The following is a 72,089-nucleotide window of genomic DNA, read 5'->3' on the forward strand; positions in this document are numbered from 1 at the left end:
AAAAACAATGAGATGTCCATAAGAGGGCGAGCTGTCCCTTTGTTTCTGGCACTGATTTGGCCACCTCTGATTCCAGGGGTGGTAAATGCAATGCCAGGGGTGGCAAGGGGCAAGCCAGGGATCCTACCTGTGACCCCTGGCAACCACTAAATGATGTCCATGGTGCAACAGGAGCTCGACATCTAAGATGGCCCACTCAAAGGAGACCCCCTCGTTTCCCAGACTTTTTCTATTTTTTTGCACTGCGAAATGGCTGCTTGCCACAAGCTAGCGCCTTGCCAGCCAGTGGAATGAATAAATATTCAGTAAATGTAAATGTGTGTGTCTTGTAAAGCGCACTGCTACCCGGAGGCGTCCTGGCGCTATAGACCGCTGGGGAACCCGTCCTGGCTTTCCCTGTGAATTGTTCCCTCCTTGGTATCTCCAAGGTGAAACCAGGCATCCCCGGTGTTTGTGGGGGGCCGTTGTGGAGATGAGGCAAGCTAATGCCCAGAGTTGCCGAGTGTGATCCCTGGTTAGAGTAGGCACCGAGGCGAGATTTATCGAGTCCGCTGACCCTGGTTCACGACCCTGCCGCGTCGGGGATTGAACCCTGGTCCCGGGCCGTCCTCTGTTTCCGGGTCTGCCGCCTCTAACCAGTGAGCCACACAACATCCAACTTGTAACCCTTCTTTGCAAAAGTCCTAGTTTTAAAGTTATTGGGCTCGTTACATTCGTAAACAACTAGCAGTCTTTAAATTGTAATAGCAATACTTTCCAACCATGGTCGAATTTGCCTACAGGGCAAACAGGCAGTGCCCAGAAGGACTGCTCTCACAGGACTGTGCATGAGCAATTTTTTTGGGCTGTTTGTGGGCCTGTATTATGGACTGCTGGGGCAGCTTTTACTATACTGATTTCCCTGCTACTAATATAAACAAACCCTGAAGCAAGCTCAAATCTCCAGTCTCCCATACCTTATACAGCATGTCGTTATAAGGCGAAAACTGCTCCAATTTCCAAACATGGGATGCTTTTTTAGCTTTCTAATTCACTAATTAGGCCACCTATGCTGTCCAAGGCGTAGACTTTAATTCACATTAAGCATATAAATTTACACAACCACTACAGGATTAAGTATTATTTGGATTTATATATATATTCATAGCAACAGACTTTTGCGACATCCACTTGTAAATAAGGCGGTAATAAAATTAGGCATAACATTATAATGGATTTTAACTTTGCCATACACATGTACTTACATTTATTGGCTGGCTCGGCCGACTCACTCAGCTGCGCACATTGTGCTGGCAGGCCCCAACGCGCTACAGCAAAACATTGCATTACTTGAAATACAGGGCACTGCCTAGTGCACCGACCCACAGAGGTACCTGAACACAGGCATCCTCCCAAATAGTCCATACAGTCCATATGTTGCGGGATAGGGCAGTAGAGACAGGACCACTGGCAGGTCTGTCCCCTCCCTGCGCCTATCCTCGGCAGTAGAGTCCAAGACCACCTGCAGGTCAGTCCCCTCAACACCTATCCAATGCACAGTTCCATCGTACCCCTTTTTAGGGTCCATCCTATTGCTGAACCACCATTGCTGCACATGCCCCCTTTGGTGTTAACTGTCAGCGTTCCGCCGCGCTCTACCTTGCTTTTTTGCTGGGTGGGAGGGTGGTTCCTGACGTTCTTATGGCTTCCCTGGGACCAAGGAGACAAAGAGGAGGAGACCCCAGGGACGCCGCCTTATATACAATTCACTAACTAAGTTTCGGTTTCCAAACGTCACTGGGAAACTAACCATCCAAAAATGAGCCCCTCCAACTAAAGGCTCGGTTTCATGGCGCAACTAAGAGGCACTCCTCCTCTAGGTGAGGGGGTGCCTAGTCATTGTCTGCCCAAGTCCAACATTGTTTCTTTATTTGCTTCTTCCTGCTCAAGCCATTATAGAGCCATGGCATCAGCTCATTCGATTCCAAAAACAATAATTACAAATACATTTTAATGCGTCAGGCAAATATATTACTCAGATTGGTTGCGTAAAATCGAAGACATGTTGAAGGTTCATTTGAGTCACAACCCAACAAGCTAAAAACAGCCATTCCTAACCTGTCTATAAGCGTTCACTTGATTATTGGAAGGGAAATGTAACCAACGCAATTGCTCCGTGGGGCATTTCTTTTCTTTCCTTTCAGAGTTAAATCGGAGTGAAATTATAGGAATTTATCAATTATATTGTCACATTTTTATTGTAAAGGTTATCTTTGCCAAGTATAATGGATATGGATGGTAATTTGCAATTATCATATATAGTTTCTGAACGTTATTAAGAACAGGCTGTAAAATTCACGTTCACACAAAGTGGTCATTTTGCTAATATTAAGCAGCCTGTACCTTTTGAGCCATTTTAAAAGTGAAATTTCATTTGGCATATTATAAACTGTATTACATGGCATTGTTCTTGGAGACAAGATAACCGTCTATAACAGTAAATGGCTTTCTTGTTCCAAGGACCAAATCATGGTGAAACAATGTATTTGAGAACGAGAGTTTCAAATAAGGGCTCCCATTCCTGACAAAGTAACCACAGGCTTCACTTCATGTCGAAATAATTGTAATTGTAGTGTCAAAGTAAAGGTCAGGACTGCAGTGCGTGGGCAGGTAGCCCATGACAAATGATACAAAAGTGTTATCTGTTCATCCACTACTTGAGGCATATCAGTGTTCCCCCAAGGCAGTTTTACTGTTCCATTTTGCCACCTTGCTTGTAATGAGGTCACTCTCAGATGCTATAAAGCATGTAAGACCACCATTAAATGATGTAGAGATGGTTATCAGTGTATTGTGTTGAGATATGTTGATGTAATGTTAGGGTCATATGTACTAATATATGGTTGCAAAATACTGGTCACATATGATAATATGCTAAGCAAATGTAATCGCCAGGGGATGTATTATCCAATGCAACCTGGGGCACAATGGGCATATATGCCTTCTTTTTTGCACCACTGGTGCACTTTGTTATGCAGATGGCGGGTGGTATTACGGAGCACCGCAATCATTTGCCCCGCACATCATGGCCATGCAGTCTGTACCGCATGTGTGACATTACCATGTACTTTAGCCCACAAGTGGTTACAATTACTTGTTTCAGAGGGCGCTTGACTTTGGAATAGTATAAAACACTAGTCCAACTCCAGTTTATGATACAGTAGGGACGGTGTTGCACTTAAAAATCCAACAAGAGTCCAACAACGCGCACCCTACAGCAAGTCATTGTAACAACTTCTGTGCTAAAGTAACATGCAGTAATGTCACATGTGGGGTATTGATATCATTGTAAAGGCTGGTCATTGTAGAGACTGAGGGGTAAATGATGTTTCCCAAATAGGGCCATAGGCGCTTACAATTCCCGATGGCGCACAATCAGACTGGAGCAATCTCAAAGTGGATTTCCAACCAAATGAGGAAACATTTTGCCTCTGTGCAGTATAGACACAGGCACAAGGCAAAGGGGCTGTGCACACAGTCTGTGTGCCCCTCTCAAGTGTGGTCCTTAGAAGAGGGAAAAGAGGACCATTTGGACCCCAAGTCATAACCTTACAGGCAGGTGAAGTAAGTCAGGGCACCAGCCTTCAGGGGAATCTTTGCCCAACTTTTCCAAGGAAGGCCACATTGCGTCCAACACATTGAAAGGTTTTTCAGTGGCTTTAAACAGCCAATCTGCCTGTCACTAATGCACTTCCCTCATGCTAGGTATGAGTTGGGAGCTGTGCATTTGTGGTAGTGCATACTGAGTCACTCGACGCCCGAATCACCTAGTTAAATGAGCACAATGGCAAATACGAGGGCAGTGTAACTATCTAGAATATGGGCCAAGAAGGCAGTTTTAATTTATTAATTATTTAACGTTTTTGAAAATGTGTTATTTTTTTATTTCAATTGGATATAATTTTTTTATAATTAGACATAATTTAATTGAATAGAATAATTGATTTTCTTTCTTTTAATTTGTCATGTTCTTGATTTTAAAACATTTACTATTAGGGGGCGTGGCCAAGATGGCGGCGGAGTGAGACGTCTTTCTCGGTCCCTCCGCCGCCGTTTCCCGAATCGCTTTGTTTTTGCCTTGCAGGGGGTCCTGCTGACGCCCGGAGGCGGACACGGGCCATCGAGACACCGCCCGGCAGGTCCCCGTGAAGTTTCCAGCCCCTGGCCCTGCGGAGACGAGCGCGGCATTTGCAGCGGAGAGACCGGGAGTTGAGACCGGAGTGAGCGGTCTGCATCGCCGGCAGGCAACCACTGTGGGTCCCGGCGCGGCGGCCTACATCGGCAGTGTTTTGCGCCCAGCCAAATTTCTGACGAGCCCCTACGCGGCGGAGGGCTGCACATCGCCGGACTTCGGGGGGTGCGACCTCAGCGCACAGCGGAGGGGGCCCAGCGGCGAGCGGACGACAGAGGCGGAATCGGCCCCCGAGCTGCTCCTGGTGCCGCCAGCATCCACCTGCACCGGAACCGGACCTGGTGGGCCTGCCGCTTGCCGAGGGGACCTGCTCGCATCCAGGGGCGGTGAGGCTGTGGATCAGCTGGGGGTGCTCTGGGGCGCTCTCGGCCTGGCCTGTACTGCGCTGGGCGGCCTGCCACGCGGCGACATTGTGCTCCCCTCCCCCCTTGCCCGGGCCTGTGGCGGTGAGAGCTTGGAGGCGGCGTGCAGGGGTAAGAGAACTGAGGCGACAGCGCCGCCCCCCCTGAGCCTGTGTCCGGGTCTGGACCTTGCTGACCGGCCCCCAAGACTACTGAAGGACCCATCCGGAGGTGCCTGGCCAGGGGTCTGCGGCGGTGAGCCCGTGCCTTGGTGGGGACGGAGCGGCCGTGCAATGCGTACCTGGAGGACGCCCTGTGGTGCGTGGGTGGCAGGAGTACCCGCCGTCTGTGTCCAGTGAACGCAGCTCTCTTAGCCCCGGAGTCGGAAAGGGGGGCTCCACCCTGGTGTGCGGGGGAACTGCGGTATCATGGCAGCCAACAGGACAAAGAAGGACAAGGAGAAGGAGAAGGCCTTGAAGGAGGGCACACAGAAAGGCTCGCCGCTGAGGGCTCCGGCGGTCGTGGACAAGGCCCCGGCGCCGGATGAGAGCGAGGCGCCGGCCACCAAAGTGTTCATGCGGGAACTTTTCACGGCCATAAAAGAGGACATGCAGGAGCTGCGGTCACAACTGGCCTCGGACCTCAAGGAGGTGAGGAGAGACGTCGACGCCATTGGTGATAGAGTGGCGACCCTTGAGGACCACGACTTAGAGACGGCCGGGGACATACACCGGCTCCAACAGGACATCCTCCGCCTTACTGAGCAGAATCTCGACCTGCAGACCCACGCAGAGGATTTAGAGAACAGGTACCGGCGCAATAACATTCGTATCCGCGCGGTCCCATGGAAGGGCGAGGGATCGGACTTGCGGGACTACGTTGAGGGCTTCTTCCGCCACGTCTTGCAGGACGAAGATCTCCGCGAGATTCAGCTGGATAGAGTCCACTGGGTCGGCCTGCCGCGTGGAGCCAACGCACCCCCTCCGGATATCCTGGTGTGTGTCCACGATTTTCAGCTCAAAGAAAGGATCCTGAAAAAAGCCCGTGAGCACAACCCACTCATGTTCCGTGATCATCGCCCGATCCTCTACCAGGACTTGGCAGCCTTCACCTTGGCCAAACGGAGAGGCTTTCGCCCAGTCACTGCCTTCCTGAGAGAACAGGGCGTCCCCTACTCCTGGGGGCACCCTTTTCGGCTGGTCTTTCGTTGGAAGGGGAAGCTGGTCCAGGTGCGTTCTGTGGAGGTAGCTCACGAGCTGCTAGGCATGGAGAGCACTGACCCTACTGCTGAGTCCTCATCCCCCCCTCCGAGAACTCGCTGACGCTCCACGGAATGGCATACCGTGGGCAAGCCATCGAAGCCTGCGGGTCCAGATTTATCCGTCAGTCTCCAGGAAAGAGATGCAGCGGTAGCGTCAGCGGTCAAGGTGACGGAGGCGCCTGAAGGGACATGAGCGATATGACCGGACACTTCCCCTCTGCAAGTTGACAGCTGGCGGCGGAGGGACCCGTACATAGGACTCCGATGGGTAATGTACTGTCACGTTCCCCGTGTATATTGTCCTGTATCAGGATCTGGGTGGGCGGTGGGGTTAAGTCCATGCCCCCAGCCCTTGGGACTTTACTGACGAACTCTTCTTTCCCCCCGATGTCCTTTTCATGGGGGGGCCTTGTCAGACTGTTGTTGTTGTGGGGTTTGTTTGAGGGGGGTTCTGGGTGTGGTGGGGTTCGGGGGAAGGGGGGGTTCTCTGCATCAGTCGCTGGTCCCTGCTAGCGAGATTCCTGTTCTGCCCTCTTGATGGGGAAGGATCTGAAAATTGTTAGTTTGAATGTCCGAGGCCTCAACAGCCCTGTCAAACGCGCAGCGATCTTTTCACTCCTGGAGGGAGCAGAAGGGGACATTTGTCTCCTGCAGGAGACACATCTCCTTGCCAAGGACACTAAAAGAATGAAGGACAGGCGCTTTCCCACCCAGTTATGGTCTTCCTGTGGCACAAAGAAGCAGGGGGTGGCGATATTGATCAGCGCGAAGGCGCATTGCAAAGTGTTGTCTCAGGTGGTAGATATCAAAGGTAGATTTCTGGCGGTCAGGATTCAATGGGGCGACTCCCACTTCACTGTAGGCTCCCTCTACGCCCTAAATGTGCAGCAAGAACCCTTTTTAACTTTGGCGCTTGCGGATGTGCTGGCCTCCCCTGATCCCTGGGTTCTGGTGGGAGGTGATCTAAACATGGTGATGGACCCGGCTCTTGACAGGTCTGAAGCGCGCTCCCACGCGACCCGCGCCGTCTCCAAAGGGGGCCTACTCTGGCTACAGGAGGGGGGACTTCATGATGTGTGGCGCTCCCTGCACCCCTTAGAGCTGCGATTACACCTACTACTCTGCAGCGCATAAGACCTACGCGCGCTTAGACCACTTTCTTGCCTCCACCTCCCTGCTTCCCCAGCTTTCCTCTGCGGAGATTGTGCCGCGCTCCCTATCGGATCATGCGCTTATTTCAGTGATAATGTCTGGGGGGTCCAGAGGGCTGGCCCGCGGGGGTTGGCGCCTGCGCGATTCTCTTCTCAACTCCGCCTCTGTGGTGTGCCGCTTACAAGACACAATCAAGCAATACCTTGGCACCAACGATGTCGACGACATGCCCCTTAGCTCGGTCTGGGAAGAGCTTAAGCTGGTCGTTCGGGGCGACTGTATCGCGATCTCGGCCTCCCTGGCGAGGCTGCGCAGGGAAAAGCGCGAGGAGCTAGAGCACGACGTGCGCGGGCTAGAGGCAATACACAAGCGGACCGGGGCGCAGCGGGTCTGGCGAGAACTGGAGACAAAGAGACGCATGCTGAAGCACTTGGACCTGGATAGGGATGAGTACGCGCTCTTACGCTTACGCCACAAATTTTACCTTAGCGGCGATAAAGGGGGCAAGATGCGAGCGCATCGTTTGAGGGCCCGGACACAGCAGGCGATGGTCTCGGTCATCAGGGACGAACATGCGGTAGAACAGGCGGCCGGCGCGCGCATTGCAGATAGCTTTCAACACTTCTATAGTGCGCTCTATACGTGCGACCCCCCTGACCCCGATAGGGTCCAGACCTACCTGGTGACTTGCAGCGTCTCTCGACGTGGAGATCCGCGTCGAAGAGGTTATCTCGGCAATAGCGCGCCTGAAAGTTGCTAAGTCACCGGGTCCAGATGGCTTTACAGCCTCCTTTTATAAGAAGTTCTGTGGCGCCCTGGCCCCCTTTCTGACACATCTCTTTAACTCGTTCAGGGACTCGGGGAACGTGACTCCGTCCATGGCCGAGGCGGTGGTCACTGTCATCCACAAACCGGGCAAGGATGCCAAGGAGTGCCACTCATACCGCCCCATTTCACTTCTAAACATCGACATGAAATTGTTCTCTGGCATCCTAGCAGCCCGCCTTAGCCCGTTTATGGACGGCATCATTGAACCTGACCAGGTGGGCTTCGTACCGACGCGACAGGGTGGCGAGAACACCAAGAGGCTTCTTCACCTGATGGACTCAGTGCATCGGTCGCATACGCAGGCGTGCTTCCTTTCCATAGATGCCGAGAAGGCATTTCGACCGGGTCGATTGGTCGTATATGTTTGCGGTCCTTCAGAAGTTCGGACTGGGAGACACTTTCGTCAACTGGGTCCGCTGCCTCTATGCTTCCCCCGGGCCACTGACCGAGTGAATGGGTGTAGGTCTGCATACTTTCCGATCACACGCGGGACACGGCAGGGTTGCCCTCTCTCGCCCCTGTTATTTGCGCTCTACATGGAGCCGTTCGCGCAACGTCTTTGGGACAATGCGGCGGTGCAGGGGATCCGCTTCGGGGCGGAGGAGCACAAGGTGAGCCTCTACGCTGACGACGTCATTCTGTCCATCACTCACCCGCGCTCCTCTCTGAGACACCTCTCCCGGCACGGTGGCTGGCTTCAAAGTCAACTATTCGAAGTCCCAAATCCTGAATCTTTCGGTGCCGGAGGAGGAGGTCCGGGATCTCCGGAAGGACTTCGCAATTCAGTGGGTCCAGACAGACATCCCATACCTGGGGATCCATTTGGCGGCCACGATTGACCAAACTGTTGCCCTCAATTACAGGCTCCTCCTGGACCAAACAGCGAAGTCTGTCTCGGACTGGTCCCGGCTGCAGCTGGCCTGGTTCGGCCGCCTGGCTGCTATAAAGATGACGATCCTCCCTCGTATCCTCTATCTCTTCCAGATGCTGCCCCTGCGTCCCCCCCAGGGGCCTTGAGGAAACTATAGCGACTGCTGACCACGTTTCTGTGGAACCATAAGCGCCCCCGCATTGCGTTCGCCCGAATAACGGCGCCTCGAGATGAGGGTGGCCTGAATTTCCCGTGCGTAGAGGCGTATTACCAGGCATCGCTTCATCCTGGAATGGAATAGGCCCCTGTCCAGCAAGCACTGGCTCTTTATGGACCAGACAGTGGCGGGACGTAACATCTGGCGTGAACTCTGGCTCCTGCGTAAACATCGGGCCTGGGGCCTTTACTCGTCGCCGGTGACCTCACCGACGCTGGCAGTGTGGGACCGACAGGCGTACAAATGTGGCTGGACGACCTTCCCGTCACCACTGACGCCTATAGTTGACAACCCGGAGTTCCCCCCGGGATGCGCTTCACCGGTCTTCCAGCGATGGAGGGAGCTGGGCTGTAAGAGGGTGGGGCACCTCTTTCAACCAGAGGGGCTGATTCCATTTTCCACTCTTCGCCGGGAATACTTCGAGATGAACGACGCGGATGCCTTCCATTATTCGCAGGTCACGCATTGGGTGACACTCCCTACTAACATAGCAGACATGTCCCGTCCTATGACGCCCTTGGAACGCTGGGTAGCCTTTAAGAAGGATGATCGCAGACTCATCTCTGAACTCTATGCTTTCATTGTGAAGCGCCAACACGCGCAGCGCTCCAAAGCGCAGGTTAGGTGGGAGACGGAGCTGGGCCGCCCGTTGACGCGTAAGGAATGGGACAAGATACACTATCGCGCACACCACACCGCAGCCAACGTTGCCGGAGCTGAGGCGGCCTTTAAAATAGTCACATACTGGTACCACACGCCAGTGAGGATCCACGGGTGGGACCCTAAGTGCTCGAGTCTCTGTTGGAGGGGTTGTGGCGTGACAGGCACTTTGACACATCTGCTTTGGCACTGTCCCAAGTTAGTGCGTTACTGGAAGGTGGTTCTAGATGACATAGACAATGCTTTTGGCGTCACCTTTACCAGATCTCCTGAGCATGTCCTGTTGGGCCTACCTCATCCTAAGGCGTTTCCCCTGCGCTCCCCGTAGGGTAGGCAGATAGCGCTGGCGCTCCTGGCGGCACGCCTGGTAATCCTTGCACGGTGGCGCTCACCAGACGCCCCTTACCCCAGGGACTGGATCAGGCGACTTTGGCTGCTGCTGGGCATGGAGTGACTCTCCCTGTGTGTGGATGGTAAAGGGGACACGTATGCGAAGCTCTGGGCACCCTTTATACACTTGCTATCCCGGGACTTACGAGAAGTCACCTGCCCCAAATTCCTACAGATATTGCAACTCATCCCGTTAGAACCGCCAGGGGCGAACGCCTGAGGGTCCACGACCCGCCCTTGGAATGTGTCGGGGTCCCCGGGAGTGTGGGCTTAGTTGGATGTTTGAGCCATGCTGATGCGGAGAGGGTGGGCGGGAGGGAGGGAGGGGGGTACTGGGCGGATGGATGGTGGGGGGGTGGGTGGGCTTTTGTTTCTGTTGTGATGTTTCTTTCTTCTCTGGTTCTATAAAAGGCAGCATCGACGTCCTACTTGGTTGCACCACTTGGCTGACAGCCCACCATCGCTGGGTCGCCCTCTGGGTTGTAGACCTCATGGCTGTGTTTCTGTGCTTTTCTTTTACGCTCTGCCAGCCGGTGGATGTAGGCAGCCTAGCTGTGTTCACTGCTACATGTCTGCTGAATAAAAATTGTTTGATTCTAAAACATTTACTATTACTCTGAAAAAAAAATGTATGTGATTTTATTTAGTATCCTTTCAAGCTTTTTTGTGGGTTTTTATTTTAGTGGGATACCTTTACCTACATTTCTAGTTTTTTAAATGGTAAATAATGTTTAAATTGGTAGTTTATTTTACATTATATTTGTTTAAGAATATTTTTTGTTTTTTGCTTATTTAAAGAATTAGTTTAAAAAATAACTTTTTATTTATATTTTATTTGAACTGCTTCTAGTATGTTTAAAAAAATATATTTTGGAATAAATATTATATATATTTTCCCAAAATTTTCAATTGGAGTGAGAACAGTAAATCTGACCCATCGAAGTCCAGCACTTTCCCTACTGTCACTTAGTTGTAGTTGGAAATGTAAATCTGAGCGTTTCAAATCAAATACAATTACTAATGTTGCTCAATTTGGAGTGGCAATTGTAAGTCTAACCTTTAACCCTTTGCATGCTGATGACGGAACTGCTCCGTCATCAGCTGCGGGTGCGCTGTGCTGATGACGGAGCGGTTCTGTCATGGCCCAGCCGCCGCGCCTGCGCGGCGCTGATTTCGCGCCTGCGCGGGCGTTCTAAAGAGCGGGGCGGGTCATGACGGAACCGCCCCATCACCAGCATAGCTCAACCGCGGCTGGTGATGAAGCGGTTCTGTCACCAGCATGCGGCTGCCCCACGGCCGCCCCGCCCCTTTAGCACTGCGGCGGAATAGCCGCCGCAGCGAAGGGGTTAAAAAGTACAGCCCTTTCCCTGCTGTTGTTTAGGCTGCAGTGTGTATAGTAAATCGAACCCTTAACTCTTTTAGTGCATTTGTCGACCAATTGAAGAAGACAATATTACCTCCTCAGTGTGTCCATCAGCCATTGGCTGACACTGGGGAGGCTTTAAAAGGAACCTTGCACCAGAAGATTCTATTTTTTATAAGGGTGGGATGGAGCAGAATCGCTTCTGCTTCAGCCCCCTGCTCCCCCTTCCACCCATCTGTGACTAAGCGTTCCCACCAGAATCCCAGATGATGAAGCATGACACCTTTGATGGGTGAGGGATTTCATCCTGAAAAGGATTCCCCCACAAGCTCCTCGAGATAATCTTTAGTGCCTCTTCCCACATTGTACCATACAAACTGAACTATTTGGAAAAGAGGCACGTTGGTAGCCACATGAACGGCTGTGTACACGCTCATCTTCCTCTCAGTGCAGTTCGGGAACTAAAGGAGAGAATGGTCAGTTAACAGCAGTGATGGTAGGGAAAGCCATGCCAAGCTTCTAACGGACCTACACAAATGCCTGGCATCCCGCAAAGTACTGGGCAGTTTCTGAGCACTGCTCCGCATACTTACCACTGCTTGTCTTGGAGGCAGTCTCCGAGGTATGCTACACAAATTGTGGATTTGTTCAGAGCAGACACCTTGCACGCTAAGAAAAACAGTGATGGTAATGGCTCTGAAGGGCCCCCAAAATCCTTGAATCTGTAATGAAACAAACCCAGCAAGACCCCTCATCTGTAATGGCGACCCAGCTGTGAAACAAACCCAGCAAGACCTCTCATTGGGGAGCCAGGTGACCCAAGTACTGTGATCAGAGAAAGGCACACTCAATAGGATGGCGGAGAGTGACAGTCTGGCCATCTTACTAGGCAATCCCAATCATTTACTGGAGCACAGGGATTTAACTTGGTGATTAGGGAGAGCAATAGCACAGAGTCTTGACCCAAAAAGATGCCTGACAGTGAAGCTGAGTTACATGGTGGGCTGGCTCTCAGCTTGGTGGTGGCACATGATGGCGAGCCATTTGAACACAGGTCAGTGTCAACATTGGAGGGTCCCTGGCATAAATTTGCAGAATGCAGGCACTGCTGCACCTCAGTTACTGGACTCTAGTCTAGGTTCTAGAGCTATAACCGGGTCAAGTGATATCATAGCGGGTTGTAACAATTTCTCCCTCATAGGTTATGTATGCCAGAAATGCAGGTATTTTGCCAGAAGGAGTGATGAATGGGTCTGATTTAGAGACATTGACATTCCAACTTGGTAAAACCCCTTTTGTGACCATAAGTGTAAGCCAGCGCATTTCAGATGGCACTTTTACATGTTCCTGCCAGGCAGGAGCCTCAGATAACAATGAGTTACTGCTTCTTAGTTTTCCGGAGTCTGGTCAGTTAAACCTTGGTGCTAATAAAGGACATAGGCATCCTTGCACCACTGTTATGAAAATACCAGACCAGGGGCTGGTAGAATCTAAAGATAATGTTTTTCCTTGTCAGAGTGCTCCAGTCATACTAGTGATTACAGTCTTTCAATGGATGGAGACTCAGATTCAGTTTAACTGCCTCACCTGGGAGCTCAAATGACAAAGCCAAGGCTGTTGCAGCTAGCTAAGAGAGGTCCGGGATGACCATGAAAAAGAGGACTAATAAAACTGTAAAAGAGAGCATTCACGGACTGCAGTGGGATTATTCCTCAACACACAAGCGTGTGACAACTCCAGAGATCCACCACAGAATCCTGCAGCTCATCTGGAAAGAGCATCTGACCCACAATCTTTGGATCTCTTTACTGCACTATGATCCAGCATCACAAGGGGACCCAGCAGGGGAGCAGGAAAGCTAGAGTGGCTAACAGGAAATTGCAAGGAGCTGAGAATTTCAGAAGCCTGTACCAAAATTGGTAAATGTATTGCAGCAATCGAAAGCCGGCTACATCACTGGAAGTGGATATAGGTAGTCTGATAGAAAAAAGAGTCCCAGAACACTGATATTCAGTTAAAACTGGAAGATATAGAAAACCACCAATGGAGGAGTAATTCAAGGATATTGGGTCTGGACGAAGGAGTTGAGGGCAACAATGTAAGATCTTTCATTGTTACATTGTTTAAGGGTACCTTTCCTGAGATAGAGAGCTGGACCTAGGGGGCAGAGATTCAAAATGGACATAGGTTTCTACTTTGTGTAAAGTAGTCAATATAGGCCACCAGTGCTGGCTCACAAAAGCTAAGAGCAATTATTGATTATTTAGGCAATTTTTTTATTAAGACAAGCCATATTTGAGAAGGCTCACCCTAAATCAAAATGGAACGCTGATGGATTCTCCTTCTTCATGATGCCTGACTTCTGTCACTCTATGGTGGAAAGGCGATTGAAGCTTTGGCAGCTCACAAGCACTTTTCAGGGGACAGGAGCATGTGCATACTAATTGAACCTCACACAATTAAAGCTAATTCGTAGAATTTGAGAACAGGTGTTTATCTCTAAAATTTAGGTAAAAGAATATTTGGATGGGTTGGCCAAAAGGTGGTTAGAAAGCTTTCAAATGTTGCAAAGAGGAAATATGGAGATATGTGTTGCTGAATTAGAGATTTGGGGCATTTTAAATAGTTTCTGCTTTAAAACACACTGGTATGTCTGATATAGAGTTTCAGGGGTTTTATGAGCCACTGGTGGGCTTGTTGATGGGTTCTCAGTCATGAATCTTGAGTAATTTACTTGTCTTTGTCTTAGAAAATTCGCAAATCTTTTTTTGTCTGAAGAATGGTATACTGTGGTATGCTGAAAAGGGAGTGGGCTGAACAGCTCATCTTATAGACCTTGCTGGTCTAGCTGCCTCGATTGGTTGGAGGAGAGGCACGTGGGGGTTGGGGTAGAGGGTTTTTGTTAAGGGTGGGAAGGGTGAGCACAGACACTGGGGTGATGGGGTCATGGGTGGCTGGGTGGAATGGTGCAAGGTGCCCTAAATATTTGGAAAGATTATGCATTGATACAAGCTCAGGAAGTTATGAAGTGTTTGCTTTCTGTGGAGGGAAGGTTCATGAAGAGGTTGTTTGGAAAAATGTATAAATGGCGTGAGTAGGAAACCTATGGATTGCTACAATAGATATTTGTGGGTTATATGATCTCTAAAGAAGGAGGTATGTGGTGGAAGGATTGGAATTGTATAGGCCCGACATTATCTGTATACAGAAAACTCACATTGAATGGTACAAGAAACACCTGTTTGGAAAATGTTGGGGATAATTTACTGGCACACACTGCACAGCGGGCCACCACAAAGGGAGTAGCCATTTTAGCTCTGAAGAAAGTGACAGAGGTCAATCGAAAATTTGAAAATGAATAGATACATTTGGCTGATCAGCCTTGGTGGAGTTTTTGGTTGGGGGATGTACTATCATGATTTGCTGAATGTATGGTCAAACTTAGATGACCTGGCAGTTAATAATGCTATTAATGTTGAGCTTGCACCTTCGGCTACTCAATCTATGATCTGTGGAGATTTAAATATGCACATAAATAGTGGCCCAAATGTTCTGCCTATGGGTCTTTATGAGGGTAGACAGCCCAGAGTATTCAGGCAACTAGAGGCCCTCAAACTAAATCATGGTTTGCTCAGAAGCTGAGGGCTAGTAGTGAGGAGCTGATAAGTTTGGAGAACAAGTTTATGCAATTGTTAATGGATAACAGGGCATCACAAGAAGTGTTATGTAGGAGATCTCGGTGGTGAAGGCCAGTATTTACGATATCTATGTGGGTAAGGCAGCAGAAAGATTGCAGTATCATCGATCTGAATGCTATGAGTACAGCGAGAGGGTGGGCTACATGTTGGCACTTCAAATGAGGCAGACGATGGTCCAAAGTAACATCCAGGAGATTAAGGATAAACAGGGGAAATTGGCAACCACAACAGAGGCAATACTGTAACTATTTAAAGAGTTTTACAGGGAATTGTATCAACTGGAGATCACTCCTCCACTAAATTAGATTGATCAATATCTAGGCCTTACTGTAGGAGGGCAGCTCTTTTGCAGATGAAAGGGTTGCTCTACATGCTCCATTCACACTTGAGGAAACAGAATCAGCACAGAGTGAACTTGCAGCTGGGAAAGCAGCTGGCCCAGATAAAATCCCAATCGAATTGTATAAGTTGTTCTTTTTGGAACTATGGTGTGATTTCAATAAACTATTTAACAAAGTGCAAGGGGGTCACTAGCTCTGCTATCCTGGGTTTCCATTAACATTATATTGTTTAAGAACAAGAAGGAAACTTCAACTGAGTCAGGGTGCCACAGGACCTTTTCTTCAATAAACGTGAAACTGTACGCTAAGATCTTGGCTTCCCATTAAGTAAATTGATTATTAAGTTGGTATCCCCATGGCAACATGAGTTTAAACCTGGAAGAGGGACTACCAATCACTATAGACGTGTAATCACACTATTTGACAAGGCTGAAATTGCAGGTGATCCCACATCCCTGATATTACCTGACGCCCAAAAAGTCTTTTGATTGGGTGGTATGGGATTACCTGTCGGTCGGGCCTCCATGGAATCAATTTGGCCCAGGCTTTGTCAGAGCGGTACATGCCTTGTATAGAAATCCAGAAGCCAGACTGAAAATAGCAGGGTGAGTCTTAGAGGCCATTTCTTTTATGAGGGGGAAAAGGCAGGGGTGTCCTTATTCGCCCCTACTTTTTGCTTTCTACATTGACCTATTAATTGGGAAGCTTGTTGATAGTGAGCTAATTGCACGTCTGAACATGTATGGTCTAAGTACCTAGGTTGTTTAGCCTACACAGGTGATACAGCGATAGTTACACCTAAGCCCACATCAGCTTTTAAGGAAGCAGAGAGTGAAGCAGTAACGTTTGGAACCGTCTCATGGTATCCTTTAAATAAACATAAAAGTCAGATCATGGCTAATACCGTAAACTTGGGGATTAACATCATGAGCCTAGTGGAGCAGATAAAAGTATCAAATCTGGTCCCAGTGCTGCAGAATACCAAGAGGGATGATGTAATGTAGTCAAGATGATATTTTTTACACAGGGTGCTTTATTTATTCAGGGCCATCCATTGGAGTCCGAAAAATGCTGGCTCCAGCGGATGGACAATATAGTCAGTGGTTTTTTATCGTCATTTGCTAGAGCCAGAAGGGCTATCAAATAACTAATGCTACCTAGGGCTGGGGAGGTGGTTGGTGCCATGCAATATATGAGGAACTTAATAATACGACTGGGGGAGAACATTCCCCCAATGTATTTCCTTTTGGTGGGAGAAGAGGCAAAATACATGTTTCTTAAGAGTAGTGGAACCTAGGTACTTTAAAAAGGTTACATTTATAGCCGTACAATCTGCATTTAAGATTTGGTCTCAGGCCAAACATAAATTGGGAATTGGGCAATGCAATTACTACACTCCATTGTGGGGAACATAAACCCTTCAACCCATTTTTCATGACAATTACTATAGCAAATGGGAACATGTCGAGTAGAGAGAATTGGGGACCATTTTTATTCTAGTCAATTGAAATCTTTTTATGAGATGCATGAGGGTTTTAAGCTTGAAAGGCAGGATTTCTTTAAGTTTCTACATTTTAGATATTGTTTGTTAAAGTATTCCAGGGGAACTACATTGGGGGAATCCCGGTGATACAGCAACTATGCAAATTAGCAGACTGTAGAATTAGTCAAATTTATCAACACCTCATGGAGCTTATGCAGGATGATCTGGCAAAACACTCATACAACTGGGAGTTTGCGGCTGGGAATTCATGAAACTCAATTCTTTGAGTCTTTGGAAAATAGGTCAGCTGGTATTATTATCTGCAGGCCTGCAAGCTCAACACTGTAGGACGCTCTTTAAATTGTACTATACAACCGCACAAATTGCAAGTTGGGGAAGAAACATTTGGCATAACTTGCCCACAATGTAGTAGATGAAAGGCAGACCCTGGTTCTTATGTTCAGTAATTGTGCCATGATAGAGGCGCTTAAGTATGGTATCACTGGGTTCTTGAAAGCTGTGTTACACATACGGACATGCCTCTAACCCCAGCTTGTCTTATTAGGTATAGACAATCAAGAGGTAACCAGTCAGTTACAATATTTTATATTTGTTGCTATGGCAGTAGTCCAGATTTGTATTGCTTAAAACTTGCTTGGACCAGATCCTCCAACTTACTATCAATGGTTGTCCTGATTGCTCTCCATGCCCCACCTGGAGAGCAACTTGTACACCCGTAAGGGTCGGGTCTAAAAAAAAGGGGGGTAGAATAGGATCTGGGTACCAGTCTTAGAATGGTGAAAGGGGTTCAGAAAGGCAGGGTAGTAATATATGAGGATGTAATAGTCTCCTTTGCTGATATTTTTTAAAGTGTGATTAAGTATGAGTTGTATAATGATTATCGAGATATGTTAGTTAAAATAAAATTGACTTGGTATATTTTTCCCAGGTTAATTGTTGCTATTGCTCATGCCATTAGTTCATAGATTGAATATTAATTAATATGGCAACCTTCAATATTGGGTGTGAAATGGATTTGAAAGAGGCATGAATTGTTCATATTTGGCTAGCCTTTCTTATTTTGAGTTTTTTTTCCTATTTTGGAAATAATTATGCTTGTATAATATTTCTGTACATCTTATGGGCTAACGGGCGGGAAACAAAGTAATAAAGTATTTATAAAAAAAGGAAACATGAAAAAAAGATATACTTAGTAACAGTTAAAATAAACATGTTAGTTTAAGTGTAACTGGTTTATAGTGCTATCATTGGGTCTGAAGTTCTACATTGATTATCTGTTGTTCTTTACATTGTTTCATATACTGACATCCACCATGCTTGAAGTAAAAGAGCACCACAGTGTTTGATATACCATTTGGCTACAGAGAACAGATGTAATAGACTCAGTGCTTTCTCTTTCTCATTATGATATTGCAATTAGGTAAGAGTCTCAAATGCAACGTCCATAGGGGCTGCAGAAGTGTTTCTTGGGCGGCATGGGTCAGAAACCCCTGTCAATTAGTCCACGTGTGCCCACTCCTTGAGTGCTGACTGCTCACAAAGCTCAATCTATGGCACACTATTTTCATTAGTAGGAGGGTAACGATGTATCCTTGTTCCCACTGAACATTTCAGATTTAAGTGTTTCTTGTACTGTCATTCTTTTAATTCCAATGTATCTAGTGCATAGTCTTTTCATTTCTTTTCTCAATCAATCCCAAACGTTGGTATATTTTCATATAAAAAATTTTTTATGAGACATCCAATTTTCCATCATCACTGTAACAGATACAGCCAGTGCATTTTATCCATTATAGAGACTTCATTAGGGCCTAAAAAGTGATGTAATATGTATAATCAATACTTTACATTGTGAAAAACATCAAACAATGTTCCATTAAAAAACATTAGTTTTCTCCTTTTTCTATTTTGTTGTTATATTTCAATTTACATAAAAACTATTTTATACTTTAGAATGTATTTATTTCCATTCATGTGAACCCCAATGCAAGATTAACCAGCATAATAAAATATGTCTTTGCCTTATATTATTATTATTATTATTATTATTAGTGTGTTTTGTAAAGCGTGCAGCGGCCCCAACGGGGCATCCCGGCGCTGGAAGACTCTGAAAACTAGAGGGACAGGTCAGAGGTACCAAACTAGGAGGAAAAGAGAAGGGTTTTAAGGGATTTACGAAATACTGGTTCTGTCTGGCATGTGCGAAGAGCTAACGGAAGCTTATTCCAGTGCTTGGTAGCACAGACCTCAAAGGTTTTTCCACCAGCATGGGAACGCTTAAATCGGGGAGTTTCAAGGAAAAATAAGGAGTCGGAGCGTAGTGCCCTGGATTTGGTATAAGGGCGAAGAGTATTTTTCAGATGGGCCGACCCATTGCCTTTAGATGCACGAAATGCCAGCGTCATTGCTTTAAATACGCATCTTTTCGCAATGGGCAGCCAATGCAGTTTACGGAGGTGAGGGGAGATATGGTGTCTGGCAGGAATTCTCTCCACCAGCCGGGCAGCGGCGTTTTGAACCGTCTGCAATTTGTAACAAAGGCCAGCTGTGATACCAAGATAAAGGGCATTGGCATAATCAAGATGGGATATGATTAATGCCTGGATCACAGTCTTGCGGCATTCCTCCGGCAGATAGTTAATAAGCCGTTTGATTGTTCTGATTTTGGCAAAGCATGAGGCTGCGACTGTTTGTACCTGGGTATCGAAGCTGAGGTGGGTATTCCAGCGTACTCCTAGGTTTTTCAGCGAGTTTTTAGGCATGGGGGCCTGGCACAAGTCTTCAGGCCACCACAGGCTGGCATCCAAGGGAGAAGGAGAGTTGAAAAACAGAATCTCCGTTTTTCCTGCGTTGAGACGGAGGGAATTAGCATCCATCCAGTTGGAAATGTCTCATAGGCAGGATTTCAGCGGGTCGAAAGCAGATGCAGAAGGGGTATCGAACGTGAAAAGTAGCTGGATGTCATCAGCTTAAGATGTAGATTTAATCCCAGTCTGGGAGATCAGCTTAGCCAAAGGGGTGAAATAAACATTAAACAAAAGCGGGCTAAGGGAAGAACCCAGTGGGACTCCCCATTTAAGTGGCCTGGCAGAGGAAGTGAAGGGAGGGGTAAAGACTTGCTGGGTGCGATTAGACAGGTACGATGCCAGCCACTTCAGAACAGAGCCGCCTAGCCCTAAGTCCTCCAGCCTTCTCAGCAAGATCTTATGAGAGACGGTGTCAAATGCTGCTGAGAGATCCAGCAGCACTAACACCGCCCTCGATCCTCGGTCGAGTGCCCATCTCACAGAGTCGGCCATTTCAATGAGGGCCAACTCCGTGCTATGGCCCGACCTGAAGCCATGCTGGGAAGCATGAAGGAGCCCATTTGATTCGATGAAACTAGCCAATTGGGAATGAACCAGCTTTTCCAAGACCTTGGCTGGGGCAGGCCGGATGGAAATGGGCCTGTAATTACAGGGAAGATCAGGATCTAAATTGGGTTTCTTCAGAATGGGGACTAGGGAGGCATGCTTCCATTTGGTAGGGAAGCATCCTGTATGGAGTGAGTCATTCCAAATGTGGTTTAAATAGGGGTTAAGTAGGGGTGCCAGTTTTTTGTATTCCTTGGCTGGCCAAGGGTCGTTAGGGGAGCCTGATTTACATTTAAGGAGCTCAATCATAGAATCTGCTTCCGATATTACCGCGAATTCAGTCAGAGAGAGTGGCGATGGTATGAGAGGAGTAGATCGCTCGTCGTCTCCTTCTGTATTAGAAGGGGGAAAGGATGTTTGGATGTTCTCAATTTTGTCCTCAAAAAATTGAGAAAGCTTGTTGCATAATGCCTGTGAGGCGGGCTGGGATCTGGTCAAAGCAGCGGGGTCTGTGAAGGATCTAAAAATGTTGAAGATCTCCCTGGCTCCATTGCTGGCGAGTTTTATTCTAGAGGCCAGGAAGTCCCGTTTGTGCTCCTCTATCATTCTCCGATAGTCTTTGAGGGCAGTTTTATAGAGGACTTTACTGTCCGGAGAGAAATTCTGTCTCCAGCGGCGTTCAAGAGATTTACAGAAGGTCTTTTTCTGCCGAAGTTCATTGGAGTACCAGGGGGCAGAAGGTGCCATCCTGTAAGATTTGATGGGTTTTATGGGGGCCAGTGCGTCTAAGGCCTGACTGATCCATGTGTCTAGTTCGTTAATAGCTTGGTCAGGGTCGGTTGACAAGCGGGGTTGGGAGTTGTTGAGATGTTTCTGGAGCGCATCCAAAGTGATGCGACTCCAGTTTCTTCCTGAAGATTTAGGCGTGATAAAAGATCTGCAGGGGCGGGGAATATCAATCTCAAAGGAAATAAAAAAATGGTCGGACCAGATGACCGGGATGGGGGGGGCAACCCGGATGGAAGAGAGGTTGGAGCAGATTAAGTCCAGTGTGTGACCCGCATTATGCGTGGGTAAAGTTATTAATTGGACTAGGTTACAGGCCGCTAGCATGGAGATAAATTGACTACTGTGCAGACATGATTCATTGTCGACATGGAGGTTGAAGTCTCCTAATGCGGTAAAGTTGGAGTATCGTGTACTGAGCTGGATGATATAATCCGTCAAAGCCGGTAGGTGCGATAGATTGGAATGAGGAGGACGATAAATAAGTATTCCCGAACAGGAGGAGGACGGTGAGGTTTGGATGCTAAAAGGCAGACCTTCTATACAGTCGATGTGGTCAAATGGGGGAAAGGTGGCTGTCCAGGTGGATTTAAGAATTAGGGCAATACCACCTCCTGGTTTGCCATTAGGTCTATTGGCACAGCTGATACTTTAACCCTCCGGTAAGGCAAGGGAAATGGCGGGGTTCGTAGTGTCATTGAGCCATGTTTCCGTTAGGAAAAGCAAATCCCACTTGTTATCTCGGAGGGACTGCCAGATGTCAAAGGCATGTTTGGTCAAAGATCTGCAGTTAATGAGTTCTGCAGACAAAGTCTCGGCTTTGGGCGTCCAAGAGAAAGCCAGAGTGAGTCCTGCAGCGGGGGGGTCTAAGAGACAACAGATCGGTCCGGGTATAAGGTGCGATGTTGTGGCTGGTGGGTCGGGCATGAGGACCGGCCCCGGTCGCGTCCAGATCGCGGACGAGCGCAGACGAGCTTGCCTTATGCGCGCCTTCGGCGCGCAATCGTCGCGCCCGCTGTGCTCGGCCGCTGCGCTTCCGGTCCAAGCACATTTTTAAAGTGGGAGGGCGAAGGGGGGCATGGCCTCTGAGTGGGCGTGTCCCGCTCGGCGATTTCGCCCTTCCAAGCGCTCGTTTTTGCTCCAAAAAGGGGTCCCAGTAGCAGCAGTGGTGAGGCAAAGTAAATGCACAATCAATTTAAAATTACAGATTTTGTAGGTTTAAAAGCGCAAGAAATACAGTCTAGCTTGTGGCTCCCGGCTGTGCCTCAGGAGATAGTCAGGGTCTAATCAGCGCGCTTGTAGTTCAGCGCGCCTTTATTGACACGGGCGGGGGGCGTGGCCTCTGAGTGGGCGTGTCCCGGTCAGGGCGTGGGTGAAAATAGCTTTCTGTATTTACTATTTCCAAAACACCATAATTTTAAGTTATTGCAGTTGCTACGGGCATGCTGCATAGCTTAAACCCTTTACCTAATTACTTTCCCATTAAATCAATTTCAAATGTGCATACTATAAGACTAATATTTCACTTACAAATTCATCTATCTTACTTCGCAGAATTTCCAATTTTTTTGTCTATTATTCTTGATTATTTTTGATTTTTTCTCGGTGTCAAAAAACATAAGTTTCATGTGTAAATAATTTCAAAATCTTTTCTTCCTTTGTTTATCTATTCCATTTCATTATGAAGATTCTTTTTTGTTTTTTCTTACTTTTTCATTTTTCTGTCATACCAATTTTCTACCCTATTAATGGCCCCAACCGACACTTCCTGACTCCTCGATGCTATTAATCATAGATGTCAACCGCACTTTCTTACTTGTCAGTATACACACTCTGTTCCATTTTCAATATTCATTCTTTAAATTTTTTACTATTACTATTTATCCTCCTAGTACATGCTTCCACTTCCCAATGTATTGCTCACATCCTCCTCATCTTTCATGTACCTTGATGAGTGAATATATTCGCCCTTCAAATCTTGGCATCTGCCTTCTGACTCTGGGCCCATCCTACTTCTTTCATACCAATCCCATCTTTCACGCAGAATTGTTCCCCGACATAGCTTCTCCCTCCTTTCTCCTTACCTTTAAAAAAGTCATTTGTGCACACATTCGGTAGCACTTTGCATCAATCTCTATGTACATGCTGTGCACCTCCCCTTATAAAACTCATCCAATTGGGATGGTTGATTTCACCTGTGCCAAATTGGAGTCCTGGATTAAAATATATTCTGTTATGGGCGCCATCTTAGAAGGGCTACCCCGTGCACTGGTGTTATGTACTGTAACAAAATTTGTACATTCTAACTCATTCCCTCTTTCGGATTCTTGTGTTAATCTAACATGTCCAGTCTCCCACTCATTTATTAGGTACACAAGTTGGGCTCCCTATAATTTATTTTATATTTCACTAGCACTGCACTAACATGTTACTTTATTTAGTCCCTGTTTCAAAAAATATCCTAATGTTGACAATTGTTCCAAAAGAACCACCCTAAATTAACCGCTTAACCTCAGCGGCAATTCCGCTGTGGTATGGCGGTTTAGCGGAGTGGGTGGGACCGCGGCGACCAGTGGACATGCGCAGCACTACGGAGGTAGTGCTTGCGACGGCAGTTGGCCGACAAAAGCATGGAAGGGGATAAGAGTAACTTTTTTGTAAATCAAAACGTAAGGCATTTGTATCCATGATTCATTCTGAAATCTTATGTTTTAAATTCTGAAAGTTGGGCACCATCTTCAGTGATCAATCTGTTCATATTTACCATGTGCTGAACTGAAAATGTCCTTGTATTAGTGCTAGACTGTCTATATTCTTTCATATAGGTCAACTTTGTTTTGGAATTACCATTATCCTTTTTGATCAATCTGGATTAACCTATGACAATACCGTAATTACTAAGCAATGATGTACAGAAAACGGGCAACATCTTGGAACAGTATAACCTGCCACACGTTTCCAATATGTATTTCTGGTGTTATTTTACTCTATAATAATCCCCCTATATCCAGGGCTTTAAGTGGGCCGGTTCACACCAGTGCTGAGCACCAGCAGTTTTCTTAAGGAGGCCTCAAAACGGGTCTCTATCAGGGACTGTTTTGTGCCCTGGCACAGGCGGTCTGTTTTTTTCTGGACTACAGTGACTGCAGGCACATCAAGTGCATGTGCTCACACTGCTCACTTCACACTAGTTCAGAAGGTACGGCATGAGGTCAACCCAGGTAAGCGTTGTAGGGGAAGGGAAATCTTTTAAAGAGAGTCACTTTCAACCTTGGATTTCCCTTCTCTTTTTGAAACACATGCACAGCAACATTGTGGTGGTGTCACCAAGGCTGTAAGTGGAAGCTTTTTCAATATTATATATAAGCCTTAGTTGCTGCTTATTTATCTTATCTAACTAACAGCCATTGACAAAGGGAATAGTCCTGACTTGTTGTAGGTATGATGTTACTTGTTGTATCATATATCTGGATGCAATGACAGAAACAGCAAAATACAAGTCGGGTGGCACACTATGCTAAGCCCAAATTTCTAGCTTACGTGTTTTAAGCCATGCCCTTAATTACATTGGCAACGCCCCTTTGAGAGACTCCCCATTTTTTTCATCGCACTTCAAGCCCTGCCTATTTCTCTACACCCTGTTGTAACTACTTTGAAATATTAATTCACAAAAAACGTACTCTTCAAATGATCGATCTAGCCACCTTGCATATGAACTGCAAAATTCTGTATTACAATATATTTCACAGTACTTAATTGCTTAAATCATTCATACTACTCATCATTAAATTCTAGTCACTGTTTTCTTTATATATAGATCATAGACACTACCTTATCCCTTGTCATTGCTACAATTACCATGCACCAATGTGCGGAAATCGGGCGCCATCTTGGAACGGTAAATGTCCCTTTAAGTTTCCATTGTGTATTCACTTAAATGAAAACCATAGTTCAGTATTTCTTCCTCATGTCCTAACTCACTTGTTACTTTGCTGCACCTCTCATCCTTATGTCTTTTTATGTTCATTTCTGACTATCCTGTTTAAGTTGAAAGTCATGTGAACAACAAAGCCATGCGATCACTTCATCACATGTCTATTGTGTTTCAGGCAAACTTCATTTTCTCCTCACATAACTTTATGTCCATAGAATGACCATCTCATCTGTCCTAGTACAACTCATTTTCATCCTCTATTCCATGAGTACAGGGGCCTGTACAAACATCAGGAGTTCTCTTATCTCACTGCTAGCTCCATTTCTGTCATGCAGCGTTTGTAAGGAAAATAATGCAATCCCTGCTCAGTATTAAGCCTGTTTTCTACCATCCTTAATCTTGCTATCCATTTTGATTCTGTCTGTCTTAGCACCAATTCCCGACGCCCCCTTCTTGCTTTCAGTCTTTGGATGCCATGAAAGTAAAACTCGTAACTTTAGGATGGTTCTGCTTGCATGGGCCGATATATGGGCCTTTTGCTATCCTTGTTCTTCACGGCTTGCCGGTGTTCCTGTACACATATTGTTAATCTTCTAATGGTGCTTCCTTTATAGATCATTTGGCGGTCACATACTATTGAATAAATTATACATGTACTATAACAGTGTATAAATGAATTAACAGAGTACTTTCTCACCCTATAATATCTGAAATTTTTTCACATTTAGTTTTTTCCACATCCGACACACATTGCATTCTGAACAAAAGTAACATCTTTTTGGTTGTTCAGGTAACCAATTCCTGGATCTGTCTCTAGTAGGGGGTGTACAACTACAAGAGACCAAACCTTTGACTGAGGCCCCTCTCCAGTAGGTTACCTAACGTTTTTCAATAATCCAGTAAACTAGATCAAGTACCACATGCAGTAATCCCCAATGTTTTCGTAATATCTTGTACACCTCATTTTGCTCTGCAGCGTAGGTAGAAACAAATGCTAGTTTTCTATTGTTGTCCTTCCGGATCCTTTTACTCAGTGTGGTGCTTCTACTGGTCTGCAAAGTCCTGTTCTACACGTGCTCTTAATCCTTTTCCTTAGAACCTGTGTGTCGTAGTCATCTTTTTAATCCTTCCAATTCATTCTTAAAGTCACTTTCCTCACTACAGTTCTGACCTTATTCTCACCATTTCCCCATATGGAAAAGTGAGGAAAGTGACTTTAGGAATGAATTTAAAGGTTTAAAAACAAGATTGTGACACAGTGGTTATAAGGAAAACGTTTTAGAGCACGTAGAGAACAGAATTTTTCAGACCAGTAGGAGCACCACACTGAATAAAAGGATCAAGAAGGACGACAATAAAAAACTAGCATTTGTTTTCATCTACAGTTCAGAGCATAATGAGGTGTATAAGATATTACAAAAATGTTGGGGATTACTGCATGGGGTACTGGGTCTAGCTAACTGGATTACCAAAAAAACGATGGTAAGCTAAAGGAAAAGGGCTACAGTCAAAGGCTTGGTCACATGTAATTATACACCCCCTATTAGGAACAGAAGCAGGAATTAATTGTCTGAACAACCAAAAGGAAGTTTCATCTGTTCAGAATGCATTATGTGTTGGATGGGGTCAAAGAAATTGAAACATTTCAGTTATAATTTGACGAGAAAGTACTATGTTAATCAATATATAAACTCTAATAGTACATATGTAATGTATGCAATAGTGTGCAACTGCCAAATGATCTATGTAGGAAGCACTGTTAGGATGTTAAAATAACATATACAGGAACACTGGAGAGCCGTGAAAAACAAGGATAGCAAAAGCCATATATATCAGCACATGAGAGAGAATCATCCTACAATTACGAGTTTTACCTCTCATGGCATCCTAATACTAAATCCTAGACTCGAGGTTGGGGGGGCAGGAAATTGTTCTAAGGCAGACAGAATCAAATTGGATAGCAAGATTAGGGACGGTGGGAAATGGGCTTAATACTGAGCAGGAGTTGCTTTATTTTCTTTAGAATGCTGCATGACAGAAATGAAGCCAGCTTTGAGATAAGAGAACTCCTGTTGTTTGTACAGGTCCCTGTACTCACAGAGTAGGAGATGAACATGAGTTGTGTAGGAGAGAGGAGACTGCCATCTTGTTGACATTAAGTTATGTGTGGAGAGAATGAAGTTTGCCTGAAAAGGTACAGGCATGCGATGAAGTTATCGCACCGGTTTGTTGTTCGCATGCCTTTCAACTTAAACAGAATAGTTGAGATTGAACATAAAAGACATAAGAATAAGAGCTACAGCATAGTAACAAGTGAGTTAGGACAAGAGGAAAATATACAGAAATATAGTTTTCATTTACGTGAACATATGAGTACCTACTGGAAACTTATAGTCAGATTTACCGTTCCAAGACGGCACCCAATTTCCGCACATCGGTGCATGGTGGAACGAACAAGGGATTACGTGTTGACTATGATCTATCTAAAAAGATATTTTTGCGGTACAGTGCATATGTAACATGGGTAGATCGATTATTTGATGAAAAGGACTGACTTCATGTTTGGAGACGTGTTTTGTGAACTAATATTTCAAACTTGTTACAACAGGGTGAAGAGATATAGGGGATTATTATGGATAAAACGAACACCAGAAATACACATTGGACACTAGTGGCCAGTTATACTGTTCCAAGATGGCGCCTGATTTCTGCACATAAGTGCTTAGTAATTATGGTACTGTCATAGGATAATGAAAGCTTGGTCAAAAAGGATAAAAGTAATTCCAGAACAAAGTTGACCTTTATGAAAAAATCGAGACAGTCTAGTACTAATACAAGTACATTTTTGGTGCAGCGCATGCTAAATATAGGGAGATTGGACATGGAAGAAGGTGCCCAACTTTCATAATTTGAAACATAAGATTTGAGAATGAATCATGGAAACAAAGGAATTATGTGTTGATTTACTAAAAAGTTACTCTTAATATAGAATATTCATGGTGGAACAATTGTCAACATTAGGATACTTTTTAAAACAGGTATTAAATAAAGTAACATTTCAGTGGGCGGCCGCAAGAGAATTATAAAATAACCTAAATTATAGGGAGCCCAACTGGTGTACGTAATATATGAGTGGGACACTGGACATGCTAGATTCATTCTGTAGTGTAGGTTCTATTGTCCCAATAGGCTCTGCGCATTGGAATAACATAAACAGCAGTGTAGACGTAGGACTGAGGTCATCTAGGTCTCTACTGACTATGTTAAACTTAATTTAGGTTTGCGCCAGCTAGCTCAGAGGTCACTGGAAACTTTCTTGAATGAATAGGGAGGGATAAGCTCCCCTGGCTCAGACAAGAAGGGATTCAGTTTCCGACAACCGCATAAACATGACAACTTTGCTCCCTCAGAATAAGAGTATATCTCTAGAGTCGTGTGAAAACAATAGAAATCTATTTCACTCAGTCAGCAGTGCATACTTCGTTTCACCAGAATGCAGAGAAATAGAGAGACGGGTGATTTCAATAAAAGATGTTATTTATTGAGCAGTCTTCTTTCTCATGCAAGAGAAATGAATTGCCACAATTGCATTACTTAAAGTAAAGTAAAGTGCGTACAGTAAAATAAGTATTATGAAATAATACTGTAAAAGCATTGATATGGTTTCTTAGCCATATGATACTTTAAAATGGATAAAATATATACATACATAAATACATTGACTAAATTACTCAACTGGTGCTTCTAACTAAGCCTACCCCGGTGTACCTGACCTAAGCCTAATACTTGGGAAGGGATGAGTAAGTAGCAGTTTAAGTTAAGTTGGTTAAGATTATTTTGCCAAGAATCTGCATCAAGAATTCTCTTAAGGGTTTAGTCAGCTCCGTACCTTGGTAATAGAATGTGGGAGGTCTGGTATCTCTTTCCTCAGGACTCGATATCCCAGCAACCCGCAAGGGTAGGCTGGAAACACCGGAGCTGGATTTTCTCGGCTGGAGAAAAAGACAGCGTCTCTCTCAGTGCGTCAAACGGGAGGGGCGGCTTCCGTGGGCTCTCGCATCAGCTGGGCTCTCGGGCAAGTAGATGGCCGTCTGCTCCAAACCACTGTGTGTTTGCTTAAGGCAACTGTTGGTATTTTATACGTGGAAGGTGCCGGGTTTGACGTAAGGTTGGACATAAGACGTCACTAAGAACTAACAGTTCTTTCTGGACTTCAGGAGTTCTCGTTCAAATCAAAACAAAAGCAGGGGGGGGGGGTTTCCCGGGCTGCTGGAGGCTTGGTTTGTTTAAAGAACGCGTTGTGCTTTCTAGGAGTCGATGGGAGTAGCCGTGCTGTGCTTTGGACTGCATGGGCTATTACTGAATATGGATCTGATTCTTATGCCTTTATCAGGATATTATTGATTATAACCTCACAAGGGCATAAATCGGGAATAGCGAATTAGGGTCCTAGATATAAACACGACAATTCAGTCAATAATCTTTAGTCGGTATAAAAAAAACTTTAAAAATACAAGGTAAAAACATAATAATAAACACAGTTTGAAGCACAATTTAAATGGGGGTCCTTCCCTGATTGCATCTTTGGACAATTGCAAAAATATTAAAATTAACATTTATATTAAAATAATAAAAATACCAGCCAATCGATTAATCAGATAAGGTACAGTAAAATGATAAGCTTACCGTTCAATACAAATAAAACATAGAGGGAAATATAAATGTTTTAAAGCTTTCTTCACGGATTCTGATCAACAAATAAAGTGCAAATGCTATAATTGTGCATATATGTACTTTAGGCAGCACATAGCTTGTACCAAAAATTGCATATAAGTGTCACGGTGCTTTTTATTTCAATACCAGGCAAGTATAAAGTGCAAGTGCAAAAAAATGCATGTATATATTTAAAACAACATATATAAAGAAAATTAGTGATTTTAAAATTTCAGGCCTTTTTTTCCTCAATAAATTGTTAGCAAACAGGTATCTACTAACACTAAAAACCATTTTCTGTGAAGTATCAGTTTTCAGTATTGTTGTTGCTTCAGAACAGGACCTGGTTCCCAGACATGTTAGATTAACTTGACAATACTAGAGAGAGAATGAGTTAGAATGTAAGAATTTAGGTACAAAACATAACAACAATGCTCCTGGTAGCCCCTCTCAGATGATGCCCACAATAGAATATCTTTTAAGCCTGGACTCCAAAATGGCACAGGTGAAGCCAACCATCCCGATTGGGGGAGAATTTAAGGGTAAGTGTCAAGCATATGCAGAGAAGTCGACTCTGGGTACTACAAAATTCACGCAAATGGCTTTGTTCATGGTAAGGAAAAAGGGGGTGTAGTTATGTGGGGGAACAACTCTGCTTGAAAGGTGAATTTGCTATGAAAGAAGTAGGATGGCCCCAAAGTGGGAAGACAGATGCCACGTTATGAAAGGCAAATGTTCACTCGTTATGGTACTTGGAAGAAGAGGATGAGAGCAATATGTTGGGAAGTAGGAAAGTATACTAGGAGGATTAACAGTATACAATTAAAATAATACATTTTGGTAAAATGGAACAGAGTGTGTATACTGACAAGGAAGAGAGTGTGGATGACATTTATGATTTATAGCATTGAGGAGACAGGAAGGGTAGGGTTCGGCCCTTTAGTCTAGTCAAATTCGTTCAAAAAATGGGCTACCCTAGAACTAAATGCAATACAATTTCTGTGAGTGGATTCTTATTGAAAATTTTCCGTAGAAAACTATGGTGAAAAGTCTACCACTCTATCATGATGCGTTAATTCAATATGGATGATTCTTCAAAATGGCTGCCCATTATTTGAGATATAGGGTATAACTGTTTATATGCACATGTGTGGTATCATTTTATATGTTTTTCGGGACTGGAAAGTCAAAAATAACATCAAAAATTGTTTCTGATGACCATATTGGATGTACGTCATTACAACGCATGCTGTTACAACGCATGCCATTACGACGTAACTTTTACAATGCAAGTCGTTACAACAACTTGCGTTGGGGGGCGCTGGACAGTGAATAGTTTAATTTACTATTCCAACTCCAGTCCCCGTGGATAGTAGGGAAGGTGTTGGATAGTAAATTAACCTATTCCCTATCCTGGAGCGCCCCCCAGCGCAAGTCATTGTAATGACTTGTGTTGTAAAAGTTGCGTCGTAATGGTAGTGCGGAGTAACAGTTGCGTTGTAAAGGATGTTTCCTGACCATAATATCAAATAATCGCGGAATATGTCAAGTTTGTATATATTTTTCGTTGACCTATATGACAAAGTGTGAAGGAACGTAAATATTACAATTAACTTTTACATTAAAAAGTTTGCTATTTTTTTAGTGTTTTGTTTTGTAACTTTGTTGTTATTGTTTGTTTTTTTGTAATCAAAAATGTTTCATTTACGTGTTACAGGTTCTTGCAAGTTGCTGTGAGATACAGTGAAAATGGACGTAGAAAAGTGTTTCATTTGTGATGTGGTGTTTCAAGAAGATGACGATGTATCTGTACTCACTGAAAGAGGAGTGACTGGAATTCTAAAAACATGCAAGAAGAGAAAAATATCTAAGTTTCATGTTTGTGTTGGGCAGAAAGTTCACAAGAAATGTAGAGCGCATTTTGTTCACTTAAAGACTCCGTTCCAGGAGAAAGAATCAGATCCCACAACTTCTCGTGTTCTACGGTCGTGTGAAACCCTGTTTGATTATAGAAAAAGTAGTTTTTTCTTTTGTACTGAGTTAAGTTTATACTTCAGGCAGAGGATAAAAAATGTGTGGTTAAATGCATAAACAGTTGAATTCAAATCATCACTTTTATGAAAATGCAAGAACGCAATGATGAATGGGCAGACAAAGTTAAGAGACGTATCCAAAATGTGTCTGATTTACATGCTGTAGATACATGCTACCACAAACAGTGTTCCGTCAATTTTTATACTGGAAAATTCATTCCCCGGCAGAAATATAGTTGGAAGCTCAGGAATCATCATATTAGGTATGCAGGTATTTTGCAACAAGCTACCAGAGAGTGAGCACAGGTTATCTGTGATGTGTAACTTACTTGCCCTGACTACAGTGGTGGGTTCTACCTGGCTTAGGTGCATACCCTAGCCAACCAGAAATCCAATTTCTCACCTTTCCTTAGTTGCCCGCGGGGTGAAAATTCACAGCTACCTATATTACAAAAAACTGTAATTTCTCAGTGCAAAATTGTGATGTTTTATGTGAGTTTTGGGTCTCCTCATGTTGTGGGTACTAGGCCTACCCACACAAGTGAGGTGACATTTTTATTGGGAGAATTGAGGCAATAATGTGTGACAAGAAATGTGTGGTTCTTCACAGATTCTAGAAAGTGTCCTCACAGAAATGGGATGGATATGTATTTTTGGTCAGTTTGATGTTTGCAATTGCTTCTGGGTAAGAAAACCTGGGGTGAGCCATACAAGTCTCCCCAACCTCAATACTCCCAGGTGTCTAGTTTTAATAAATGTGTAAGTTTGATAGGTTTCCATAGGTGACGGCTGAGATGGGACCTAAAATCTACATTTACCGGAATTGCAACGAAAGGGTCAGTTTTCAGTGGAAAATAGTGATGTGTCCATGTTGCAGTTTCGGCCCTTTCCTGTTGCAGGCATTAGGCCTTTCCACACATGTGAGCCACCATTTGCCTTGGAAGGCATGTGGAAACATAAAGTATTAGAACAATGGAATGTTGAGCGCTCCGGGAATCTAATAGCCAGGAGAAGCCCAGAGCATCAACCTTCTAATGGTTTCCTATCACAACTGTTGCTGTGAACAAAGGACTCGCGGAGGCCGAGGAGATTTGAACCCACTCGGCCTCCATGAGGCCTTTGTATTCCTAATTAGAACATCTACCCTCTGGGGTGGGAATGTTCTAATAGCCTTATAGCCCTCTACAGGAGGCCATACCGATCCTTAAAGGCCTGCATCTTTGCTAAAGGCATTTACCTTTGCTTTGGGCTTTAACACTGGAACATGCCTTTAATAGCCGGTTTGCCTACTACAGTGGGCTATAAGGCTATAGTAGAACATTTGTTATTATCAATTGAATTTCTCTGCATTTTTGGATTCCAGAAGTAAGCCAGTGTCTAAGAATGAAGGCATTTTGTAAAAAGCCCTCTGAATCAAATACTAGTATGGATACCCATAAAGTTAGTGATGTACAAATAACCACAGGTCCTAAATGTCCTATCTGGTATCCATTTCAAACATACCTAGGTTTCCCTGATACCCATTGTTTACTCTATTTATTTTGCCATATGATTTGATTTATACTGAGTACCCAATGAAAAACCATTGTTTGGTTCATCTCAGTTGTTAACTCTAGGTACCTCATGTTCTTGAACAACCTACAAACCCTATATATGCCTACAACCAGAAGGGCACAGTTGGCATAATGGAATTGTTGTTTTTATTTATTGCCCATTGTGACAAGGTACAGATGAAAACGTTTGCGCAAATTGCTGTTCTTCCCATTTTCAATATTTTTTATTTCAACGGTAAGATTCTTTGGGAAAACCTTGAGGGGTCTACACAAATGATCCTTGATGAATTCCGAAATTTGTCTTCTTTTCCGACAGCTATAGTTTTCCAGGATCGTCCATAGGTTGCACACTAGTTTCCACCAGAAAGGGGCAGCAGAAAGCACAAAAAATAGGAAAAATGGGCTACCTCTTTGAAAAATGACAAAACCGTGGTAAAAAGAGAGTTATTTTTCATTCAGCGCTGCATGTTCCTGAAAGCTAGGAAAATTGTGACTTTAGCACAGCTAACCTTTTGTTGATGTCACTTTTAGGCAAAAACAAGACACTTTTTTGTGAAGTACTATTTTCCTATCTTTTCCACAAAACTAAAAATGTAGCAATATTTTGGCTATTTTCTCAGTCCCTTCCAGGGGAACCCACAAATCATGCATACAGTCACAATCTCCAATATTTTGGAAGTAAAGTATGCAAATTTAGCATGACTACCTTATGTGGAATGAAAGTTATGGAGGTCTAAGCACAAATTACACCATATAGCCAAACAGGGCTAAGTACTGGGGATGAAAAAGCCTTTAAGGGGTTAACACATAGAAACATTTTACCTACTGTTGCTTGGTTTGGAGTAGAAACTGTAATTCTCACCCATCTAAAGTGCTATCCTTACCCTACTCTATTGTTTAGGTTGAAGTGGGAATAGCAGATCTGGCCCCTCCAACCTTCAACACTTTTATTACTGTTGATTAGGTTGAGGTACAAATAGTACACTTGACCTTTCCAATGTCCAGTGTTTTCCCTAAAGTTGTTTAGGATGGTGTTGAAATAGGAAATGGGACGCATCACAGTTTAACACTTTCCGTAAATTTGCTTAGGCTGAAGTGGGAATAGTAAATCTGCCCACTCCAAAGTCGATCACGTTTCCTAAAGTTGTTTAAGTTGGACTGGAAATAGTGAATCTCATCTCGCCAAAGTCCAAAACCTTTATCAATGTTGCTTAGGTTGGAATGGTAATAGTACATCGAACCCTTCAAAGTGAAATGTTTTCCCTACTGCTGCTTAAGTTGGAGTGACAATAGTAAACATACTCCTTCAAAGCTAGTGTTTTTCCCTGCTGTTGCTTATGTTGGCATAGGAAGAGTAAGTCTCACTCCTCCAAAGTCCAACACTTTCCATACTGTTGGTTAGGCTGGAGTGGGAATAATACATCTGGTCCTTTCAGATCCAATACTTTCCTTTCTATAGCTTAGGTTGGAGAGGGGTTGCTAACTTTCACCCTACTAAAGTGCAACACATTCCCAACCCATCATCACCATCATCATTTCTCTAATATGAAAACAAAGTTAAACTCCTCGTTTTATTCTATTTTCAAGCTGTTCAAAAGGATTCAACTCCATTTTTGAATCGATGATTAAGGTAGTAAAGGAAAAATGTCTAACTACTGTTAACGAAGAACTTGAAGCAGTTCCTGATAAATTCATCAGCAAATGCTCCACAAAGAGAGGAACCTGTTATAAGTGCCTGTCAAAACAAAGTTTTCAATTAACAACTAAGGGCTAGATGTAGGTAAATTAGATTTACCGATTCTAAAATACCGAATTTTACCGATTCGGTATTTTAGGATCGGTAAAACTGATGTAGGTAATAATTCGGTATTTTTTACCGAATCGTTAAGATTCGGTATTTACCGTTTCGGTAAATACCGAATTGGTATTTGCTATTGAATCCTATGGGCCATGAAGCCCATTGGATTCAATAGCAAATACCGATTCGGTATTTACCGAATCAGTAAAAATACCGAATTGCCAAGGGGGACAGGGTGTCACTTTGGCACCCTGTTACACCCCTGTTTCTGGCTTGTGTGACATGTATGTGTGTCTCATGGCACAGGTGTACATGCACAGATGTGCATGTACACAAGAATTCGTTATTTACCATGCACTTGTATTACATGGTAAATAACGAATTCTAAAGGCCCTGTAGCACTGTTAGAAGTTCTACCTACATAGGAAAATACAGTTTCGGTAATTTTACCGATCGGTAAATTTACAGAATCAGTAATTTTACCAATTCGGTAAAATTACTGAATCTGTAGGATTTTCAATGCCCTACATACCAACCGTTTTAGAGAAGACAAAAGTGCCTGGTCTCGGATTTTGATGCTGTTTTTTATTTTGCAGCAAATATGAAGCTTCAAGTTAATTGAAAAGCTTCCATGTTTTATCAAATAATTACCTCTTTTAGCAACATTTTGTACTGGTACGAGGTTTAAACACAACCTTTAACAAAACATTTTTTACACATTCAGTGAAAAACAATTATACGCAAATTATACAACATATCACATACAAAATGAATTAAGTGCTCATTTCTTTTACAATGTAAGAACCTCAAATTAATAAGGTACACCAGAAACAGTTGTAACAGTCCTGTTGGCCTAATTTCTTTAGCTATTTTGGGACTGAGTTCACCATAGGCTTTTTATTTAATTAGAATCGTGTCCCACAGCCTGGGACTGATGTTTTGTGCCTTTGGTGAAAAGAAGGGATGAATCCTTTGGGAAAGCCGATGCGTTTCCAAATCCGAACCGTAAGTTTGCGGGTTTTTCCTCAGGGCAACCTGGGTACCTAGTTGTGTTAAAAATAAAAATAAACTTCTTTTAGTGCCTGCTCCTATTTGGTTAATGAACTTAGCGCTACAGTGACCATAGGAGTACCTTTTTGTTCCAGCGCTGCGGTTTCTTCTGAGTTCAAGGTAGAAATGTTTCAAAGCCTGTGTTTATAGAAAGGGATACTGTTTGACCCTATTTACAGAACGGAGGGCATTTCTTGTCGATTCGCAAGTGTATTGATCACTACTTACTTGAGAAATGGCTTATACTGCAGCTCGATTTCACTGAGTCGTCTTTCTTGAAATTTACACCGCCTGTTAGAGGGAGGCAGGTTTTATTTGTCTGTGAGTTTTATTTAAACAAAGAATACGATGCTATTGTATATGGACCAAACAGCTTACTTGTGAACGCCGTCTTCTTACTGGCGGTGCATCTCCATTACTGAGTCGGCAATCGCGGGAATTGTCTCCTGCTGGATTAATTGACAAAACTAAGTTTGGGTTTGGCTCCTGGCGTATACTCGGGTTTAAGCATTTTAAAGTTTGTGACTTCTCACCTTATTGCTTTTTCATGAGTTCTGCCACGCTGTCTCCTGCTGCTGTTTGGTGCGCTACTCCGCTGTGTTGGGATCAATCACGGAAGTATTCTGTTAAGTCACATGATTATATATTGGAGCTATGACTTCTGGGAATTGTAGTTTTAGTGGAATCGGGCTGCATTTAGGTAAAAAGGAGTTATTATTGTTTCCTTACGAGTGTGAAATTTCTGGCTCGCAGGTAGATATGGGGGTGTCGGTGGTGTGCAATGAGGTCAGTGTATATTTCTCTGTAATTCAGACAATTCGTTCATTCCATCATTCACGCAATTGAACTTTAGTATCAGATATGCTTCTCTCTGCATTAGTAATGCCTCAACATCTCCTCCACGTGTAGGAGTTTTGATGGCAGATAACACTGTCCACTTAAATTCTTTTTCTGTGTGCCCATTTTGTTGAAAGTGTTGCACCATTGGGGCTGTCATTATATTTTGTTTTATTCGTGAGCGTTGTTGGGCTATTCGCTGATTGATTTGTTGTGTCGTCTTGCCTATGTACAGTTTCGGACAAGGGCAGGTGATTGCGTATACCAAATTGCGACTTTTACAATTTGTAAATTCCTTGTGCGTCCATTTGATAGTATTATGCTGGAACTCAGTGCCTTCTACTGTGTTGGCACATGACACACATGTGCCGCATTTATGATGTCCCTGTATTGGTTTTAATCTCCATAGGGCACGTAAATCAGATTTTGCCTGACTCGTTCCCAAGTCTGCCCGAAACCAACTGTTGCCCTAAACTTTTGTTTTTTCTGAGGGCAAAAAGTGGTTTTTCGAATGGTATGTCTAGCCCAGACACTAAGTGCCAGTTTTTTAGAATGATGGCTTTGAATTTGTTGGTGTGTGGCCCATATGTCGTCACACACACTAACTTTTCAAGGGGTGCTTTTTGTTTTTTTATCAGCAATTCTTCTCTTGGCGTGTTCCAGGCCCTTTTGGTGGAATGTTTGAGCATTTTGCTTGGGTAACCTTTTTAACTGGTTACTCAAAATTTCAGCATGGGCTTCAAAGTCCTCTTTTCTAGAACAATTTCTCCTGATCCTAAGCATTTGGCTGTAGGGGATATTTGCTTTAAGGATTTGAGGGTGATGGCTTTTGTAGTGGAGGATTGTGTTTTTGTCAGTTTCTTTACGGTGTAGTGTAGTGGTGAGTTTGTGATTTTCTGGGGCTACCTCCACATCTAGGAATGTGAGGCGTGTGTTGCTGGATGAAACAGTGAATTTGATGTTGGGATGTCTTGTGTTGAGCCACTCGTGGAATTGGACTAGAGTTTCTACGGAGCCGTTCCATTGACACCAAATACCGTCTATGTAACAATACCAAGTTAGAATGTGATTGCAATACGGATTGTTCTGATACACGTAGCGTTCCTCATACAGGGCCATGAAGAGGACCGCCATCTCAGGGGCATAAGGACACCCCATGGCGGTCCCTTTCACCTGCATGTAGAACGTGTCTATGAATCGAAAATAGTTCCTTTTGAGTGCAATCCTGGCTAGGTCTATGATGAATTGGGTGGGCACTCTTTGTGGTTTTGGGCGTGTTTCCAGGAAATACTCTAGGGCTTCTAAGCCCTCCTCCTGAGGGATTTGGGTGTATAGGGAGATTACATCAAAGGACACCATCAATTGCTGGCTGTCATCAAACGCAAATCCCTCTATTTTATTTATGAAGTCCATGGTGTCCCTCAAATATGATTTTACTTGGTCCATAAAGGGTTTTAGGAACACATCCACGTACTTTGCTAATGGTTCTAATACCGAATCACACCCGGAGACGATTGGCCTGCCGGGGGGTTCGGTAATACTTTTGTGTAATTTAGGCAAAAAGTAAATTACCGGGGTACGTGGTCTCTTTTTGGTCAGATACTCGAACTCTTTTGGACCCAAAATGCCTAGATCGAATCCCTCAGTTAGTTTTGTTTGTATTTCTTTCTGGATTTGAATGGTTGGGTCTTCATTCAGTGGTCTGTACCATTCAGTTTGGTCAATGTGTTTGTGTGCTTCCATAACATATTTATCTTTAGCCCATACCACTAGTGCTCCCCCCTTGCCAGCGGGTTTTACCAATATGGAATCATCATTTTTCAAGTCCATGATGGCTTTATGGTGTTCTTTGGAGATGTTCTTTTTGATGTTCATTTTTTGTTTGCCCAATTGCGTGATGGATGAAAGACCGGCCTGTTCATATGCAATTATTTCTTTGGGAACTGTTTGTGATGGAGGAATAAATGTAGATTTGTTTGCCAGGCCTGACGGGCCTGAAAAAAAGCTTTTAATCTAATTTTTCTGCAGAATTCTAATGCCTCGATCTTTAATTTAGTTAGATCAGTGGTTGTTGCTGGAACAAATTTTAAACCCAATTCTAGAACTTCTTTCTTTTGTACTGTCAACTGCTTGTCCGACAGGTTAACTATGGATGTCTCATTTAACTTTTGTAAAAGTTTCTTCTTGTCCTCATTTCCCATGCCGTTGGTGGTTTGAACCTTACCCTGTTTCGTGCTTCTCCTTTGTCTAAAAAAGAGTTATTGCGCTTGGAGGGACCTTCTCTAGGGTCTGAATCACCAGTTGATTCAGAAGAAGAACTTTCAGAGAAAGTTGAAAATCGATTCTTGGATCTTCCTTGATACTGAGACAAGGCGCGTCGTGATTCTATTTGTGAATAGTAATCGTCTTTTGGGTAAGGGTAAACTGTTTCAAGTTTGAAAGACTTTACGTCTTTCTCGAATTTGTTAGTCCTGAATGTGATTGTGTTGTCTCTAAATGTTTGAATCTCCTTTTCATTTTTGTCTAGAAGGGCTTTGGCTTTGGTAACAGTATGGTTATCCTCAATTGCTTTGGCTAGGGCTTCGATTTCCTCCTGTTCCTTTATACATAATCTTTTGGCCGTGTCTATCGTGTGCACCATAAGGTCCCAACTACATTTCGTGGCTATGTAACTGAAACCCTTTTTATACACTGGGTCCTCCGTGAACACCACCGGCACGTTCTTAACTTGTAACCCCCATACATACCAACCGGTCAGAATTTTCAGCCGTTTCCGACCGGTATTTTGACACCTACATCTGGCCCTAAGCTAAACTCGTCCCTTGCAGGAATCATTATCCTTCAAAAAGTGCCACAACTACGGTGAATAAACAAGAGACAACAATTTTCTTTTCAAAGAAAAAAATCTGCTCTGCACTTGAGATGCTAAATAGTATATTATGTTATGTTAACCTCCATTTATAGCGCGCACGGATACTCAAGAGTGTCCTGGCGCTACGGATTCACGGTTGCCCAGACCACCTTCCACTATGGTACCTTCAAGGTGCTTGTGTTCACCTTATGCTGATGTGCTCCCCAGATAAAGTTACCCAGTTGAGCATCCTGTTCCCTAAATCATCGAACATAGCAATAGTAGATTGTAGTCTGAGATCATCTGTCCTAGATATTCTGCTCGAGTGAAAGTCAGGTCTCTCCCCCTAGAGGAAAGGATGTGGTCCGGATGTATATGTAAGTTGTGTGGAGGCAAATAAAATGATATTCATGTTCATGTGAATGTTCCCTGCGTCCAATCTTCCACCCACCTGAAAACATTTGCTTTACTTTTGCTGATGGTGCGTGCAGTCCAGTGCCACATCCAACACACAGTTAATCTCTCCTACCAGTATTGTATGTTTATCTGCCATAGGGCCCTCCAAGTTACCTACAATTAGTACATATCTGCCGTCATTATCAGTGTCAGCAGAGGTAAGTTTTAATGGCATCCCATGTGGGGTTCAAATTTGGTCCTCCAGCAAAGGAGGAGTAGCGTTGTGTATATTTCCCCCCCATTTCCTCTGAAGGTTGTCAGCTTCCAATTATGATAAATGGGTTTCCAGTAGAAATACTGTCTGCACCCACCTCCTCACCAGGTATGCATGTCTGTGATATCATTTAAGGGCTGATCCCGTACCTCAGACATTCCATAATCAGGGTGTAGCTGGGAGCGCATGTCATATTTGGGGTATGTGGTGCCCTCTTAACCATCTAGCTCCATGTCTCCCTGTCGGTTATTGCCACCCGAGGGGCCATCAGCCTTTAACAGTGAAAGCAGGCTGTAGTTTGCAGTAGTGACCTTAAAAACACAAATGAAAAACTGATCCCAACTCCCCATCCTCAGGGCCAGCGGCAATGTAATCATTTAAAAATAATAGAGGGAATTAGTGTGATTCAGCTCTGCATTAAAAAATGGAATGCAATAATAATGTTGTTTATAAAAAAACAACCTTTTAATTATTTTTATTAGTTCTATCTATTTTACAACAAACAGTTTTATCATTCTTAACTTTTCCTTTTCCCTTCCTCTCTCCTTTTTAGGAAGTTTTCCGACACTTTAGCCCCACCTTTGGGTAGGGAGAGCTGGTATAACACATATTTAGGAAACAACACAACTAAGTATAAAATTTCAGTGAATAATTTTTAAAGAGGTGACCCAGGTCTGGTAAATATAGACAGTACAGATTGCAACCGCTGTCCCCAGGACAATTCTGATATAGGGTACCGATCTCTGGTTGAAGTTCTCTGTGTGAGCAGGTTCTGTTGTTGTGTATAAGACTTTGCGAGGGAGATGACCTGCTCACTACCCATATAGCTCCTTTGTGTAGAAGACTTGGTTAGGGAAGCCAAACAAGAGTATCTTAGATCCTGGTTGCAGAGCATTGCAAGGCCCAGTGAAAATGGTATTATTTCAGATAAATGTTTAAATGTGCAGATTGAATACATTAATTAACTTTGATTATTAAAATTTGCAAGGAATCACAAGGAACTATAACAAAATTGCAAAAAACAAACTTAATGCATTTTTAAATTACTGCAAAGTCATATGTACTGCAAATTACCTTTAATTCTCTTTCTATTGTTCTGCTGAAAGTGGGAAGCAGTGACCAGCAGCTCATGTATTATTTATTTGCACTCTTTGACTTATGATAAACAGCAATGAATCCTAGGCCTGGCAGGTGTCTTCATGCCCTTCCAGTACACACAGGGAGTGTATTGGCACATGGAAAGGGAGCCACGGAAGGATGTGTTAGACCTGACAGCCTATGGTGGTCTTCTGCCCAACATTTTGCTTTCCTCCTCCACATTTCTGACCTCGTTTTGGCTGGTATTAGGACTCTGCTCACTTTACAACTGCTAGCAAGTGCTACAGTGATTGTGCTCTCTCCACTAAACATGGTAATATTGATGCATTCCAAATTGGCCTATTTAATTTACTAATGCATCCCTAGTCAAGTGGTAATTCATGTACCCAAGGCCAGTAATTTAAATGTTACTATTGGGCCTGCAGCACTGATTGTGCCACCTACTTAAGTAGCCCTTTAACCATGTCCCAGGCCTGACATTGCAGAGCTTGCCTGTGCAGTTTACATGTCCATACCAACCTGGGAAAAAATGTTTTTGCCTGGCCCAAATCTTCCCTTTTCATACATATAAGTCATTCGTTAGGTTGGCCCTGGACAACACAGAGGGCAGGGTGCAATGTATCTAAAAGGTAGGACATATACATATACGTTTTACAAGTCCTAGTAGTGAAAAACTCTTACATTAATGTTTCACTACTGCAAGGCCTATATCTCCATTGAATAACATTGGTAGTACCTTATTCAATTTTATAAAAGTAATTTCCAAATGGGAAGATGTAACTGTTTCAAGTTTGATGTCTCTGGAAATCATAATCCAAACTTATGGTGCAGTACAATTTTAAATTGCAATACTGAAAATACAACTTTTAGACAGTTGGCATTTTCTTGCTTTAGGTGTTTGCTGCCTGTAGCCTGTCTCTGAATACATGACTAGGTGTGTTTGGCAGTTGGGTGTGAGTATTCCTACGAGACAGCCATACACAATGGGAGCTTAGGTGTAACTTTATGGGCAATCCTGGGAGGATGGGAGGGAAAAGCTTTGCACAGCCTCACTTACACCTGAATAGGCTGTGTCCTGACCACACACAAAGAGGTGCATACCCCTGGGGTACATCTGAAACCAGAGTAGAATGGGATGACATCTATGCACTTCAAATGCGTGTCTTCAAAGTCTCCTTCACTTCAAAGGCACCACTGGGTATAAATACTCGACCTCAGACATCACCTCTTCAGTACAATTCTGGACCTGTGGATACTCTGCCAGGAAGAAGGACTGCTGTGCTGCGGAAGGACTGCCACTCTGCTGGACTGCACTCTTGTGGACTCCTGCTTTGCTATGCTGAACTGCTGCTAGCTGCTCTCCAGTCTGGGTGAGAGGGACTGAACCTACGTCATTTGACCCCAGAAACTCCAAGGGTTGGCAGGCTGACCTTCTGATTTGAAGCCTCAGGGATATAACAAAGTTCCAAACCCTGCACCTGGACTCTGCCATCTGTGTGTCTACACTGCCAATAGTGCCACCACAGAGCTGGACCCTTGGAAGTGAGTCTAATTTGCTTGCCAGCAGAACCAATGCATATTCTCAGCTGAGTGATGCATCCTGAGCAGATCAAATGGATCGCCTCAGCTGAGCGGCTTATCCCTGAGCAGAACCAACTTATCACCACTGCTGCTTGCATTGGGCAAGACTTGCATTGCTGCCGCCACCCGCATCTTGGGACCAATGTATCGCCTTCTGAATCACTGCTGCATGACGCATTACCCAGCGTAAGCTCCTCGCATCCCTCATCGATGGCAGCCTCAGCGACGGTGCCAGAACTCTGCATTGCAGTTTCACTGCTCACCAGAACCGATGCAATCGCCTCTGCTGCGCGTTGCACCGTCAATGCTGGACTTCGCATCACTAACCCGTTGACAGGTTCCTCAATGTTGATACAACAGGACCTCGCACCGCAGCCTCATCTCATTTTGGAACCAGCGCATTACCTCTGCTGCGTGATACATCTTCAACGCAGGACCACACAATGCTTCATAGCCAGGATTTAAGGGACTTTGTTCAGAGGGCCTAACTGGGTCCGTGTAGCCAGCCAGTGCTTAATCACAGCTGTCATGAACTTGTGACTTTGTCTCGGTCTGGCGCAACCAGATAGGCGTTTGGCACTATTTTTCACTATAAACGTTTTGCTCCTGTTTTATTTATTGAAATCAGAGTTCTTTTTCTAACTTGGTTTGGAGTTTTTTGTGTGGTGGTTTCCCTGATTTACTGTTTGAAGTATTACACAAATACTTTCCACACTGCCTCTAAAGTTAAGCTTGTTCGCTCTATGCCAAGCTACCTGAGGGTGAGCACAAGGTAATTTAGGGTTTGCCTACCTCTTACCCTGACTAGGATTGTGTTTTCTGCCTAATCAGGGTTTACACCTCAGTCAACCAACAACCCAATTTCTAATAGTATGCAAGACAGGTATTGGATTACACCCACTTCCAGCTGTCCTCTGCCAACTTCCTCTCGAGGTATTGTGCTTTATCTGGTTTTATCTTGCAAGAGAGGTGCCCATTCATTCTGTACCAATGGCCTTTGCCACCTTTAAAGACTTTCTGCGACTTGTTCTAGAGAGGTTCATCCTATTCTTAGTATGTGCCCTTTTCTGCAAATGAAGAGAATTATAACAATCTTATTCACATTTTAGGAAATAGAACATACAACATGTAAATAAAAATAGTGTCTCAGGTTTACTAACATTCATGTTTCGCTGCATGAACATTTTCAGAGCATGTTCCGTGTACAGTAAAATGTTGCAGCATCATATTTATAAAGAGTCGAGCAATGATGTAATTGGTGACGCAAAACAGTAACTTTTCCACACAAAAAATAAAATCAATGTGCCATAGGATGAAGCTGAGTGAGAAGTGAGATTTGAACACGAAGATCATCCTTCATTACAAATTGATATGTGCAAACAACCCCTCAAGGGTAAATTGTGTCATATGTGTGATCTTGCGGAAGGTACATGCATCACATCAAGGAAATAAACAATATTCTGGTATCAATTATTTGCACCTTCTTTTGTCATTTGCACAGTGCAGCATGCATGCATGCATGCAAAGTCGGAAAAGGACGGAGAAATTAAAGCATTTCTCCTTCCTTGCCCCTAGTTTAAAAGGGCGCAGTTTTCTCACTCTAAACCCAATCTACTGAATTTAGTAAATTGGGCTTAGCATGAGAAACCTTGGGTGGTTGCATGGAAATGCCCATGCACCACCGCTGATACGCCCCCATGGCGCAAGGTAAAGTGAAGCAGTGTTATTTGCTGCTTTGCATTACTTTTACGTTATTTCCAGCGCTGGAAAGTAAATTAGGAAAAAAAGATTTTGTGCTGTTTTGCGTCACTTTTGTGAAGCAAATATGGCACAAAATTTCACTAAACCTCCCCCTAAGATTTCACATAAAGCCAGATCACGCAGTTTGAAGATCTGCTTTGCAGTGAGGTGTGTTACACACTCTTTTGCATACAGTAACCGGGGTTTGATGCAATGCCATATTGTCATGCGCACTTGTCCATTTTTCAGCACACAAAAATGCTGTCGTTTGCTTCACTTATCGTGGTTTTAGGACACTGTGCAAAAGATTGGTAAATCTGACTAGTTTTACAAAAAAAAAGTATATACTTATGACGGCAACTTAAAAATTATGCATAAAGAATGTAAATCCTCATAGAATATTTTTAACCACACCAAGGTTGTTCCACCTGGTAAAAGCCAAAAATGGGACCTGTTATTGGAATTCACTTCAGAAATGCATGTCACAAGTACAGACTGAACTGTACAGTTACTGGTGTACTGAAATGTGCTAATACTGTTCCACTAAATTAACAATGGAGAGGATGGGATGGGATATAGCATTATAAAAATCTGCGCTGCTACTTTTACCCTATTGCCCGATTATAAGATGTGTCGGAAAGAATTCCAGAGTCGAATTGAACTCTGCCGAATAGTAAGTGGTCCAGTGTTCCCCCACCTGGATTTTTTGGGGTGCTTGAATTCCAGACCTGATTTTACTGGTTGGAAAATCTGGCTGGAAAATGTTGGAAAATCTGGCAGGAATAGAGATGCAATGCAGCCTAGATGTGTTTTTCCAGCCCTCTACCACAACCTAAGGACCAGCGCTACCAGTGCTTGAAATGGAAAAATAGAAGTACAGGTACCCTGTATCAGAGTATATGTTAAATGTAAAATGTCCCAAAAATAAATATGGATAAATACAGACGGAAATGTTAAAAAAAAAATACCATAAAACCGGGAGCCCTAATCATGAGTAAGGTTAAGCAGGTCAAATCAGGGCTTCAGCTTACTCTGTGCCCAGGAGATGTTCTATGGGCGTTGTGGTGGGTTTTCTAAAGCAGCACCCATGGGATTTGACGCTAACCCAGATTAATAAAGTGATGTAAACCTGGGGAGGCATCGAATCCGTACACCTCCTGAAGTGAGGTATAATGAGGAGAACTGTTTATTTCTCCTAATTTTTCATCCTTCCATGCGAGCTGCATTCTGCAACACACATAGAAAGAGGAAAACACCTCATAGGAAAGTGCCCATTCCTGCACAAAACAATCCTACATGCAACTGAGGCCCCCTTACATATGTTGGTGCTAGGCTGCCAAAACGGCACAGGTAGAAAGGACTGGAATGCACCGTATTGCTTAAATACGGTGCATTCCTGTCTTTTCACTTTGTCGTAGGGCATCACAGCAAGGTGCCTTGCTGCGCTGTCCTATGCCAATATACCTAAATGAGGCACTTAGTTGAAAACCTTTTATTTCCCATTGGTTATCATTTCATAGTGCACTCTTTCATAGTATTATAAACACATTGGGCATACATACTTACAATTAATATATATTTTGTTGATTCTTAGGACTACTTTAAGGAAGTACATTTAATCAGGGAACTTTAATAAAAATGTATTCCTAAAAGATGCGATTAAGACATTCAAGGGATACCAAGAATATCTTTATGTTCCATTCATGTAAATAAAACTTCAATTTAGTAAATGTATTACTTAGATAAAGAAACCTGTTTCAATCTAAAATACAATATTACAAAATTGTAAATACAATTAAGGCTTACAGTTAGGGTTACTAATCAGGTTTATCATAAAACCACATTAAATATAATTTATAAGTTAAAGTAAGGCAGAACTAAGAGATAAAGACAAAGACATGAACAAATTCAAAACATCTCTCCCTGATGAAATAGTAAGGAAAGAAACAACTGCAAGGAACTGGCAAGCATATAAATTGTAAACATCCCTAAATGTAAATGAGAACTTATGATAAAAAATTGCATACGCCATCAAAACCTTCGCATCTCTGCTGGAAAGGTCTGCTACTCCCCCAACAAGCACTGAAAACAAAATGCACAGGTGCCACTAATATCCAAATGAAAATGCAGAACTTCCAAATTGTATAGCCATTATTGTTTCAATAGATGCATAGCAATCCTGCTGGGATGCTCTAGAAAAGCACTCTGAAGTACTTCTGAATTTGTCTCCATAAAAGGCCCGTTTTTCTCTAATAAAAGAACAAGAGCCCTTTGAAAAGAGCCTCTGTCCTGCATTAGGTAAAGTGCAGTATTGCTAATGATGACTGCTGCTGTCGGAGTGAAGTATTCTAGCTGAGCTCCCAAAGACAGCTATTCTCCAGTTCAAAGGACAGAATCCCTGAATGGAGACGTCACTGCTGTCCCATTTGAATCGTAGCATACCTGCTTATAAGTGTCGCCACATAAAGTGCATTCTTTTAAATGCACAGCAGCGCCGCTGAAAGGTGTGAAGTGCCCCTCATTCGAAAACGTTATTACTGGATTCAAATTGGACTGCAGTGTCTGCACAGCTAAATCATTAGCTCGGTGTCAATGTGCTCTCTGTCCCTCCTCTGTTCAGAGTGACCGAGTTTGAAAGGTCTACACACGCACACATGCTAATACCCTCGTCTTAATGAAAGTTTTAATTAAACGCATTCAGTGCTAAGGTGTTTGGCCACGTTAGGCGACGTCCAAATGAGCATTCTTTTTTCCAGGTTATACTGTTAAAGGGTATATCTTGACTGTACGGCTATACATTGTGTGCCCTTTTTGCCTGTGGTGATATTTGTGTTTGTCTCTATGTGCGTGTATGCCTACATGTATGTTGTCTGTGTGTGCATGTAATTATGGGTCGGGGTTTTCGCTGTGCCTCTGTGTGCCTGAAGTGATGTATGTGACCACGTGTGCATCGTCCTTGATGCTGCCCTTGTATTCATGCTTTCCTGTCTATTACCTGTATGTGCACCGATGACAGAATGTATGCTAGCTCTGCACACGTGCGCCAAAAGTATTGTTTGCCTTTGCATATTGGACTTTTGGTTTCGTTAATGCTTCCTTTAGAGAACTTTTTGGAAAACAGCAAACTGCTCCATATGTTTTGATGGGTGGATGGATGGATGGGTGAGTGGTTGGTGGGTGGATGGGTGGGTGGGTGGGTGGATGGATGGATGGATGGATGGATGGATGGATGGATGGATGGGTGGGGTGAGTCACAGTACAAAACAAAGGTTAAAGAGAAATTATGGTAGGTATCAGTCAGTCAAAAAATAACTTTATTTGGTTTTTCATAACCATAAAGCATATAAAAGCACAATCTATTACATAAAAAAATTAAAAGCGAAGCGTATTTTCACTCTGTTAAAATATTTACAATTTCTGTAAAAAGGTCATTTTCTGGCCCCAAGCATTTACAGCCTGATTCATCAATCGCCCGTTTTGCGATCCCCTAATAGCGATTCATAAGGAATCGCTATTAAGGACTTGCAAAACGGGATTCATGTAGGAATTGCTAAATAAATAGCGATTCCTACACAATCCTTATTTGCGAGTAGCAAATTGCTAATCGCAAATAAGGAATAACTCCCCATTCATTCCTATGGGCCAAAAGGCCCATAGGAATGAATGGGGAGTATTCCTTATTTGCGATTAGCAATTTGCTACTCGCAAATAAGATAGCGATTTAAAGGGTGCCAGGGGTGTCCAAAGGACACCCTGTAGCACCCCTTAAATGCAAATTGAAACAGGTGTTGCGCACACACATGTCCAAAGGACATGTGTGTGTGCAACATGCAACTTAGAAAAATGCTTTTAAAAGCATTTTTCTAAGTTTTTGATATTTACCGAGAGGTCTGACCTCTCGGTAAATAGCGGCCCGAAATTGCGAATTAGCAATTTAAAAATGGTTGATGAATTGCATTTAAGGAATCTCAAATAGAGATTCCTTAAATGTAATTCCTCGCAATTTAGCGAATTAGCAATTACCGATTTTTGCATTTGGGATGATGAATCCCAAATGCAAAAATAGCGCTCGCAAAGGGCCAGATTCTCAGAATCTGACCCTTTGCGAGCCGATTTAGGCTTGATGAATCAGGCTGCTAGTCTTTTCCAGCTTTCGTAAGTACATTTTCTACTAATGTCATGAATTTTACCCCCGACATATTAAAATATTTGATGAGGCGCCCATCCAACTTGTTACCCCGTGTCTACAAGTGTGAACATTTAAATCAATTAAGACTGTTTTCAACAAGTTCCTTCTTTCTACTTTTAATGTTAGGTATCGCCATCAGTCAAATTAAATTTCAGCATCCAAAAGTTCAGTGAACTAACTATAACTTGCTCCCCACTATGGACATCTTATGACCACACATATTACATCACTTATGACAAATAATCCCTCGTCCCCCAGGCAGAGTTATAATTTTAGGAAAAGTGGGCATGCAGTCTCAATCCCTAAGCTTCATAGAGGCCCAGTGGACCACGTCCCACAGCGCTGAGTTTTAAATTTTGGGGTAGGGGTGCGAAGCCCTCCTCCCTGAGCCAGACACTGGCCCTGGGGAGCCAATCCCATGAGACCTGATGAGTGCAGTTCTTTGACCACATTTATTTACCCCGGCCAGCGATAAATATTAGAGCCAGTCATAGCTAATCTGTAGTTATAGATAGGGCAGCATTTCCATGAAAAGGCATATTTAGTTTTCTCAATAACTTTGCACCCTTTAACAAATCTGCACATTACTTCCTAAAAAGAAAGTCTCATCCAATATGTTTTGCATAGAAAGTTTCATGCAGATCTGTTTGGAGGGGTCAAAAAAGGGACTATTTCCATACCAGTTTCTATAGGAATTTTTGTTCTCTGCTACCGAAAAAAAACGCTGATTGGAATTAAACAAATCTTGACATAAAAGTAAAACTTTAATCAAGGAATTGCTTTGCTTGGTTTGGTGTTACTATGAAATTCATATTTAAAAAACATTCAGGATGTAGGCAAGAAATGGTTAAAAATGTGAAGCTACAGGGACCATCCACAGACTGAATTCACATACTATTGAATGAGGAATCTTTTTGGCCCATTGTTCATTTCGGGCCCACAAACATAAATACAGGTCCATGAACCTGAAGTTCGCTGATTGGTTGGCCCCAAAACAGAACAATATGTTGCAGCTGCCATAACAGGACTCCAGGCTCCTGCATCATGACAGAAAAGACACAAAGTCAAGCAGACAAGAGGAGAATCCCTTGATCCCATGGTTCAGGTGGAGGGGGCATTATGCTAGATGGTTCCTAAACCTGGAGGCAGAGTCGGCAGACCTTAGTGTGGCTCCAAGGTCAGCAAAACTAGCATTGGATTATGTAAGCTACCACAAAGGCTCCTGGACTAACTCCAGTCTAAAAATCATTGGAGAAAGTACATACAGTGGGGTGAGATGGATTTATTATTCTAACTTCAGTCTACCTAATATTAAAGATTTACTATAACACCAGTAAACCAAATATTGAGGAAAGTGCAATGTTGGGGCTATGGAGGTCAGATTTACTATTCTAACTACAGTCTAACAAACACTGGTGAAAGTGAGTATATTGGTAGAGTCAAATTTTACAAACAGTGGGGAAATTAGGTGAATTGGGGGGTCAGCTTCACTACACCCATTAACGCACCCCTAAAAGAAAAGTAATAAAATCTATTGCAATATTGAAAATACATTATAACAAAATAAATTTCATATAGGCATATTTCACTTTCAAATTCATTAAAATGTAATACTTTTTTTAGTTCCCACCCATTCCCCAAGATAACCCACATCCTGCTTAAAAAAAGACTAAGTTTAACATAAAAACACATAATTTATCAAGTTTGAAAAATATAAACATGTGAAGTAGAAAAATTGAAAAATAGAAAACTCAATTAATATTTAATTAAATAAAAGGATTATGCCTGCAATACCCAGATAGAAATCCAAAACCCAAAAATTACAAATAAATACCAAGGTCAAATACCACAAATTTAGCATATGCAACAATAATTAATATACACTTTGAAAATAACACTATCCTTTTCCGGGCCACTGCAGAAGCCGCAATAATAAAAGACATGTTTCTGACAGCCTGCACTGCGGGCACATCATAATATAGCGGGTGGAGCCATCGACAATTTGCCGGACGGTCTCCATCCCGCTACAATGGCGGTCGAATGCTCGTTAACCGCCATTGTAATAAGGCCCTATGTGCGAAACACAAGCATTGCGAACTGTGCATTTTCTACAATTCCCTAAAAGGAAGCAGTAATAGTTATTTGCAGTGTTAGCTACTGTATACTCATTTTTAGGTATGGCTGCTCCATACAATGATGTTCTTTGAGACCTAATCAAGTCTTCTTTTCAATTTGGGAAGAAAGGGTTTGAAATGAGCAAATTGCAATAACTTTCTCTCATGTCATGGAACATTACATCCTAAAATGCAAACTTGCAGATCTTTTTCTAATTAACTATTGATTGTTAACTGTTTAGGAAGATGCAGTAGTTATTTCTGATGAAGCAAAGTATTAAAAGGATGCCTGACCTAAATTTCTGCCTCTGCATGGAATCTGCAACTCACCTATGTTCATTGCATCTTTGCATACAGTGCATAATTTGTAATAGAATAGGTGTCAGTGCCCAAAGCTCTGCTCATTAACCTGTGGCCGGTGCAATTAAATGTTGAGCACCAAATACTAGCTCCCAGCTCCTTTTTCTCACTTCTGCAGGTTCCTGTTTTGACCTTTGTGATCATGTTTCCTTCTTTCTATTCCTCTGTCTTTCTGTTTTTTTGTGTTTTTACCTCTCTTGCTCTCAGGAATGTCCAATGCAAACAAATAAGTGCTGGACCCTAAAAATGAGCCAGTGGCCCCTACCAACAACCACCAGCTCCAATTAAGCACTGTTTGCAGGATCTAGGATGAGGCTGACCGCTTTAGTGTCAGGAAAATATATTGATTTGTGGGACTACAGTGTTGAGGCTGGGGTGTTGATGAACAAATGACAGAAAATGCAAGCACAACGTTTTATGTTTAAAACGCTTGGGCCTAATGTCTTAAGATTCATATTAAGAAATCATAAATTGCATCAAATAAAGATTTGCAATCTGCAATTTCCTAATAGAAATCTACTAAAAGTTAATCAGTAGGCATGCCTGCAATTTGCACACCAACTTCTACTGAATGCATTCGTATTTCCAGACCTAATCTTTGTATTAATAGGTTGATTCACAAAATACCGATTTGTAGTGAGCCGCAATTTTACCTAACTTAGTAAAATGCATAGGGTAGACCGCAAATGGAGACCCATTGCCATTGGTTAAAGTCACAGACATCGTAATTATCTCCTTGATTGATTTTAAATAAAAACACTCATTTTTTAAATGCTGTACATTTTCGTAGAAGGAAAACGGGCTGCATTTAAAAAGAAAATGAATGATATATATATATATATACTATATACTTATTTTGTTGTCATTCACAAAGGGGAAGGTGCCCCATTGGGGCCCCTTCCCGTTTGCGAATGCTTACCACCACTTTTGAGTTGGTGGTAAAAGTTTTATCTTTTTTGACTGGATTTTGGTCCCAAATATTAATACATAAGCTACAGAATCCGTATTTGGAAAGGACTCCCTTTACATTCCCCTTGTTACCTAATCGCAAAATGGGCTTCATATATTTAAAAAAGCCATTTTGAAAATTGCAAAACTTACAATTGACCTTTCCTACCGTAAAATCGCTTGGTTTACCATTCCATTAATACATCAGACCCCAAAAGTGTCTATTTTATCTTTGTAATGGTTAAGCCAACACTGTGTGCACTGTTGCTACAGACTAATAACAATGCAAAAAGTTTGGGAAAAGCCAATAGCTAGGCCTTTTGAAAGAATCTTTTAAAGTTTCTTCAGTTACATTTTGTCCGTAAAAATTATCTGGGTATCAGGGTACATAGGTTAACTATGGTTTAATCAACAAGCACACACAGCTATGTACCCACTGTTATTTATGAATACATAACATGCTGTATCTTTCAAAATAATGGCATTATGTTGCATTATGTTACTTTTTTTAATAATCACAATTACTGTTCAACTTACAAATTAAAAAGAATTAGCATTTTGAACTACCACCTACCCAAAGAATGGACACTATAATTAAATGTGGGATACCAAAATAGTGGACTATAAAAAATATATATAATGGACTAGTGCACTGGCTTAGAGCAGAGAGAGTGCCTGTTTCTATGCTATTAAACTTTATAAAGTTCATACATTTAAATTGCAATTTCTCTGACATAATGCATGAACTGCAGAGAGCACAGCAGGGAAATAGAGAGAGGCAAGGATATCTTACAGTTTTCGAGATGTGCAGTCTGAGTCTCATGCACTGACTGAGAAATTTTAACAAGCACACTTTCTTAGACAGTGCAATTGCAGATCAAAGAGTAACGTGCAAGTAATACACAGAGGGAGCACACATAAAGAAGTTGTTTCTGAGAATTTGGACTTATGTCATTAGATTTATACACATTTCAGACATCCTTTAAAACCCACAAACTTTGAAAAATTGAGTGGCCTGCATTGAGCTAATTTCCTCACTAACAGATATTTAACTCAATGGACTCCACAATCTATTTCCCCCCCATCAAATTTGAATAAGTTTGTAACGAAGAGTGCAAGCTATTGTGCACTAGGGCAGTAGTACTCTCCCCCTGTTGTGGGTTTTCTGCCCGGCCCATTGTAGTTTTACCTATGTTAGCCTAACTGTGCACGTTGTAGGCCTCATTTTTCTTTGCACACTTAACTATATAAACACACTTGCTTTTGTGCCACATTGTACTTTCACATGGAACCTGCATATGTTTTCACGTTCTGCTCTTTTCCAGGAATTTAGTCTGAACACCAATGACAAGGTCAAACAACAATGTCCTTTGTTATTCTTTCTGGCCAGGCACTAGCACCAAAACATAACACAAGAATACAACTGTTGGCTATATGCAAACATGTCCTATCATATAGATGAGCACATGTGCTAAAACACACACATGGAACAAGAGTTCTAAGACAAGAGCAGTGCATCTACTGAAATGTAGAACGTCCATGTGTGAATGCTAAGGTACGGGGTCTGACAATAATTCCAGAGATCTTTGATATATAATCATAACTTCAGTAGGAAGGGAGAGAGGTTTACTTTCCTCTGTCCTATAGAATGACAGGGCATTTTATGACCTACTGATTATTAACCATGCTAACAGTATTTTTAGTATTTGTTTTCTAATTGGGGCATATACACTGCATTTTAGAGCACAATAACGTTTCTAAACATCATGTCTTCTGGCTATTTTATTGTTTACAAGTTTGAGTGAGAGAGCAAAAGGGTGTGTCCTGTTTCCATGATCCCTAAGAGGATCGAGAGTGTGTGTTCTGGGGTGCCAATTCACTTGTTCCTCTGGTAAGGTTAGGAGGGAAAGTGTGGCACCATAGCTAGTTGGACTCACACTCGTAGATACTGAGGAGGTATGGTGACTCAGTCTTACTGATGTTCTATGATTCCAGGTCTTGGTTCTGTTCCAGAGAAGAATCCATGTTATGTGGTGCTGCCAACATTTGGTCTGGTGCTTACTTGCGGGAACTCTGAGTAGTGCTTGTGCTTGTACACAATACCCTCCCACCTTTGCCCGAAGACGTATATGGTGCTGGGGATTTCTACTCCACAGTTATGGACTACTTAGTTCCATTTGGCTTTTCAAACTTAAATATTAAAAGGGTTTTGTGAGAAGCTGGCCTGGCATATGATGTCAACTTATGTAAGTCAGCAGCCTGCACCAGTCCAGACAGCCCTATTAGTGATTTAAGAGGTCTTAGACAACCTTAGAAAGCTCTCTAAGTGGTAGATGTGGAGAGCAGTCTTCAGGCTTCGTCCAGAAGGAGTGTAAAGCAGCTTGTTTTACCAGAATGCAATCTTATATGTATAGATTAAGAGAAAAAGACCCACACAAGATATTTATAATTTTATTTATTTATTATATAATACTCTAACCCATACAAATATCTCCTACTCGAAGACACCACAACTCTGGTCAAGACAATGATAGGAGGAGGTAGAAGTGCTCGGGACCCAAGGAGCCAGCCAAGGGGAGTAGAAAGGGACCCCACAGAGAGCCTGTGCAGTTTGGGAACACAACTGCATTCTCTGTACAAATCAATGTGTAAGTTGCAGTTGGAATTTTAAAGATTAAGGACCCTTCCCAGTGGACCCTCAAGAAAGCCCATGGAAGACAGAAGTTTGGAGAGCCACCCCACCAGTGAATACCCTAGTACCCATGTTACCTACACCAGGGAAGCTGGATGCATAGGTGCGAAGTGGTGTCGAACTCAGTTGTGGACTTCAGGTAAGAGCAGCTGCTGGAGAAGGAGAAAGTGTCCCATGGAATCCGAAGGTGGATTCAGGATGATAAGTACCTGCAAGCAGATGAGACAGAGCTTATGTCACTCAGGAGTGACCAGGAGATCTGGAAGATGAATACCCACGGATGCCGGGAGTTGCAGGAGAGTTTACAGAGACCTTGACTCTGCAGCTGTGAGGACCAGGCAATGTTGAGGAAGACCGGGAGCCATGCATGAGCTGTTCCACATCGTATGTCAAGAGTTGAGGGGTCAGTGTCTGGCGGGAGCACCAACAAGACTTGGCAACTGCAAACAACGTAGAAGTAGAAGAATGTGCACTGGTGGGACCAGCAAGGTCCAGTGGACTCATCACCAGCCGGGGAGTCAGGGCATGCCGAGCAATCAGGGAAGCACAAAAGAAACAAAGGTGACTCTCAACAGGACCCACAGGCCAGAGGCACTGGAGTCGCAAGTGGACCTCAAGCAGCTCACCAAAAGATGCAATGTGGATTAAGACTTTGGTCACATGGAGATGGTTGAGGTTGGGGCTACTTGGAGCACAAAGATCTTGGTGGAAGGAAGTCAACAAGCCTTTGCAACTGCAAGTCAACACAGTGCACAAGGGTTCAGTTTCGGCGGCTGCCACACGGGACATTGACCTAAAACTTGTTGAAAGGGCAGGCCAGGCCTTTAGAGCTGTGGAGAACCACCACATGTGTTGCAGAACCTTTCAGAGCCCATAGGAGCCCAGGATCAGCAGACCAGTCAGCTTATTTGCGGTACCTGCAAATGAAGGGAAGTGACTCCTTCACTTCAAAGGGAATTCCTTTAGGTGTCTTGGATGCTCCAAGGTCTTGGAAGGTTCCTGTATGGTGCACAGGCACAGACAACACAGCGGAATGAAAAGGGGACGGAGTCAAGCCCAAATGAAGTCTAGCAAAGTCCAAAGTGCCCAGATGGTAGAGGTAGAAGTGATGTCTAAATTGACTCTTGTACCACGACGTATCCAGGGTCCCACCCTCAGATAAGCCCTTAAATACCCTATGGAAAGGGTTGGGAGGATTCAGGGTACCCTCGCAGGTGAGGATCTGGACAGGGGGGAGGTTACTCCCAATGTCCTTTGTCCAGGTTTGAGCCAGAATTGGAGCCAATGGCTCCCACAGCTGGTTTGAACTGGACTATGCAAGGAGGCACCAAATGTGCCGCTCCTGCAGACTGAGTGGTGCTGGCAAGTGCACCCATCGTGCCCCAATACACAAACCCCCAGATGCATTAAGAACCCATTTTGCGATTCCTTAATAGCGAAAAATACTGATTCGCTATTAAGGAATAGCAAAATGGAATGCATCAAGAAATCACAAAAAAATAGCGATTTCTTAGAATTCCTTAATTGAGACTCGCAAATCATTCCTCTGGGCCTAGAGGCCCAGATGAATGAATGGGAAGACAATCTCAATTTGCGAATCGCAATTAGCGAATTGCAAATTGAGATTGTGATTTCAAGGGTGCAGGGGTGTCCAAAGGACACCCTGTTGCACCCCTGAAATTGATATGTGCACATATGTTGCGCACACACATGCCCTTAGTTGTACTTCATGGTAGTTTGCGTGCCCTCTTAGCGAATTCGCTATTTTTAAAACTTTCATGCATTGCATTTAAGGAATCTCAATTTGAGATTCCTTAAATGCAAATAATCGCAATTTAGCGATTTCTCAATTTGCAATTTTTGCATTTGGGATGATGCATCCCAAATGCAAAAATACCGGTCGGAAAGGGGCAGATTCTGAGAATCTGCCCCTTTGCGAGCGTATTTTTGTTTGATGCATCTAGCTATAAATCCTGTCTGGGAAGTGGTCACACCTCCCTGTGACAGGATATCTATTGTTCTGCCTTCCCCTGCTCGAGTTTGGCTCAGCAGCAGGAGGGCAGAATCATGTATATGGTAGGCAGCAGCCATGTTGTGCTGTCTGGGTCTAGAAGACTGGTACCGGGAGCACTGAGAGCTTAATTGAGGGCTCTTCCAGTGCTTGGAATCATACCTCCCACACCGTTTAAGGTGTTGGGATATGATTCCAACATGTTTGATACCAAACATGATAGGATTTATTGCAGCCATTTTCGAGATGGTCATAGCTTTATTAAGCAGTGCCCCTCTATATGGTATATGGCTGCTTCACTTACAACCCAGGAGAATAGGCTACGTAGGCTCTAGGGGTGTCCTGCTCATGCAGGGGCACCCTCACACTTGGAACCAAGCCCCTTGCCTTCAGGATTGCAAAGACAGGCTATAGGGGTGACTTTTAGGTTTCAAGTGCAGTGATCATATATATATGACACCTATATCTTTCTTAAGTGGTGCTAGTACCAGCTTACACAAGATGCAATGGCAGGCCTGTAGTTGCATTTTGAAGGGTATCCCTTGTGTGGCAAAATGTATGCTTCAGCCAATGGGGGGGTCTCTGGTGTACCCATGCCCTGGGTACCTTAGTACCATATACTAGGGGTCGATAAGGGTACCCCAGGATCCAATCTGGAACGTACCTAAGTATTGAACATAACAATTTAAGGAAGAAAGACGAGAGACAGGAATCTTGATAAGCAGGATCCGAGTCAGACTAGTCAATAACAGCTTAGCACCATGCAAACAGTGTGGGTAACCATAAAAGCAGATCATACTTTCCTACAGATTTCTAACCTTTTTTTTGCTACACTTAGAATCATTTCTAAATTAATTATGGCACAGCCCATAGTTATTCCTGTTAACTGCCATCTGGCAGTTAGTCATTATTTCTTACAACATAGAGTCTGTAATGTGGAAGCTCTTGTGATTTTTGTTCTAGAGGTGGACGCAGCATACCGCTTTGAAGTTTACTATTCCTGGGTCACATTTCTGGCTGTCGATGCTAATATTTTTCATGAATGGACAGTGCCCTGTGTCTCTCAAATTAATACTCCTCTATTTCCAGTTTTGAAACCGGATCATCTCCATTGCATTGTCTTAGAGTACAAACATTTCAATAGTCATACTCGCACATTTTCTGTGCAAAAGAGATAGTACTACATTGATAAATATTATCATCTTTAAAAAATATAAGCCCACTTTAGACATTTCCAACATATTTTCAGTCACAATTTGGCTCCAGAGAGCCACAACTGGTACATGTTTAGCGCCCTACGTTTTCAGAAGTGCTATGCCCGACTTCCTATGGGCTATAAGAACAGCCCAGGAGTCTTTGCGGCACGCATTGTGTTGATTCTTCATGCGATAGGCCCTGATGCGCTATCCTATGTTCATGATATCTACCTAACTGACGATGACTTAAACCCCCATTTAACATGGGTAGATCGCATAATTTTTCTGTTTGCTGAACTAGGGTACAATTTAAACTTCAAAAAGCCTCACATAGTTTTCTCAGTGTCCTTTTCTTGGGATATGAACTTACTAATGAAGGTAAGAGTCTTGCCCCTAATTTTCTAGAAAAGTGCGCTCAATTGCAGCCTCCGAGTACTCTTAAAAAGTTGCAGTTTCGGCTGGGATTTTTAAATTTTGGCAGAAAAATACATACCTGATTATGCACAACATATTGAACCACTTTATGCCTTATTATGCCAAGATTTTTCCACTTCCGGCTGCACATGAAAACACACTGCTACACTTCACAATCTGATTTGCTTGAAACACAAAGTCTACATACACATGTTAATACCACTAATTTGGCTATTCGTGTTTTACTGGGTGGAACAGGATTTCCATGCGTAACCTTTAAGGAAGGTGAAAAGATATCCATTGTATATAAAATGCATCTATATTCCTTTCCCGAAATGCTGGTTGCTTCCATTGAAAACATTCTGACTGCTGTAAAGATGGCCATCCTTAGAAAAGTTTTAACAAGAACAACCCAAATGTCCATGCGAATATGGGTAACACATGACCTTGGAACAAGTATTCACATGGAACTCATTTGAAGAAAAGATTTGAAGTGACACCAAATTTTCTGTTTGAACTTAATCTATATAAGCATTTCAGTTACGTTTTTTTGTGACCAACATTTTCTTGTCTTAACTTATTCAATATAAACAGTATTTCAAAAAGAGGAGCCAGTATCTTGTGGTTCACCTTGATTCAGCCAAACCACATTTTATTTTTCCGAATTTGAGATGTAAGCTACAAGTGAAAGGAAACCAAAACCGAACCAGAAGGAAACATGGTGGTGATTAATGTGAATATATACTGTGTATTGGTTATTTAATCCAAAAGACAGCCAAATATATTTTTCTTTTACATAAGACCTTTTGTTACATGCTGTAAGCTCCACGGATGCTGATAGTCCCCGGCTGAGGGAGGGGGAGGGTGAGTCTGCGGCCACAATTTCCCTGACGGGATACCTTTTTCTAAAATAACGTCTTCAACAACAGATGTCATTTATAATGATCCACTGTTGTCGAGTCCATCCGAGTTGGCTTTTGCAAGTCCTAGAGCTGATTCAAAACCTCCTGTTTTCCAGCTGAGCTCTTCCGGGTACGATATGAATCAAGATAATTTTTCTTCAGACAGTTTTTCTGTTTTGTACATGCCTCCTGCACACATTTGTGTTTTTATTTAATTACCTTCAAGAATCTCAAGAGGGAAGGGTAGGCCCAAACCATATGATACATTTCAGCACCCACTTCTCCACACCTAGGGCACATTCCCCGAGCAATACAGTAAAACCTGTCCACTTTGCCTGGTGTAAGATACTCCCTATGAAGGAAATACATATTAATGTTGGGATTTGTTTGGTCCAATATTCCTCTTCAATCAGGGTCCCTAGATCACGCTCCCATTTCTCCCAGGTGCTATTCAGGGGTGCAATCATATCTGCCCTAAGAACCCGATATAAGTATGTAACTGCTTTATGAGTGACGGTGCATGACAGGTCTGATACATGAGTGGTTCAGCCATCCCAGCTCCCCAGTGCTTCCTAATTGCTGTAACTACAATTAGGAGCTACAGCCCTATGAAGCAGGAAATGTCCCCCTGGGAGTTCAGGCTCAAACCTTAGGTCCTCAAACATGAGCATCACACTACCATGCAAAACAGATTGCCCACCTAGGTAACACCAGAAACCGTCTACTTCGCCCGCCAATCACCCAGTGGGGTAGAACCTCCAGCCTCCGCAATGGAATGTGAAGGGAGTATGGGAGTTGTGTTTGAGTTTCCTGCAGATTGTGCAACCAGCATTGCCTCATGATCTGGAGCTAACCAGGACCTTCCCAAGAAACCTGCATGGGATGTATGAAGAGTAGTAAGTAAAGAAAAACAGGGGAGATACCCTTATATTCAGAATAGGGACAGGGTAGTACGTACAAAAAAACAAAGGGTCTCTAATCAGTGTCAAAACTACTTTGGATCTAGGGTTTTACACAGTGTTGGTACTTAAAGTGAAGTCAAAATACATGCAGTCATATAGCATTCAATAACACAAGTCAGTGCCACAAAAAAACTAATGGCATGCTAAATAGGATGTATAAAATGGATTCCATAAAAGCGCACAATGAAGATTAAAAACATTTCATATTAAAATGCAATTCACAGTATCACAAGAAAACAGAAAAGTCGACACTGCGTTTCGGGGAGTTAGTAATTGTTCACCTTCTTCAGGACAGTTTTCTAAACAACAGAAACATTTTATTATTATCATTATCATGTATTACTTACATCATCTTATTCGACTTAAACAGCCTGCACAGTTTTATTTCCGCACTTGACTCTACTTCGACATATATGCCTTCATTATTTAAATTCCATGGCATTTAATTTAATATTCATACACATAGCCCCAAGGGGCAATATTTTTTATACTAAACAACCTTACTTCACATAACATTTTAAAACACTGCCCATGATCCATCTTGGTCAAAAAGGAACAAAGATAATTTTTCAAACATACCTAAAAAATAGGAAGTTGCTAGGATTCAATTTCACTAGAGATTTGAAGAAGCAATGTGCTTAAATGAAGGGATGAAGATGTCCCTCCTATTATTTGGATTGTTGTAAAACCTCTGGAGTAAAGAGAAAATAAAGAGAAGGCTTATCCTCAACAATAACTCCAAGACATATATACCCTGTAGAGTATACCCAAAGTACTTCTACATACCTTAAAATAGAAACCAAATAATATTGGTTGGGTTTGTTCATGCCACCGTTATATTATTGTTCATCAATTAAGAACAAAGGGGGATATTATCAACAAGAGGTGATATTTATCGCCGACTTGGTTTAGCGCGAGTTTTTTATCGCTGCGCATCGCCAGAATCTATCGCGGCGTTAGCGACATATTATCCATATGTCGCTAGCCGGCGATATTTTCCATCCCAGGCGAAAAGAGGCGCCAATAGATTTAGTGTGACGTCGCTGACGAGACGCACGCTAGCGTGAAAAAAATGATGGTGGGCCAATCAGCGATAAATATCGCAAGCCAATAGGCCCCAGGCTTTCATTTAGCGTGTACAGTGACAAAAAAGCCCCCGAAAACACCCGCTAAGCCGGAAAAATTGCAATCACAATGCAGAACCCTGTAGAAGATGGTGAACAATCTGGGACAAGTGCAGAGGCCAGAAACAACACCCAGGAAGGCCAGGCTGAGACCCAAGGACAATCCAAGAGGAAGAGGAACCCCAAGTTCAGTCCTATGGAGAACCAGGTACTGGTTGAAGAGGTGACGCAACACCAACAGGAACTCTTCGTGAGTTCCACCGTCACCTTGGAAAGGAAAAAGGAGATATGGCAGGACATCGTGTCCAAAGTCAATGCTGTGGGAGAGAGGAGGAGGACAGTAGATGAGTGCAAGAAGCGGTGGCACGATACCAAGAGCAAGACCATGAAGAGACTGGGAGCCAACCTTAAGGCAGCGAGGGAGACTGGAGGCGGCGGACCAGCTCCACAGCAGGAGCTGGATGATCTGGAGGAGCAGGTGTCCCACGTCCGCAGCGAGGTGACTGTTGCTGGGGTCGCAGGCCAGGATAGTGCTGAATGTGAACACCCACAACAACACCAGGGTGAGCATCAACCAGAGACGCAGGGAAGGAGGTGGATGGGCACAGTGGCACCCATGGACTATGAAAGTAATTGTAAGTAATTGTATTGCATACCCTCATGTACTGTCCAACAAGTCCTGAATACCCCTGTGCATGCTGGCATAGGGACATATCACCATTCACAAACAGCACATCACACAACACACAGGGCCATAGAACAGGAATGACGCCAGCGTAAATGATGCATTAGCAGCAGGAACCTGCTGCCAAAGCACTGATAAGGGGCATGTTAATATGATTAATTTAATGTAAATAGTAGGCCAGAAGCTCGTGCATGCATTATCACGGAGATAGTAGATTTGATGAAGAAGCACAGGTAATGTGCATGGATGGGTGTTGTTGGAGCTCTTACCAGTGCAGTGGAACACCAGGAGTCGTCACTAGACGAGGATGTGGAGCGCAGGAAGAGGACTTCCGTCTTGTCAAAGTTCTGCTCCAGTTGCCTGTAATACATCCACTCAGTGACGCCTCCCATTCCTACAAGGAGGTTTGTTGTGGCAGTGAGGGGGTCCTTGGTGAGGGAGATGATCAGCTGGCTGTCGTTGCTGTAGTAGATGATGTAGAGGTCATGTTGTCAGGCAACATGGGCAAGCAGTGACGTACATGTTGAACAATGTTGTGCTGAGGGATGAGTCATGTGTACGCCACACATGATTGTGGTGGATCCAGAGCTGAAAGCGGGAGGCTGAAGCACTGGGCCATGCCGGAGTGGAAGGAGGTGTTCCGCTCCAGAGTTCTGTTTTGCAACTCTGCGTTGTGGAGGCGTGTGCATTGCATCCGGTGGCAGACAGTGTCGAAGCCAGATGACAGGTCCAAGAGGATCAGGGATGCGGTTCTATATTGACCTGCAGGGCCCTGATGTCATTGTTGGTGGCGATGATGGCACTTTTGTTACTGTAGTTGCCTAGGTGTTTTTCAAATGAGGCCCTCCTGGGGATCAGATGAGGTGATGGTGTTTGCCCGTGTCATTCTAGGGTGCTGCATAGCTGTTCATTGTCTGTACACAGTGACATTCCTCCTCTGGCAATTGGCACGTTGGCTTGGAGTCTTGGAGTTCCTCAATGAACATGATGGTTCACTTGCTGGTGTGTCTGTGTGAGGCTTTTGTGTTTGTGGACAGTTGGTTAGCACAGTCATTGAGCCATTTTCTGAGGTCGTGGGCGGTGGGGTGGGGTTCGCGTGGTAGCTGTTTGGGCTACGGGCGAGGGTGGTGGTTAGCTGGTCTACGGTGACTGTGCCCCAGCAGTGTTAGGTCATCCGTTGTGTGTGGTGGTGTGTGGTGGGGTGCCGGGTGGTGAAGTGGATGCATACATGGGCAGTCCAGTGGAGTTGGGTGGTGTGTTTGAAGGAGACGTGTGACGAAGTGGATAAGATGTGCTCAAGCCATTTTCAGACAGGATGAGGGGTGTTTCTGAGTAGTATCCTGAGTCGGAGTCTTGTGAGGCTGTCAATCTGGGTGGCGGAGGTGTTGGTGGTGTCCTTCCTGAGGTGGAACTCCAGGTCTCAGAGAAGGATGTAGTCTGTGGAGGCGAGGGCATGTGTACTTATGAACTAGGCAATGTAGTAGCTGAACTGTAATCAGGGTCGGGGGTCTGTCCACGATTGTCACTCTGAGGAGTGTGTTGTGATTGGTGTGGATCATGAAGTGCAGGTCTTCGGCGTTGCTGAGGATGTTCTTTCTGTTCTTTGAGACTCTGAGAGTGCTCCTGTGGAGGATGGCATTTCGTACTCCAACTCCGTTGGTGTGGTCCCTGCGGATGCACTTGTAGACGTCCAGGATGTCAATGACGATGTTGTGTGCTGTAGAAGGGTTCAGGCAGGTCTCCGGCAGGAAGGCAGCGTCTGGTGATGTTGTGAAAACTTGGTCCCAGAGTACAAGGGCGTGTTTGTGGGCAGAGTGTGTGTTGAGAAGAATGGATCTGAGGTAGGAAGGTACACATCACGGTTGGTGGATCAGTGGATCGGAAGCAGAATGAGCTGCAGATCAAATGTGAGGAGGGTCCTTGTGTGTGTTCCGGGGACGCTCAGAAGCAGGTGTGTGATTTTCCCTGTTGAGTGTGTGGAGGCTGCTTGCATCCGAGTGGCATAGTATTATGTGGAATCTGTGTGTGCAAGGCGTGCTTGCGCTGTCCGCAGTCCAGGAGGAAATGGGCACATACAGGCCTGCATCATGAGCGCCTATGGTGTCCCTGCAATGTGGATACACAGTGTCTGCCATTGGAAGGGGACGTTTGAGGGAGGACCATCTCTGAAGGGGTAGCGGGTCAAATTGCCTTGCGTGGAGGCGTGGGCGCAGGGGATGCAGCAGGGGGAAGTGAGGGTGGAGATGAGCAGAAGAAAGAAATAAACAATACATGGCTAAATATAGTCCCTGAGGTATACTACCATTTCAAGGTGAGGGGGCACAGTGCTCAAAATGAATATACATCTGTAAAAAAGGTGCCAAAGAAACTTCAGAAGCCAGACAGTGGAGAAGGTGCACAGGGGTTAAAACAACAGTACATGGGCTAAGATGCTGTGCCCACATTTATCAGATATAGCAATCTAGCTATGTACCAACTCTGACCCACGCCCATTGTTTATAAATGCATGTGTGACAACATGTACAAGTCAGTTGCAGTACACAAGTAGTGTCCCCCAAAAGGATTGGAAACCATATTCAACTGCCATATCTCCTTACACTGGACGTGGTGGACAAAGCTATTTGTGATGTCACACCCTATATGTTACACAGCAGATTCACATTGATGAGGTGAGCAAGGTCACATGTGTAACATACATATATGGTACTACAAGGTCTGCAACACTACATTTGACTGCACAATAGTGACTGTAGCACATTTGCTAACTGTCATACTGTCCATACCTGTGCACAAACAATGCCAAATAAATACAGAGCCCTTTCATGCTGTGCACAATGACTGCATAGTGGCCAATGTGACCATGGATGTCTGTAGTACTGCATTTAACATCTAGGGTGTATCTGTTGCAACAATTGAAGTGTGTCATCACTGAGCCAATGGCAAAGAAAACTGCCTGGATGAGTGGCTATGACACTGTTGGTACAGGGAGCAATGCAATATGTCACCACCTTGGTGATGCAGAACAGTGTGCCCGCAAGAAAACATCATCAGTGACTAAGGCATCACTTATCTGATAAAGGGTGTCACAAAAGGAATATTGTACAAGTTTCGTCAGTCTACCTAACAGTGCTAATCAAAAATATCATCAGTGAATGACCCCAAATCCAAAGCCATGAGTATGTGCTACATTACTCATGTGATTCACAAACACAGTTGTGACCTGTGACGTTAACAATAGACACACATTTGACCTACATCAAGCATGTAGACAAGATTTGTCATCCATGCACAGGAACATGGAAGGCTGCCCAGGCTGATGCACTGGCACCACGCATCAAGTGTGCCAAGGTATGTGCAATGGAGATGGACTCCGAGCCTGGAGCATCAGATGTGCAGTTCTCCCAGGCCATATGTGGTATCTGGGGACAACATACATCTCCATGATGGATAACTGTAGCAACTCTGACAGACTCACAATGCTATGTGCCTAAGTTGATTTTCAAATGTGCAACAATGTGCAGTTTAACTCTGTGCATCACACTTTAGATGTTGTGCATCACTAATTAGATGTCACTAGACAAGGCCGTGAGCAATCCTTGCTAATCTGTCAGACATGCAAGTTAACTGTGCTCACATCTAAGGTATCTGGACACTATACATGCCGCTGAGTAACAGGTCTCATCCATAGACACACATACAGGGATTATTCCACAGATGGCATGAGTAGCATACAATGTAGCAAGCTCCACAGTTTGCATCCTCCCTGACATCAGTGCAAGCAGTAATCCAATTCAACAGTATTTATTATAAAAAATTAATCTTATAACAACCTACACTAGCACTTATCCCTACCACTATCACTAAATCTAAAATATCTAAACATATATTAAACTCTACTACACAAGTAACACTAACTATCCACTGATGCACCTACTAAAAAAGGACATTAACCCCCCACCTAAGGATAAAAGAAACTTAGCCCCAACACTATATTAACCTATCCTATAAAATATCCCTACAAAAAGGTTAATGACATGTTGTCCACATGACTGTATTGACTTTGACTGCCATGCACACACGACCTGTGAATGCAGTGGTGGGCCACACAAAACATCAGTGCTGTAAGACATGCATATATGAGTTGTGTCACGCAATCTCAAGGCACCATTTGTACACAGGCATGATGTCTAAATAGTTCTGCTCATGATGGCATCTCTGCAGTTACGCAGTACTTTGTGAGGTATGACACTTTGGAGCAGTCAAATTTCCTTAGTGTCTTTTTATCTGACAAGGACATTGCCGCACTTAAACCATGTACAGGGGCAGTGTTGGTACAGTTCTGCTTCTCATGTAGCTCTGCGTTTTTCACACTGTGTTCTGTCCTGCACATAGGTCACTCACACAATGGCTCTGCTTGTACATGTACAGTTACCCTTACTGGACACACACATACTGCATCCTGCACACAGTCTTTGCCCAACAGTTAAAACTTTGGTCCTACAGTGCCAAGTGTTGATCCTGCACAGCGGGTCACACATAATAGCCCTCTATGCTTGTCAAAATGATGCAGCATTGTGTGTCAGATGTGACCACATCATGCGTAGACACATTGCACCTCCCACCTCACTTTGCAAAAATGTGACAATTGCACCACTACTCAATGACGTCCGCTATGGGGACAGAGAAGCGAGACCACTGACTATTTGTCTGTGAAATTGCTCTACCCGCTTACAGATCCAACATTGCATGTGGGCTCACACAAGCCTGTGCACTACCTAGTGTGAGTGTCTGATGGCCTCCTCCATCCACTGGTTCACCTGTGCCTCATCCATGGTGTTGTAATGGACCTCCGCCACCAGCTTTCCACTCCATATTCCAATCATTGAAATCTTTTTATATCCAATCTTTTCACCGTCATCCCTCTAATATTGCTCCTCATTTCCTGGCCGTCTACTACTCACTCTTTTTGTCCTTTCAGCCTTCTTTTCTACCATCCACGCATGTGTCTTGGCCACCGAAGCTGCCCCCACGTGCCTCCTGCCATCTCCATCACCAGCATCTTCTCCTTGCATGGCATTGCAACTACACCCCATTTGTGAACCGCAATTTCCACATTAATAAACAACTGTACCCCAGCACAAATGTATTCCAGCACAACATACATAACATTGTGCTCTGCCAGATTGTGACTGAGCACAGGCACTCATCGGGACCCACACTTGCGCCACTCTTCACAACAGGAGAGTCAATGAGGTTCTGCCACATCCCCAAAATGACATTGACTGACCGTTGATGTGTCTACTCCACCTTCAAGCCAGTCACCATCCACAGGAACATGCTCCTACTCCCACAAACAGACAGCACCTGAATCGATGCTCAACGTCCACACTCATCACTCAGGAACTCCATCACAAACATTGAGGAGGGCTAGACCAACGCCATTGTATCACAAGACATGCACAGATGCATCTCCAACAGCGACACCACCACCAACCACAAACTAGCAATCAACAACTGGACACCCATCACCAACGCTGACACACTGTAGTGAATGAAGTCAAGCCACTCCGGGTACCGCACGGAGCCCTGCCGCCCCAACATTTTCTACTTGTTTGCAAGATACATTTCAGCCATACTCTGCCACAACATCAAATGTTCTCAGGCACATGCATCGTTGAACAAGTACATGGAACACAACGAGTTCACGTCACTCCTGATGGAACACAAGGCCAACCCCGCAAACATCCAAAACTACATGGCCATCTCCCTGCTGGCTATACCAGCCAAACTCATTGAGAAATCCATTGACAGCCTACTTGCAACTTTCATCAGACAGTACAACATCATTGACTCATCCCAATACTGCATTAAGTCATACCACAGTCTAGGAACCCCATCCTCAACGCAAGGGATGACATCTGCACCCAAATGGACAAAGGTAACAGCGCTTCCCTCCTCATACTTGACCTCTCTGTGGCATCCAACACTGTCTCTCAACACCCACCAATGTGCAAATTCCATTACGCATGGATCCAAGAGAAGGCCCTCACCTGGATCTGATCCTTTCTCTACAAATGCTGTGGGACATAGTCCCCCCTTTCCTCTCAGACCATACTACAGCAACCTGTGGAGTCCACCAGGGGACCACCCTCAGCCCGACGCTCGGCAACATCTATATGGCTCCGCCTGCAACTATCCTCAGATGCTGTGGAATTTACATTGTACCATACACCAACGACCAACAACTCAGCCGCTTCACATCCAAATGACACATCTCCGCCATACACAACTATTGCTAAGACATGGAAGGCCTTGCCATTTGGATGACAGACAGCTGCCTACAACTGTACAACAACAAATTGTCAGTTCCCCTCATGCTCCAAGGCAGAAATGCATGGTTTTTCACATGGGCATACCATGTACTTGTAAACACCCCACGAGGACAATGCACGCAACCTTTGATTCTTGATGAACTGTAATATGTAAATGAAACCCAAGATCTATCCCCATCTCCTTCTCCTGCTTCCATACCCTCTGCCCCCTATGTTAGGCCATCACATGATTACCACTCAAACACACATGGACAGTCACTCATGGCCTGGTCAACAGCTCACCCAAATACAGCCCCAGTTTGACAGCTGGAATGAAGACAAACCACATCTGCAAACTACAGGGCATCCCACATGCCACCACAGTACTGATCCTCACACTGCCAGTACACTGACACATCTCCCCCATCTGCGCAAAGTCCACTGTCTCTACATTGAAGCTCGAGTCCTCCTCCAAGATGTTCATCCCCGTTCACACAGCTCTCCTCAACACTGGGCCAGCTTACCTCTGCGTACAACTTACTTTGCACACATGAAAAGACCCTATGATCAGGCCATCTGTCCTACAATGTGTTCATCGGCACAAGAGAGACAAGATTGTGAGTCTGCTCCTTTTCCTACCTTGCAGACATAGCCCTTGATGAGATTCCTCCCCACCTCCGACAGACAAAAGTGCTCACCATCAAGGATGATAAACGCTGGACACATCTCTTCAACTGACTACACCCTTGATGGACTTATACATGCAAAGACTCCCCGTGCATTGTGACCCCTACTGCTGAGTGGCCACTCGCAATATCATTGTTAGTTTTTGGCAAGTGCCACACAGGAGACCTTTGTACCATATGTGGTCTCCACAGCGCAAATATGTGTTCACATGTCAATTACAACGTGACTACTCACTACAACTGGCACTTGATGGTGCTATACAATAAGGGATATTTGGATTGACTACTCACACACCTACCCTACTGTTGCACACACTGTGTTTGGAAGAGTTAGTATTTCCAATCCTAAATTACTTGAATCATGCACAAGTGTTTCTGGTTAATCAAGTCAAGTCAAGTCAAATGGTCTTTATTCGGATTTTGAAATATCCATAAAAGTGCAAATCATCACAACCAATTGTACATAAATATATAATCACAAAAAACACGTTCATAAAAACGGGTTTAGGATAAAGACTTCAGTATCGACATGAGACCAATGTGCAAGGATAGCAATAAAGTGCAAATAATTACTATATATACATTCTGTAAACAACAATTCAAGCGATATCAATGTAAACTTTAGACTAAGTGCAAAAACAGCAGATATTAGTTCAAAATAGTTCACTTTATCTATGGCATATTCATAGAAACTCGCGAGCGTATCACAGATTGCAGGAAGGAACTTACTCTGAAAATCATGTCATCACTACCTAACTGCTGTATTTCATAAAATGCCAAGTTAAAATCTATAATAGCATGTACTTTAAAATAAGGAATCAAATACTGTTTAGTATATCTGACATAAAAAACACAGAAAAACAGAAAATGTAACAGAGTTTGTTTGCAACCGATGCCACACAGGCAAGGCAGGTTCTCCAAATTTTTGTTAAAACCTAACGGAAAACAGAGTGAGTATTTTATACTTCCGTCCCTGAGACGAAATAGCAAACTCCTATTCCATCTCCCAAGATTTTTTCTAAGGTATACCTGTGGCATATTATTATTCTTGCCTGGTGACACCAGAAGAGGGGTGTATCTAATAATTGACGGTTTATGGAGCTCCATATTTTCTCTTTCCTCATGGTATAAATCATACAATGCCCCTCTCACAGATTGTAGACTTTTAACGTCTGTAACTAGGGGGGTGGAGAAAATGTGCTCCAACCTTACACTGGCTAGGCTTTTTTTCACTGCCCTTAGCCATGGTATGTAACTACCCCTGTCTTATTTGAGACAATCTGTGATTATTTCTTGTGTTAAGAGTGCGGCAGGATTTCGCCATATCTTTAGCCAGAATAATACTGGCCGTGACTTAATGAAATCCTCCACATAATGAAGATTTAATTCCTTATGCCAAATGAAGGTAGGTGCTGAAATTATAGCCCCTAACACCTTTCTACAGAATCTATTTTCCACAGTTTGAATACTACTGCAGTTTGTATACCCCCACACCTCTGCGCCATAAGTCGCCGTCGGTATACATTGGGCTCTATAGATCTGTAGTAACGGTATTACAACCTCCGCCTGCTTTGGCTGTCGGAGGCTAGTGATTGAATTTATAGCCTTACCGAGTTTATTTTTTCCAAGCGCCCCATGTGGCTGCCAGGATCCTGAGTCTGAAAAGACTAGACCCAGGTAAGGAAAAGTGCTGGTGCTTCTTAAGAGCTCTTTTCGTGACACAATATGGTGAATGTGGTGCTTTTTGGGCCCGCAGGACATTATATAAGATTTATTAAAATTGGTACACAGATCCAAGTCTGCCATAAAAGATACGAAACCCGTTATTAAAGTGCGAAGTGCTTTAGGTGTGCGGCCCATCAGGACCACATCGTCCGCATATAAAAGTACGGGAAACAGTTTACCGTTAATTTTTGGGACATCGCAAGTTAATTTAGACAGGGATTTATTTAATTCATTTATATAAAAAATAAAAAGTAAGGGGGCTAAGACACAACCTTGTCTAACCCCCCTACCAATTAAAATATCCCCAGAAACCTCTCCATCGTTGTTTATCTTAACCCGTGCTTTCAGGTCTCTATGCAGATGCGCCAAGAAGTATACAAGTGCCTTATCCAACCCATAATTTAAAAGAATCTCCCATAGTCGTGAACGATTGACAAAATCAAATGCCGAACTTAAATCCATGAAACCCAGGTATAGGGGGGCTTTTTTGGCGATAGTATATTTGCCCAATATAAGATTTAAGTTCAGGCACTGTTCTACAGTTCCCACACTACTCCTAAATCCCAGATGACATGGACTTAAAATTTGAGCTTCCTCTGCCCAATTCCTGATCTTATTAAAAATCACTCTTCCTAAAATCTTCAAAGTATTATCGATCAAAGATATAGGGCGATAGCAACTAGGATTAAGTCTTTCGCCCTTCTTAAAGATGGGAACGATGATACTATTTGACCAGGTTTTAGGGATTGTAGTATTGGACAGATTGTTAAAAACATTACACAGTAAGGGCAACCAGAAATCTGGCTCAGATTTAATTAGGTCAATTGATAATCGGTCGGGACCTGGTGCTTTATTTCCTGCACTTAAGTTTATGGCATCTTCCACTTCAGTTATAGAAATATTAACTGTGTTAACT

This window comes from Lissotriton vulgaris, chromosome 10 (genome assembly GCF_964263255.1).
Source record: "Lissotriton vulgaris chromosome 10, aLisVul1.2, whole genome shotgun sequence".
Classification (NCBI taxonomy): Eukaryota; Metazoa; Chordata; class Amphibia; order Caudata; family Salamandridae; genus Lissotriton; species Lissotriton vulgaris.